The 70,140-nt window shown below is 35.1% G+C and overlaps 7 protein-coding genes and 1 long non-coding RNA gene across 10 annotated transcripts; 2 read left to right on the top strand and 6 right to left on the bottom strand.

Moving 5' to 3' along the window:
* The first annotated feature begins 794 nt into the window (after positions 1–794).
* Positions 795–4,846, top strand: LOC115978694 (uncharacterized endoplasmic reticulum membrane protein C16E8.02-like). The gene is made up of 4 exons (XM_031100541.1): positions 795–1,385; positions 4,238–4,300; positions 4,379–4,450; positions 4,532–4,846. Exons 1-4 carry the CDS (start codon positions 1,032–1,034, stop codon positions 4,646–4,648), a joined length of 606 nt encoding a protein of 201 aa, XP_030956401.1. The 5' UTR covers positions 795–1,031; the 3' UTR covers positions 4,649–4,846.
* On the bottom strand, positions 4,809–8,199 carry LOC115978693 (cytochrome P450 704B1). The gene is made up of 6 exons (XM_031100540.1): positions 7,927–8,199; positions 7,101–7,316; positions 6,615–6,911; positions 6,119–6,505; positions 5,445–5,645; positions 4,809–5,352 (listed from the first exon to the last, which is right to left on the bottom strand). The coding sequence occupies exons 1-6, from the start codon at positions 8,197–8,199 to the stop codon at positions 5,173–5,175; spliced, it is 1,554 nt and encodes a 517-aa protein (XP_030956400.1). The 3' UTR covers positions 4,809–5,172.
* Positions 8,200–11,504: 3,305 nt separating this feature from the next.
* Positions 11,505–12,840, bottom strand: LOC115981642 (NAC domain-containing protein 1). The gene is made up of 3 exons (XM_031103926.1): positions 12,565–12,840; positions 12,103–12,383; positions 11,505–11,985 (listed from the first exon to the last, which is right to left on the bottom strand). Exons 1-3 carry the CDS (start codon positions 12,728–12,730, stop codon positions 11,575–11,577), a joined length of 858 nt encoding a protein of 285 aa, XP_030959786.1. The 5' UTR covers positions 12,731–12,840; the 3' UTR covers positions 11,505–11,574.
* A 17,817-nt stretch (positions 12,841–30,657) lies between these two features.
* Positions 30,658–43,058, top strand: LOC115978690 (protein SHORT ROOT IN SALT MEDIUM 1). Of its 2 annotated transcripts, none has more exons than XM_031100537.1 (21): positions 30,658–30,787; positions 31,015–31,138; positions 32,334–32,537; positions 34,107–34,394; positions 34,546–34,643; positions 34,883–35,545; positions 35,651–35,696; positions 36,453–36,545; positions 36,625–36,680; positions 37,137–37,254; positions 38,267–38,478; positions 38,561–38,624; positions 39,323–39,496; positions 39,965–39,995; positions 40,097–41,247; positions 41,365–41,439; positions 41,560–41,634; positions 41,730–42,356; positions 42,469–42,510; positions 42,596–42,658; positions 42,792–43,058. In XM_031100537.1, the coding sequence occupies exons 2-21, from the start codon at positions 31,064–31,066 to the stop codon at positions 42,879–42,881; spliced, it is 4,245 nt and encodes a 1,414-aa protein (XP_030956397.1). In that variant the 5' UTR covers positions 30,658–30,787; positions 31,015–31,063; the 3' UTR covers positions 42,882–43,058. The 2 variants fall into 2 exon arrangements, with proteins under 2 accessions (XP_030956397.1, XP_030956398.1); XM_031100538.1 differs by having other exon boundaries at positions 30,661–30,845.
* Positions 43,059–46,082: 3,024 nt separating this feature from the next.
* LOC115981641 lies at positions 46,083–48,096 on the bottom strand. Its single transcript, XM_031103925.1, has one exon. It carries the CDS (start codon positions 48,001–48,003, stop codon positions 46,408–46,410), a length of 1,596 nt encoding a protein of 531 aa, XP_030959785.1. The 5' UTR covers positions 48,004–48,096; the 3' UTR covers positions 46,083–46,407.
* A 1,752-nt stretch (positions 48,097–49,848) lies between these two features.
* On the bottom strand, positions 49,849–58,622 carry LOC115978689 (anaphase-promoting complex subunit 2). 2 transcript variants are annotated; one of them, XM_031100535.1, is made up of 17 exons: positions 58,135–58,618; positions 57,919–58,008; positions 56,908–57,139; positions 55,752–56,044; positions 55,476–55,547; positions 54,654–54,898; positions 53,905–54,321; positions 53,600–53,801; positions 53,354–53,468; positions 52,967–53,049; positions 52,313–52,432; positions 52,076–52,164; positions 51,917–51,998; positions 51,279–51,470; positions 50,576–50,644; positions 50,334–50,483; positions 49,849–50,183 (listed from the first exon to the last, which is right to left on the bottom strand). In XM_031100535.1, exons 1-16 carry the CDS (start codon positions 58,381–58,383, stop codon positions 50,361–50,363), a joined length of 2,673 nt encoding a protein of 890 aa, XP_030956395.1. In that variant the 5' UTR covers positions 58,384–58,618; the 3' UTR covers positions 49,849–50,183; positions 50,334–50,360. The 2 variants fall into 2 exon arrangements, with proteins under 2 accessions (XP_030956395.1, XP_030956396.1); XM_031100536.1 differs by lacking the exons at positions 49,849–50,183; positions 50,334–50,483; positions 50,576–50,644; positions 51,917–51,998 and having other exon boundaries at positions 51,352–51,470; positions 58,135–58,622.
* A 2,806-nt stretch (positions 58,623–61,428) lies between these two features.
* Positions 61,429–61,818, bottom strand: LOC115979935. Its single transcript, XR_004089245.1, has 3 exons — positions 61,717–61,818; positions 61,548–61,607; positions 61,429–61,472 (listed from the first exon to the last, which is right to left on the bottom strand). It is a non-coding gene; the product is annotated as an uncharacterized LOC115979935 (long non-coding RNA).
* A 206-nt stretch (positions 61,819–62,024) lies between these two features.
* On the bottom strand, positions 62,025–63,987 carry LOC115981324 (protein FAR1-RELATED SEQUENCE 5-like). The gene is made up of 2 exons (XM_031103476.1): positions 62,350–63,987; positions 62,025–62,039 (listed from the first exon to the last, which is right to left on the bottom strand). Exons 1-2 carry the CDS (start codon positions 63,985–63,987, stop codon positions 62,025–62,027), a joined length of 1,653 nt encoding a protein of 550 aa, XP_030959336.1.
* Between the last annotated feature and the right edge of the window lie 6,153 nt (positions 63,988–70,140).

The following is a 70,140-nucleotide window of genomic DNA, read 5'->3' as shown; positions in this document are numbered from 1 at the left end:
CCCCTAATCAAACTCAACAAAAATTCTAAATCAAATTTGAAAAGTTTAAAATTTACATGGACACAATCTTAAAAATTCAAAGTTTTATTTGAAACTCGAAAAGCTATAAAGTTGAACTAAGGTATCGTTTGATTCAAAGAATTTAAAAGCTAAATATGCCCACGTTTTTATTTGATTAGGAATACAACATGGTCCTACAAATATAGAGAAAGTCTATAAATAAAACATTTTTGTCGTTTTTTGCCATAATTTTAAGTAATAGAAGGGAAAAAAATCCATGAAAAACAATCACTCATGGCTAAATGTTGTTACAAAAACACACAAAATGCACTAAAATCATTACTTGAAGTCACGATTTTCAAGTGTACGTATGTGTAAAACATTGTATTTATAACAAACACCAATCATGTGCCTCATTTTTGTTGTATTAGTTGTTTAAAATAGCAATTTAGCATCATCATTGTGAATGCTCTTATCAAGTCACGATTTTTAAGTGTACGAATGTGTAAAACATTGTATTTATAACAAATACCATTCATGACTTGCAACCTCATTTTTGTTGTATTAGTTGTTTAAAATAGCAATTTGGCATCATCATTGTGAATGATCTTATCAATCATGATAAATGCTCTCATTTTTGTTGTAGCAAAAGGTGTCTTTAGTTTAATTTGAAAATCTTCCCATGTGCTGAAATTTTTTTACTCACTAGCCAATCACATTCTCTTGGTGACGTAGTAATATCCACCTCTTGGTGAGCTTATCATAGCTTAATAAGTTGGGTTGTTACAATTTACAAGTCGCAACGTTGTTTACTCACGAAAGCAAAATGAAGCCTTTTCCATGGCTTCTGTTCTGTCTTTGAAACCTCTGTAATTTGTCGTTCTCTTTTCTAACAACTCGCAAAACCTTTTCATCCAATTCTCAAAACCCTCTTTCCCTCACACAAATCCAAGCAAAACCCAATTTTTTTCTCGGGAAAACTCGCAAGAAAATCACTTACTTTCCCTGAAAAAAAGCTTCCTCATACCCCAATGGGAAAGGGATTGCTTGACCTTGAAAAGCACTTTGCTTTCTATGGTGCTTATCATAGCAACCGAATAAACATAGCCATCCATATGGTGTTTGTTTGGCCAATCTTTTTCACAGCCCTTCTTATGCTTTATTTCACGCCCTCTCTGTTCAACCTCCCCCACTTGGAGTTTTTTCTGTTTGGGACTCATTTTGTTCTAGTTTTGAATTTTGGGTTCTTGTTAGCTTTGATCTATGCTATGTTTTACGTCTGTTTGGATGTGAAAGCTGGGTCCTTGGCTGCTCTGCTCTGTGCTATTTGTTGGGTTGCTAGCAGTTTTATTGCAAGTAGACTCGGGTTTTCACTAGCTTGGAAGGTACAATTCTTAGTTTATTATTAGTTTTTTGTTCATAAATTAACTATGGCTTCCCTTTTGTATTTGAAATTTAAAGGGTATTTTGTTTATATGATTATTAATTGTTTTGTTATGGGAGAGTCATGAGTTTGTTAATGCTTAGAGTCATTGGGAATCATTTGTGGTTGCCGCAGTAGATAGCTTTTATGTGGTTTGGAATTTGGATAATCTATGGCATAAGGGAATCTTTTTTGTTTTGGTACAATTTTTAGTAATTTTCAGGATTCTGAATGAAGAACATTTTTATATGTTATAGCGCTAACATAAGAAGAACAAGACACTCCAAAATTCCTGAGTGACCTTTGTAGAGCAAAGACACGCCAGAGACACTCTACATGTGTGTCCTTACTGGGTCAAGAAGAAAAAATATAACTTTTTCTTATAAAAATTCCTTCGATTTTAGTTATGTTTTTAAAGATTCTGATAGTTAATTATTTTGAAAACTTAGAATACACATAATATATACATAACGATATATTGATTAATGTCGTATCATCCTAATTTTTGAAGAATTGCAGTGTCACCATGTCCCATGTAGTGTTGTATCCATGTCCATGTCCATGCTTCTTACGCACTAACTTGCTTGTTTAAATATTTTGCAATTGAGCCAGTGTTTCTGTTGTCATTTGGCCACTATGACAGTAAAAAACCACTCTTTTCTTACCCTTTACTGTGCTGAATTAGTATTCAGTATTGTTTATTACTGAATTTCGTTGGGAATTAATAGAGTTTAGGATTTTTTTCATTTTCTGAAGGAATATGTGTTATTGGATGAATGGTTTTTGGTTCTATATTGTGCTAGGAATGTACTAACTATATTTTGATGAAAGAAAAAGCGATTTAGCATCTTATTTTGTTTGTTGCTTCATTGTTTTCTTGGCAGCCTTATTCTATGCTGAGATGAATGATATTCTGTTCTATTGTCATATTCACATTAGACTCGTAATCAAGATTATGTAATGCTAGAAATGCTAGAGCAGTTCTGCTTTGCATTCTTGTTGCTGTTGCATATTATGATATAATTCCTTATTCTGTCTTTTCTTAGTTGTTTCTTTGAGGGATATATTGTCTTCCATTTTGTTTCCTTTTATTTTATAAGAATAGTTAAGGAGAAGAATTTTTATCAAGTGAGGATGGCTTGTCGTGCATTATACATAATTTGTCAAAATAAGACCATTCATAACTAGCAAAGCATTTTTTTTTTTTTTTTAATTTTTTTCTCATATACTTATTCTTAGGCTTGCAGAATCAGGGTCCCACTTTATGAATTGTAACAGGTCCTGCTTGAGGTTGTTTTACATTTTTTTAGCTATCGCTAGCTCAGTTGTAATGTAGCTATATGAGGAAGTAATAGAATCTCTGATTGTTACAAGGGACCCCATTCAAAAAAAAATCACTGAAAGTTTTGAGTTTTCTGTAATAGGTCTTTTTAATTGTTATATGAAAACATTGCAAGATGAATAAGTAAGAAATATGGGGTACTCATATTTAGATCTGTTGACTCCTTTGTCTTTATCTGTTTATTATCTGACACTAGTAATTTTATGAGTTTAAGATGTAGTTATCTGAGGAAGAGCATAATCTTTGCTTGTTACAAGGAGCCCAGTAGTTTTTTTTTTTTTTTTTTTTTTTAAACAGAAAGCTTTCTGTAATTGGTCTTTTTAATTGTTATATGAAAAAAATGCCAGATGAATAAGTAAAAACATGTGGGGGGGTACTTCATATTTAGATTTATTGACTCCTTTCCAGCAAAAAAAAAAAAAAAAAGATTTATTGACTCCTTTGTCTTTATCTGTTTATTGATATATACTCATAATATAAAGTTTATAGCTCCAAAGACACCTCATTGGAATCATCTCCTTCCATTTCCATCCGTTGACAGTGACGCACTGCACTATTACAACATGGCTCCAATACGCTTGTTCACAAGATGAAAGGAACTCATAAGTGTATTGACAAATAAAAGCCTATCACATTTTACATCTTGATGCAGTTTGGGAAGAAAACTAATACACTATGGGCTAGACAATATTAGGAATGCAAGCATTATAAGGTTAAAACATCAGAAGTTTGTACTTGAATTAACGTTAAAGGCGCCCTTGGTCTCTGGTTTATTTAGGAGAGTGAAAGTGAATGATGTGTGAAACCCACCCAGCTATGCTTCTATGAGGGAGACTGATTTCAGGAAAAGAGTGCATTGATGCTGAATGAGGCTCGTTTATGTTTGGACAATTAAGTCTTATAGGATGGAGATGGGGGCATATTGCTTTAACTTTAACCGTTTTCACAGAACATTAGTCTTGAGAAAATTAAAAATCAAAGGGATGCTACTTCCCTAGTTCCCTTCATAGTTTAGAGTCATAAAATCTTGGGTTAAGAAATGTGGATTTTCTTTGATTACAAAGAATAATGGTTGCATGACTGTTTTGGATCATATGACTACTTTTGTTTTGGTGAGAGGGGGGGGGGGGGGGGGGTGGGGCGCGTTAGTAGTGCTATAGTTCTAATGTCTTCATATAAGAACAATGCTAACAACTACAATTTGGGCTACAAGTTGGTTGCCTGTGCTACTCATTTTTCATTGGAGATTTTGTGGATGGCATAGTGGCATATATCAGTCCATGCTACGCAGGAGAAGTTTTTTGCTTATAATACATTTGTTTCTATGAAATAAAGCTGTTGCTCGCTTTAGCACCAATTTCCTGTACTTCCAAGTTTTTACTAATGCGCTTTTTTCTTCTTGATAGTATAAATTATGTAAGGGATTTTCATTTTATCTCATTTAATTTCAACCACTATCAAATTATTTCCAGGTTGTACTGGTGGCTCAGATATTATGTTGGACTGTACAGTTTATTGGCCATGGGATCTTCGAGGTAACTAATTTTTTTGTTTGTGACATGGTTAATAACCGGTCAGACTGATTATACCTTAAACTCAATCATGTTCTGCAGGGACGAGCACCGGCTCTTTTGGATAACCTTGTTCAAGCCTTTATAATGGCTCCCTTCTTTGTGCTGCTAGAGGTACATAATTTTATTTTAATTAGCAGGATTCCTTTACCATTTCAGACTATGTTTTATAACTGGTATTTTAAATTGCTTCAGGCTCTTCAGACCTTCTTTGGTTATGAGCCATACTCAGGTTTTCACACAACAGTGCAAGCAAAGATAGAAGCTGAAATCAATGAATGGCAAGACCAGAAGCAGAAATTAATTTCTTAGTTTCTGCTGTTTGTCTTTATCAAGATCAGGTTTCACTATAGTTCCAGTGAATATAAATAAGCGAACTATAAATACTCCATGTGTATAATATCCACAATGTGATTTATTAGCATTAGATCAGATTACTTCATGATTTTATCTTTATGGAACAACTTCAGAATTAAGCTGAAGAAAGAATTTATAGCTATTTTCTGAACATCCCAACATTTATCAATCTTCCTCCTTAACACCCATAGTATTAAGAAAGCAAGCAAAGTAGCCCCTCTAAAATCATGGTCCTTTATTATTTTGGTTTTAAATCACATGCGCCAGGTTACTAAAGTCAGATTACTCCTTAGTTTAGTGGATACTACAAGCTTACCCTTTTCCCCCAAAATATAGTGCACTGTTCCATATTTCTCTTCTTTGCACAAGATAGTTAGCAATTTTTTCTGTTTTAGCTTTCAAACGGTTAATAAACTGTCCAGCCCTTGCGTTACAATCTGATGCTAATTGCATGACAGAAGAACAGCTACTAGGGCATCTTAAGAACGTCTGGCTATGGTAAGCTTCAGGCCATGCGCCATTGATAGTATTGTCATCATCCTGTACTTCACTGGATGACCTGGCACCAAACTGAATTTGTAGAACCTACACAAAATGGCCAGTGCCATCTTCATTTGGAGATAAGCAGAGTCCTTCCCAAGGCATATCCTTGGCCCAGCCTGAAGGACACAGAAAACAAGAACCATGAAACACCTCAATGTCCAGCAAATTCCCAAACACAACCTTGGTAAATAAAGCTTCAAGTACTTACCTGAAATGCAGTGAACTTGAATGGAGATGCATTTTGGAAGAATCCATCTTTGAGCCACCTCTCAGGTTTGAATGAAGCTGCATCTGGGCCCCAGTTGTATTCCATTCTACCCATTGAGTAGGGAACGTAAGTTACCATGCCTCCTGCTCTTACTTTGGTTCCATCCGGCAAGACATCATCTTTCAAAATGCCCTTGGGGTCCTATAAACAGAAAATTTTCATTCATTGAGTATGCTCTTGAAAGGAGCTTAGAGAAGTATAATTTATCTGAAAAGCAGGTCAATCTGCTTCATTCATGGAAGAAAGTTGTAGTCCAGTATAGAACATGAACTTCTAAGTATTCCATACTCCATAGCCTGCATGCTTTGGTACCATAATGCAGCTTTGTCCATTTTGCCCTTGGGGAAGAGCTATGAATTAGACCATTTGGAGTAGCTATAGGTGGACATCAAAATGATTTTTCCTTTGGATTTGCTTTTCTCTCTTCAGCACACTCCAATCATTTTAACATGCAGAAGAGTTACTGAACAGGAGAAGCAATGTCCTATTCAAGTCATCTGTTATGTCAACTATTCTTGTTTTATCGATAAAAGATAGGGAATTTAAACTGATATACTTTCCCCGTAGAAGGTTTCATAGCATGCACCAATTGAATGGAAAAAAAGAGGCCAAACCTGAGGGACTGCTGGGTACAAACGAAGTGTCTCTGTGATCACTGCATGCAAATAATATAACCTCCCCAGAGAATCATAATTCAAGAGGCCTGCAAATTGTGTTACTCTTTGATTGAATGATTCAGAGTCCTCAGTGTCACACTGAACCAATGATACATTCTCTTCTTTTGCTTGTTCTTTTTCAAGAGTTTTGAGCTCCAAGTAAAGCTTCTCAGCTACATCAGCATGGGTCATTATCATGTATGTAGCCCATGAGAGAGTAGTTGCTGTTGTGTCACGGCCAGCAATCACAAAATTCAGGACAACATCTCTGAGATTCTTGTCTGTCGAATTGCTTTCCATGTCTTCACTTAATTCAATAAATCTTGACAATATATCATGCTTTATCTGAAATTTTTATGGTGAAATTTTTTTTCTTAATAATGAATTTGTACCTTTCAGTAATGCTAGAGAAACAAGCTTTAGAAAAAACATAAAAGAGTTTCTATCATGTTACCATGTTTTTTCTGCCACTCTCTCGAGCTTCTACTATTTCTGCTTTCCTTCTCCGAATAACTGAGTAGGTGAAGTCATCAATGATTTTAATGCACTTATCAAGTAAAGCTTCTCTGCCCACATTCAGAAATTTCTTTATTTTCCACAGCGGATCAATGAACCGAAGTGTCACAATGATGTTTGCATTGTCAAAAGACTGAGCAAAGTGATTATCTGGTAAATTAGGAGCCAAAGTCCCAATTTCCACGCCAAATCCCACCTTACATATAGAGTCCAAAGTCATCCTCATCAACAAATCCTAGAAAAGAAATTTTTTATACTTATTAAGACATGGCAGTAGTAAAGAGAGGAGCTTTTGAAAACAAGAATTTTAAGTCATTCCATTATGTTTTTGCAGTAAGCAGAATTTATTTCCATGGTGCCTTGACTACCCTCTAACTTCTATGATTATCCGGCATTTAGGAATTCAAAGAGGTTTTGAAGTGACCTGCATGTCTACTTCTTGGTTGTGGAAAGAAGCTTCACTTAGAATGGCAGAGAGCTTCAGACTATATTCTCTGAACACTGTAGTGCTGAAATCTCTTAAGTTCTTGGAAGCAAACTCAAAGCTTGCAGTCTTCCTTTGTTTCCTCCAAAGCTCACCATCTGCATTGAAAATCCCATCTCCAAGCAGCACTTCCATATACGAATGATACACTTCACCCTTCAGTCAGAATTACACTCACATATAAAAGGCATAAAAAATTAAAGAAGATAAACAGAAAGCATGTAGCCCAAGCTTTGCATTTAACCAGAGACAGTGTTCCATAATGTTGATGCATATTACCTGATAAACCTATATGTGTCTTGAAGTTAACTGCACATGCAGTTTATCGATAAGCATTGCAACAATAACAACCTAGCTCTAGTACCCATTTGGCAGCGCTGTGGGAAGTAGTGCTTAAACGGTAGAGTTTTTGTGACATGGTGCTTTAACTTCAACTTTGTAGTGTTTTGAATATTTGGCAAATTACAATGAATATTGCTTCAAAGTTCTGGATTTATAAAGCATGAACAATAAGTTATAGAGTTTTTTCCTAAAATTTCCAAATTTTCAGCTTCAAGTGCTTTGTAGCACAAAAACAGCTTTTTATGGCTCAGTTAAACATAGAGCCAAACAGACTCAAATAGTCACAAAATTGAGGTCAGCTATGAATCTTCAACAAACTAGTTAAAGCAGTGCGGAATATATATCTCCTACCATTCCACAATTGTAAAAGCAAATAACTACATCAATAACAATGACATTTTGAATGAATATCATTGTCCTTTACCTTCGGATAATTGGCAAAGTTGGTCTTAAGGACATGTTCTACATTTGCAGGATCTGCAATGTAAGTATATGTTGTGAATGGCATTGGGACCACGACAGTCTTTGATTCAGACAGGTACTCGACAAGCCAATCGTGCATTCTGTCAAAGTTAATGAGTTGTTCAATTGCTGCCCCCACGAGTGGCCATGTTTTGGGGCCTTTCTTGTACCTTTGACTCAATCTATGGATAAATATCCATGTCAAAATCATGCAAGCTATCATCCACAATTCCATGCTTTATCTACCTGTGGAAGCAACAAATTAATGATAGATTCTTTTCCTTCTCCAATTTCAAATGAAAATTGAAGGCTAATAAAGAGCATCTATCTATGTTTGACAAAGAGAGCTTAGATGGGATTGTTTTTTATAATGACTTTGACATAGGGAGTGGTTAAAATATGGGTGAGTGGTGTGACTTATAATTAGCAATGAGATAGCTATACTTTGTCAACAATCTTTTTACACTTAAGGGTGATTGAGGATAAAAAATGTTCCACCCTCTTTGTGCTCTTGACCTAACTTGCTCCAATTGTAAATATTGAATTATGCAGTTGGAGCAAGTGAACAACACAGAAATTTCACATGAATTCAATTAACAAAAGGGGTCCATGAGACCCATCACGTAGTCAATAAGTTAGCTATGGTTTTTAAAAAAATTAAAACAAAGATTAGAGAAAGAGTGTTTCATTAAATTGAGCAGAGACTAAAACTAATTCATATAGAATTCATTCTTGCTGATGCAATTGCATTGATTTATTATTATGATAATCTATTAGGGTCTGAAATGTCTTCATCAATCCCAACGGCATTCCAAGTTCCAACCCCATGCACGCGTGCACCGAAGTACTAGGCTCATCATCCAACTTGCTTCTCATGTACTCAAGCAATCGTGAACAATATACATATTTTTTTTTTTTTTTTTTTTTTTTTTTTTTTTTTTATGGGAACAATATACATATCTAATCATATACAAAAACACAAATATGTTCAATAAACAAAAACAATATATACATTCTATATATATATATATATGTAATACGGAATCTGAAAAATAATTAAATAACTCACAAACCACATATGTGATGAATGAATGATGCACTGACACACTGTTTAAAAATAAAAATGAATATGTAACAGACACATGCCTAAGCCTAACTTAATATCCAACTCATTATTACATAAACTCATATATTATCTCTTTCATTTTCTATGTGGAACTTAAGAATTTTCACTACTTTAATACCATATTCAAGTAGACACATTAGAACTCAATTTTTTTATCACTCCATAATATTTTTCTAACAGCCGGGCTAAACTTTTGTCTGTGTGAATCAAATTAAAATAATTCCAAGCAATAGTCAAGCAATAAATCATGCAAGTACACACCAATTTCGTGGATGGAAAACAAAAATACAAGCTAAATTTGATCAATATTAGAATAAAATAAGTATTACAACATTCAAATATATGTCCAAAACTTTAGTTCACAATAAATTGTAAAAATGCAAAAATATTATATTTATGAAATAATACAATCTTACTATAAAAAACCAGTGGAACCAACAAGGCACCAAGATCTCTCCTGTAGATATTTCAACTTTTTTTTTTTTAGTCATAGCACTCAAAGTCCTTCTTTAAAGAAAACCCTTAATGTATCTCTCTTTGAGTATGTATATAGGACAAAAGGAAAAAAGAAAAAAAAAAGTCTCCTTTCTCTTTCATTTTTTTCTCACACGCCACAATGTATTTATGGAATTCCATCTAACTTTTGCACAGCTTGCACTGAAAAGTATGAAATTCAACCCATACACACTTTCATATGTGTATAACAAATCATCTTTTAAAGGTTTTCTTAATGGGTGAGGCTTTTGTCCAATGTTTCTGTGCATTTGATGGGATACTAAGTCAAAATGACCATTTTAATTAGAACTTGTGTCTATGTCACTATCAATACATAAAGCATTGTAAGTAAGCCAAACTCTTCATACTTTATGTAGAAGGAATAAAAAATATGTGGTAACATAACTTTGACATATCATCAATTCAATGCAGATTTAGTTCATTTATAGGGTATATGGTGTATATAAAAAAATATATGTAAACACACTCTCTCATAGGGATCGGTGCAATTACATAGGGATGGGTAACCCTACGCCAGAGGTGCCCAACAAACTTTGATGCCCAAGGCGATATATTTAAATAGGGCATTTTTATTATTAATTAAATAATATTTAACTAGTTTTCAATATCATAATTTTTATATAACAAAAATGCATTCTTTTTATCTTGTAATATATATATATATATATATATTTTTTTTTTTAAGAAATGCTAAAACTATAACAAATTTTACTAAAAAAAACGTATAAATGTTGTAACAATGAATGTAATTAATGACACTTCAATAAGATAATAAATAAGTATTTGAATGAATGATGTTACGGATATTATAAATTTTACAACATGATGATTATAAAGATGTATCACTAAGTAATTTAAAAATGTATTTAATAGGTTGTTGACGTCTACAAATCATATTAATTGCCGTATCAATTTGTATAAAGGTTTAAAGTAAAATTTATAGTATTTATAGTACTTTCCTATCTAAATTATTTCTTGTAATTAGTGACACATATTTGTAAGCCCTATGTATTTAAAATTGTAACATCTTTAGCATTACTCAATTCTCTGGTACTACTTAAAAGTAGAAGAAAATGTAAAACTAATTTTTTTCTTATATCCCAAAAAAAAATATTTTAAAAAAATATATATCTCAATTTTTGCCCCAAAATTTGGGAGTCTTTCTCTAGTAGGGCCCTAGGTGATTGCCTAAGTGGCCTAAGCCTAGGGCCGGCCCTACGGCCTATGTGAGAGTAGCGTGATTACATGTACAGCATACACGATAACATAAATTAAATTGTTGGCTGCATCTCTAGGTGTGGTACACCTCATGACTTCCACACGGTTTTTTTGACCATCCTTGTCATGGCTGCGGTTATCTTTATGGATAAGTAACAACTTTATAGCTCAAGGACAAAAATAATTGAGGAAGTTGTTTGAAAAGATCCCATAAATTTGTCAAAGTATTCGGTGGCAATCCATGTCTTCAATAACAATAAAATGGATGATTGTTCATATGCACAAGGAAACTGTTGGCTTTGTGAGTCGTGATGGGTTTCATAGCATATTTTCCACGAAATGCTTGCATTACATGACGAAGTATACAGGAGATGTTTGGTAAATTACAATGACAAATACTCAATCAGTATAAATAAATAAAATTATTTCTTAATTAGTCCCTTTCTATTTCCAAATTAGTAACACAGTTATAAATGGACTAGATTGCTTTAATTTTGAAATAATTTTATAATTGGTTTAGAACTTAGAACCATATTCAAATTAATTTTATGAAATGACATTATTTTTAATTGACAAAATCTAATAAACAATGTGCAATGAGGACCGCAATTTGATATTATTATGAGCCATTTGATCTTGAGAATCATTTATATCAATTTAAAATTTCATGTAAAACAAAATTCTCTCAATAAACAATCTTAAATAGTTGATGCCAGTTGTTATATGAAACCAGGCCAATTTTCATTTCTTTTAGCGTTCAAAGCCACGCATATCATACACTGGATTCAGAAACGTGGGTTGGCTAAAGATGCCACCCTGATTCAATTGGAACTTCCCTGAATCCATATATTGTTGGTACTGAATTTCTCCTTGCTGGGGTCTCTCAGCATTGTCAGTCCCAGCATTGCCAATGAAGTTTTGGAAATCAAAGTTTGAATTGTATGAATTGTCACATAAAAGTTGGGAAATTGGGCCCAAGTATTCCAAATCCAATAGATGATTAAGCGAGCAGGGTCTTGGGAATTTTGACATATTTTGATCAATAGCATCATTTGGCAATGTTACATCAATTGGAGCAGGCAGTGATTCTTCCACTTTTGGGTCCAAAACTTTGGCCAGATGCCTCTTCTTATAGATCCTACATAGGACCCAATCATCCAACTGAAATGAAAAAAAAAAAAACAACACAAAACAAACACAAGCAAAATGATCATCAATTAGCCAAAGAAACAAGACCAAAATTCTTGAAAATGTAACATCAGCAACAAAGAGGCTTACTCTCATGGATCCCAAAAGCTTCTTGGGTTGTTTTCGCGAATCGGTTAAGCGATATTCATGCATAATCCAATCAGTCTTTATACCCTTTGGTGGTCTACCCTTGTAGAACACAAGAGCTTTCTTCACCCCAACATACTTAGCACCACTATAGATAGCCTTATCTGTGCCTGTGGCTTTCCAATATCCAGACACAGTTGCTCTATTTGGCCTCACTCCATTTGGGTATTTCCTATCACGAGGAGTGAAGAAGTACCATTCATTCTCTCCAAATTCTGCCTTTTCTGCACAACACAAAGAGTACACAAAATCAATTTCAAACCTTTAAAACACTAATACATAGCTTAAAATAACCAACTAATCAATCATATATATATATATATATGTGTGTGTGTGTGTGTGTGTGTGTGAAAATCTAAAGGTTTTTTTGTCACACAAAGTTGTGACATGTTATAAAATACTAACCGGGCAATTGCCATGGATCAAATTTGTAAATATCGACCTCAGGGATTATTGATACAGGGCATGGCTTTGAGGTTGCTTGGTTCCTAAGGTAATATATGATCAATTCCTCGTCAGTTGGGTGGAACCTAAAACCAGGAGGAAGGTCAGATCTAGCTCTGCCCTCCATTAATCTATTCAAAGTTTTCCAAAACTTTGGAATAGTTTTTTTTTTTTTTTTTTTTTTGGATTTCTTGGACTACAAGGATAAGAAGGAAGTAAGAAAAAAAAGGGTATAGAAAGAAATGTAGGAGGGTTTGAAATGTTTAACGAGAGAGGGCTAGGCCTTTTATCGTTGAGTTTTTTTTGTCGTTTGATGCTAGTCCATGTCTTTGATTGGTTGTTTCTTTGACTCTCATACCTCGTATTTTTTTAAAAAAAATTACAAGCAATACTCGCACGAGTACGCAAAGTGCTTTATTATAATCTTAGTTTTTGTCCTTGGTGTTTTAAGGCATCCCTATCCGCATAGGGGTTTATTCAATGGAATCTTATTGTGATGCTTTATTAGCTAGCATTGTACTTGAGTCTTATCTTTGATCTTTCACACATCATGATTCATGAGACATCATGATTCATGTCATGAATCATGATGTGTGAAATATCAAACGTATCGTAAAACTCCAAAAGATGAAAAAGGTACCTTAATAAGATGGTGTCATGGTGTGAAAACCTTTTGGAATTTGAAAAAAAAAAAATTCTAATTTTTTTGTGTATTTTAACCTAACTATATACTATTAATCTAACCCGTTATTTACAATGTGAAAAAAGATACAAAAATACATTGAAACTTGTGGGTTTGTTTAAGTTTTCTTGTCTTTTTTTTTTTATTAATTTTTTATAGGATTAGAATTGACAAAGTACATGAAAGTTGGTGGGAAATTCAATTATTTGCCACATAAAAAATTATGAGAAGGGTTTGGGGCATGGCTAGTTGTAATGTTTTTGCCGACGGTGGCACATACCATATGTTGTAAAATGATTAATTAAATATTATTAACATTTTTTCTCAAAAAAAGAAAATATATTATTAACATTAATATAATCACTACAAATTGCCATGAGCAGTTTTTAAATCTTATAAAGTCCTAATTGCAAATATGGAGCTAAATATATCAATTTATATTGAGTTATACCAGGTGTTGTGGTTAGATAATTTTACATATGCAATTTGCCATAGTATAATGTAATAAGTAATAATATAATACCATTATTGGGTATCTAAAAAATGGTTATGCATAATACATTTTTTTTTTTTCATGATATGCATAATACATTTTTAAGTATCTTTCTCATTGAATGTATTTGTTTTATTCAAACAAAAGGTGATACATTTATCCAGTAGCTTACATAATAAATCTTATGCCTTAGCTTAGTTTCCTGACTTCTCTCTTGCTATTGTGTTGTGTAGTGTTGTGCTGTGTTGCTGTTTTGTTGCTGTTGTGTTGTGTTGTTGTTCATCATCATGAACATCTTGTATTTCTCTTTTCTTTTTTTTTCCTCTTTAATATAAGTTTTCTAATTACCTATCAAAAAAAAAAAATCTTATATTTAATATTTTGCATAGAATTGACAGATGACATACGTATACATGACAGATAAAAAAAGATTTCAGGTTGTTTTGTTATGCTCTAGGCTATGTATTAACCATCAAAAATATATAAAATACAAAAAGAAGAAGACTACATAATAGAATATAAATGTGAACAAAAGAAAGATGGTTGCAGGTAAGCCTAAATGGATTATAAGAGGATAAGTAAGATTATGGATTCCATTCTTTTTAATTTAATAATAATAAAGTTCCTTAGACCTACTTTGTAATTATCCACTAAACCAACAAATTTATTTGTAAATATATAATTATTCTTAGACTTTGGAGTTTGGTGTTTGGAGTATATAATACTCAATAGGATTAGGATGACATAATGCTAAAAGAAACTTCATCAATGAGAATAACTCAACTCATATAATGGTCCAAACACAGCAAAGTTATTACAAAACATAAATTTTCACAATTTTTACCATAATTATGTTATGTATAAGACTGTGATTGGTTGTATGTCACTTTCACGTGAACCTATTACTTTTTTCTACCATTCACAATTTATCATTTGAAAGACTGTGTTATAAGTTGTACCATTTTATGTGGTTTTATAATTTTTGCCAAACAAAATAAATAAGTGAACAAAATTGATTGGGCAAAGAGAGAGTGTTGTATTAGGCACTCGAAGGTTTGAGAAAAAGCCATGTCTGCAAAAGTGTCTCAATCATGGCCACTTAAAAAGATGACGCGTGTACGTCCAAAAAGAGTAGGGTAGGATAAGGTTAAGGGGGAAAAGAAAAAAATTTATGTAGGTGTGAAATGTTCGTGCTTCTTATCTTGCCACGTCGCCAGTGTGCTCTTATTGGAGCAGATCAGCCCCATTGATTTTGACAACATTAAAAAAATAAATATAAAACTAAAATGTTTTTGGTGAGTGTTTTGGTCGTGTCCTTTGGATCAAGATCAAAGTTCCCACGTGGCATCGTTGAATTTGACTTTAACTATGTTTAGGTTTTCAATGGTGAAGAATAACCTCAAAATAAAAATTTGGTGAAGACTAAGAATATTCTGTGAATCTCAGCCGTTAATTCAAACATCTCGGCTCTCTTTTCAATAGCATGCGTAGACAAAAAAGTTTTAGCACCCATTGTTGCTTGCACTCTTGCACAGTTTGACATAACTTGAACACATGATAAATCGATGATTGGGTTACTTTTTATCAAGTATCAATGGTTTAGTAGTGGATCCACGCGTAAGTAATGTATTCCTATCACGCGTAAGTACAAAGAATCGAGTCATAGTGCCCGTTTGGATTAACTTTTTCATTTCATCTATAATACTTCTGATAAAAAGTTTACAGTAACAAGCTAAATAAGTTATTTACAAATAGACACAGACACAAACACGTAACAAGTAGTGATTGGATTAAATATTAATGGTAGATTATGATTGAATTAAGTATTAGTGGTGGATTAATGTGTAAGTGATAAAATGTGTACAAAAGTGTGTCCATAATAGAATCGTGTGTTGTAGGGTAGTGGTCAAGCTCTTGGTTTGCCTATCTGGAACTCCAACTTGGCTTGTGTGTAGGTAGATCTAGTTGCCAAGATGGATGCCTTAAGGGTGTGTTTGTTTGAAGGTGAAATAGGGTAAGATGGAAGACTTTAGAGAGAACATAGGAAGGGAAACTTTTTTAGAGTGTGTTTGGTTAGAAGGGGAGGAAGGAAAATAAATGGTGGACTCAGGTGTTTTCTTTCCGAGCCCACCAAAAAGTTTTTCCCCAAAATGGAGAAAAAATTGAGAGGGGAAAGCTCTGAAATGAGCTTCCAAAAATACTCTTGAAATTCACCTATAAGTCTCCAACGCGTTAGCTTTTTTTTCCCTTGATTTTTTCTTTCTCTATTACTAACGTGTTGGCTTCCTCTTTTTTTTTTGGAAATGTTGGCTTCTTTTCTTTTTATTTTCTTTGATTTTTGTCTAGACGTGTAGCTTTTTTCTTCTTCTTCTTCTTTTTTCCCTTTTTTTTTTTTTTTTTTTTTTGTGCTCATATGTTTATTTTCTCATTAATTTTGGCTGGGTTTTTTTTTAGAAAACAGTTTTGGGTTAATTTCTTATGCTATTTTTTTTTTTAACTTTAATAAAGTGTCTATCTATACACAATTTTTTTTTAAGTATAATGTGCTACCTTTTGTTTTATTCAATAGGTACATGATGGTAAATTTATACAAAATTTATTTTCAACCAAATAAAAAAGTTTTCCATCCCTCAACTTTTCCACCCTCTCAACCAAACACAAATAAGGGAAACTAAAATTTTTTTCTATCGTCTTACTTTTCCATCCTCTCTCCATTTACCCTAAATTTTGGCTCAAAAATTATAGAGAAGAGTATTTTGTCATACGACTTTACTATAATTTAGCATGTGTCAAATGGTGATTTGATTATTTTAATATTTTCACCAAATAACAATAATGAGCTCGTGTGAAAGTCATGTAACACAATCACAAGTTAACATATATACAAATTGTGGTAAAGCCTGTGGTCTTATAAGAATTGTGTTTGGTTGGATCGAGTTTATTTTGTTTTGAGACAAATTATTTTAAATTATAATTATGTTGTAATAAATTATACCCAATCAAATGGTCAATGAAAAGCTTTAATTAATGATTAAAGTCACTAAGCGTGCATTTGCCTGTTGCGTTTAGCGCGTTTTGCGCTTTTTTTGACTGATCCCACGGCACTGTTCATGAACTAGCCAATTTTCAATAAACGCGTGAACAGTGTTTTACTTTTTAAAAATTATTTTACTACAGTGTTTTCAGTTTTCAGCAAAATAAACGGTATTGAAACAGACTCTAAGCACATTCAAGTGCTGCCATTAGTTTTCGACTTTACAACACGGTAAACAATTCATTGAATTTTGGAACAAGTCTTTCTCGGTTACATCCTTTATAGATTTTCATTTTTTCAATATGTATAATTGGTTGTTCTTGTTCCACGTGAGAATGATTTGGAATTTTGGTTTACAATGTAAACTATTTTCTACATTTATTTATTTTTATATTTGATAAAATAAAAATTATTAATTAAAAGCAAAATATTTATTGATCAAATGGGAGAGTACACAAAAATGGTGAATTTTTAAATCAAAATATATGTTGTATCCTCAGTTATCGAATGACTGTTTAGTATTCTTATCATATGGTGAATCGGTGATATGATATTCTCCACTCCCACATGAATAGTAGGTTTCGCTAGTTTAAAAAATAATAGGATATTGCCATTAATAAAAAAGTAGGGAGTACTACATTGTTATACTCCAAAAATATTATACAATTGAATTACTTTTCATTAAATACTAGCGGTGGACTCATGTAAATAATGCAATTCAATCCCGTTAACAAATGCATAAATTGTTTCATCAAAAAAAAAAAAAAAAACAAATGCATAAATTGTTAAAATGTACACAAAAATGTGTGCCCATAAAAGAATCGAGCGTAGTAGCAAAGTGGTCAAGTTTCTGTTTTTTCTTTTTAATTTAATTTAATGGGAAAGTGGTCAAGCTCTTGGTTTGTCTTTCTCCAGCTTGGCTTGTGCGCAAATCTGGATGCCAAGATGGACGCCTAAACTTTTGGCTGGACCAAGTTAATTTTGTTTTAAGAAAAATTATTTCAAAATATAATTATGTTTTCAAAAACTATACTCATAAACTTAATAAAATAAGTCAATGCTTAACTAATCTACCATCTATATATATATATATATATATATGCTATAAAACCGAAATTTTTGACTTTTTATTGATCTCATAATATGTTGACACATAAGCTTCTCCCACAATTTTACACATTATTTATATTTTTTTGGATTAATTTATTTTACTCAAATTTTATACTATTAAACAGTCCCCTTTTTCCGATAAGCACCCCCACACACACACACTATCTCTTGCATATGTGTTTAATTCAGCTTCTCTCTCTTTAGCTTAACACCGCTGTAAAATCTTCAAGACTTCAACCAAATCGAATAGCCCCAATCTATTACTGTAAGAGTTAAACCATTTTGTAGTGATACTTTGGGTTAAGTGATGTGTTTGAACTAGGTGAGAGAGTGTAATTAAATATGTGCGTGTGTGTTTAACAATTAGTTTGTTTCTCAAAAATAAATATAAAAAAAAAAGCCCCACAATTTAATCGAATTGGTAATATTGGGCATCAAAGCATTACGTGGTTTGAAGTTAACTGTTTCATCTTTCAAAAATAAGCCCAAAATTTTTATACCCACTTTTGGATGCTAGCATGTTGAAATCAAAATGGGATACAAAGGATTTGTTTGGTTGTGTTGTTTAAACAACACAATACATATTTCCACAATATTTTTTCACTAACAAGTATTTTCACAACACTTAAACAACATTATTAGAACAACATTATCAAACGGGCCCTTAACAATTGACATCTCACATAAAAGAGGAGCTAGGTCTAGATTGGCTAATTTTTTTTTTAGGCCATGGGACCTCTAAATATTAATAACATTTAAATTATATTTTAACTGTTTGATAGAAAAAAAAAATTTATATTTTCAATAGAATAGTTTAGGAATAGGCTAAAAGGCTTTAAATTAACTTTTTATTTTTTTAAAATCTTAAATCCTACCAATTTTTAAAAAATATTTCAATTGAACTCTTAGATTAATTTTTCCTAACATCATCATTGATAATTTGATATAAAATAACGTCATTTTAATTCAAGTTATGAGTTTTCCAAGTTTGAAAGACTTAATCTTGATCAAAATCTATAAGGCTTAAAAGTTTTAAAAAAATATAGCCTATTTTCCTTTAAAGCAAATGGTATTTGTATTGCTCTATATTTTCATTTGGATTGGTAGAGGAATTTTGGTGATGGGTTTTGTTGGAGACAAAAAGAGATATTTGGATGACCAGTTTGAATAATTCAGAAACTGCAAGATAACATTTTGTGGTTAAGGTTGTGTCTATTTTCTTTGATGATTTCCGAGAAGCTCCTCAACAACATTGCCAGAGCTCTGTGAGTAGTTGTTATCTATATGGTTGAATTTGAAACAAGTTTACTTATTGATATATTATTTGTTTATGGGTAAAAGAAAATACTTCACTAATAGAATAAATGTTTACTATTTTTTTTTTTTTTCACTTCTGTAAATAAAGTTGAGCATGCTGATCACTTATATGTAATAAAAAATTAGAAAAAAAAAGAAAAAAAAAAAAGAAAAAGAAGAAGAAACAAATACGAATTTTTTGTATTTATCCTCTTTGGGTTTTTCTTTTGTAACAAAATTAAAGTTTTATGTTAATGGTAATGTCAAGGGAAATATGTTTATTTTTTAAACAAAAATTTTTATTTTCATTAATTTTCAAGTTGGTACATTTAGCAAATTAAATATTTTTAATTTTAATTTAATTATTTTGTGCAATGTATGAGATAGCGACTAGTGATGACTAAACACATAAAAGTTAGCAGCTGCTTCTCAAAAAAAAAAAAAAAAAAAAACACATACACACACTAATGACTTAACACATTTAAAGTGCTGCGATTAGTTTTTGTATACCGGCAATCAATTCATTGAACTTTGGACCAAGTTTTTCTCAATTATAAGTTCCTTTTTAGATTTTTTAATTTGTTTTTAATATGTAAATAATTGGATGTTCTAGTTGAGAACAATGATTTGGAATTTTAGTTTTCAATGTGAAATATTTTTTATACATTTTTTTTCTTCTATTTGGTATAGTAAAAAAAAAAATAATTAGAAAAATATTGTCTTGATTGATGGGTGAGTACACAAAAATTGTTATTTTTCAAATCAAGTTTGTGCTCTCATCTTAGTTCTCTTGAAATACATTGGTGTAGTACTCCATTTTTATGTGAATAGTAGATTTCATTAATTAAATTTATGATAAAATACTATTTGAGATCAGACAATACCATATTACTATATTCCAATGGTTCTAAATGATTTTTTTAATTCTTATGTTTGAGAAAAACTTGGTCCAAAGTTCAATGAATTGTTGGCCTATATACATACCTCCTGTTTAGGAAGCGCATTTTCTAGCAGAAGTATTTTTTCCTGTGAATTTTGTACATTGTTTATGAGACCCACAAGTTTAAAATTTCAGCAATTTTTTTTTAAACTGGGTCCCATAATACTATTAACACATTTAAAAATTATTTTACTACAATGTTTTCAGTTTTCAACAATAACTTATGTATGAGAAAAACTTGGTCCAAAGTTCAATGAATTGTTGGCCTATATACATACCCCCTGTTTAGGAAGCGCGTTTTCCAGCAGAAGTATTTTTTCTTGTGAATTTTGTGTATCGTTTATAGGACCCACAAGTTTAAAATTCAGTAATTTTTTTTTAAAATTGGGTCTCACGATACTATTCACACATTTAAAAATTATTTTACTACAATATTTACAATTTTCAGCAATAAGCAATATCTAAACAGACTTATAAACTAATGGTAGCACTTTAAATGTGTTTACTGTTTAGTCATTAGTGTGTGTGTGTGTGTTTTTTTTTTTTTTGGAAGTAGGCTGCTAACTTTTATATGTTTAGTCATTATTTTTTTTTTTTTAGAATACTAAATATTTTTAATACAGATACGGGAGATGGGAGAAATTTTTCTAAAGAAACTTGTGTGTAGTAATCATTAGTTAAGCTTTTTGATTGACTTATTTTATTAAGTTTATGGGTATAGTTTTTTAAAAAATAATTATATTTTGAAATAATTTTTCTTAAAACAAAATTAACTTGTTTCAGCCAAAATTTAAGGCGTCCATCTTGGCATCCAGATTTACGCACAAGTCAAGCTGAAGAAAGACAAACCAAGAGTTTGACCACTTTCCCATAAAATTAAATTAAAAAAAAAAAGGAGCTTTTTAAGCTTGACCACGACCCTACTACGCGTGTTTGTTTTATGAACATACACTTTGGTACACATTTTGACAATTTATACATTTGCTAGTGTGTAATTTTTTTTTTTTTTTTTGATAGGATTACTAGTGTGTAATTGAATTACATCATTTACACTAGTGGTAAAATACTATTTAAGATAAGACAATACTATATTGCTATATTCCGATTGTTCTAAATGGTTTTCTAAATTCTCATATATAAAAGTCCCATTTGGTACACCCACTCAAACATATGTTTTCAGTTTTTAAAAAATATTACATACATTTTCACACATTTTTTTACACATATATATTTCCACACATTTTTTAAAATAATAATTTTCAAATTTTTAAATGCATATACTAAACATCTCATAATTTTGTAAGATTACAAGATTTGAATACCATTGATATTTGTTTTAAAGTGTTGCTATACAGATGGAATATAATCACATGCAACGCAATTGGAGGAAGGATCAAGTATCACGTGTCTAACTTGCATTGAAGAAAAATAAGGGTCACATGTCTAAGACTCTAAATGGTATTCTTCGCACCCCATTTTGTAGTGTGTGTCCCAACTTTTAACTAGGCGTGCGTTGGCCTGAAGATGTTTGCGCGTTTTGCCTTCTTTTTGCTGGATTCATGACATTGTTTATGGATCAGTCAATTTGTGAAAAACACATGATCAGTATTTTATTTTTTAAAAATATTTTATTACGGTATTTTCAATAATAAGTTTTTAATTTTCAACAAAATAAGTAATATCTAAATAGACCCTAAATGTTCTATTTTTTACCCATGAGATAATTTGAAAACCTTCTACAATGATAATGTGATTGATTGTACTTGAAATTTCCAAATTTACAGCACATCTTAGATTAATAAACTTACCATCCAAATATATGTGAAGGTTATATTGTATTTAGATTAGAGTAAAATTTTTATCTTATATTAAAAAAATTTTAAAAAAAAATTAGTAAGATTTTTCAAAATGAGAATCGTTTTTCTTTATCATATACTTACATGAGCACTGATAAACATTGATAGTAAAAGATTTAGATATTGACTTCATAGTAAAGTAAACAATTTTGTTTCCTGTTGTCACCAAACTTTATAAATATATTTTTGCTTCTTAATCAATACTGGTATCTAAACATTTTGAATCTCTTTTCTGGTTCTATTCTGCTATCCATTTCATGATTTGTATTAAATATTACAAATCTAAAAGAGATATATATCCTTTACTTTAGAGTTCTTAAGGTCATTCTACCGTAGATAGTAGAGTCCCTGAAATTATGTACATCAATTTTAAAATAATTTTATTGAATTTTACCACATCATAAATGTTTTAATATGTATCAAAATAGTGGTAGTTAACATTTTTTTTCTTTAAAATGTTGATGATGCGTTCAAATCTAATTTTCTATTTTCAAACTAAATGAATAGGATTTTAGGAATTCTATAGTGTAGTTAGCTTGAGAATTTTAGAGGACCTCAATCTAATTTAAAAGTATTTTACATTATTTAAAATTTTAAATGACACTACATTTTATACACTGTCAATTCTAGAAAATAAATCTCATCAGTAAAATAGAGAAAAATATGTTCCTTTTGTCTCTCCCTCAAACTTTTTTTGAGGGAGAGACAAAAGGAATGAATCACTTTATTTATTTATTTAATAATGTAGCAATGAATCACTTTATTTCGTACGTGGAGCCTTTTTAATAATAACCATATCATATTGATTTTGTGCGTTTATAATCTTTATTCTAAGATTTGTTCATGGAATCAACATTTTTAATAATAAACTCGTTAATTGTATATTGATATGTGTATTTACAATCTTTATTTTTATGTTTAGTTTTGTTTCTGGAGTGAACCTTTTAAAAAATAACTTTATCATATTGATTTTATGTATAACTTTTATTCTTGTGCTTTAGATTTCTTAGATTTCTTTCTTGAGTAACTTTACCTTAGAGTTCTCAAAATTATATTCATTCATTATTGTGAAAATTAGTGAATGGATTTTATCACACAATCAAATTTAATCCATTACCAAAACAGTACTAACCAACATATTGTTTAAATACTAATGACGTAGTTCTAAAAAAAAAGATACTAATGGCATAACAAAATATCCAATATGCACATAATGAATAAATAAGATTTTTAGTGGGTTTCAGTTAACTCAATTGGTAAAATTTCTGATGGTTGAATAAGAGATATGTGATTCAATCACTGCCTATACCAAAAACCGATTGATGTCTTGGTTTAATGATAAAAGGTTATCATCAGGAGTGGATGCCATAGGTTGAAACTCTTAAAAAAAATAATTTAAAGTTCAACAAAGTTACCTAATCTATATATCTATATATATATATATATATATATTAATAGACAAAACTTAGAGAAAGTTCAATTAGATTTTGAAATTAGAATCCAATTTTGTACCATGTGTCTAAATTTATGTAGAGATTACACCATAATTATCCATTTAAGTTTGTGTCATATGTCCACTTAAGTTTTTTAATTTTTGTGACCAAATGAGTTAATGAGTGCAAAATACTAAAAATCTAATATTAATAAACTATAATTTTTTTTTAAAAAAAATCCAATTACAAATTGTAAGGACACGATTCGTGGCGGACCGTAACAGTGTCGGGTTCGCGCGTGAAAAGGCTCTAACAATATCATTTGTAGAGCGTGGGTTTGGAAGGCTAGGCCTTGATCGACAAGCGGTGGGTTTTTCATGGTGTTCGTACAAGTTTAAGTTTTCCTTCACCTCTGGAGTCTTTCTCCTGGAGGTGGGCTGGGAGGCTCTGGTTTTTGGCCATTTTTCCCAACCTCCTGTTGGTGCACCTTCCTTTTTATTATATAGTCCGTCTTGGTTGATCCTGACCCTCCACTTGTAGGTCAGACAAGAGCTTATTTCTGTATCCATCCCATCAACCGTCCTGTCTAACTTTCTATTAGTTGCATGGATCGAAGTTTACACCGTCCAAACGTCTTTTCTCATTAATCAGCTCTGGGTATTGGCAGGTGCATTTACTGAAGAGGGGACACATTTTCCTTGGTCAAATTTCACACCTTGCTTCCCTATGGGCCCCATTCCGTTCACATCCCCTTGAGGGGGCTGTTTAGGGATTGCCTACACCATGGTGTTAGTCTTCCCATTGAAGCTCTGGAATGCCGAGGACAGGGTAAGTTCTCAGCCGTTCCCCTTGCTACCTCGGCCACTGATCATTCGTCCTCGGCAAGATACCTCCTCGGCATGGGCCCTGGGCCCAAATAGAGTTTGGGCCGGATTGCAGACCTCTCGGACCCACAATAGCCCCTCAAAATCCTGCTATCCGTCTCCTCGAACGGATAGGAGGGTTTTGATGACATCAGAGATCTGCCAATGCCTATCAATCCTTGTCACTTATCGTTTCCCGAAACTTTTCACCTGCCCAAGGCACGTTCCTAGTGCCCCTGGAAGGCGAAACGTGGCCTCATTAATTTTAACACGTACGAATATCTATGTATGCAGTACATTTATCATCATGTTTCCCACACCTTAGTTTATTTGCACCCGTAGAGGCTTTAGATTCATTTCTAACCTTCGTCTTACGAAGATATAAGCACCATTTTCGACGTTACGCATAATAGCTAAATCTCGCTTAGTGCCTGGTTTTCCTCATCCAAGTAGTTGGATTCTCCATAGGCTTGAGTCCGAGGACCATGCAATGCCCTGATTCTGTCCAAAACCTAGTTTTCCTCATCCAAGTAGTTGGTTTCCCCATAGGCTTAAGTCCGTGGACCATGCAATGCCTTGGTTCTGTCCAATACCTAACTTTCCTCATCCAGGCAGTTGGTTTCCCCATAGGCTTGAGTCCGTGGACCATGCAATGCCTTGGTTCTATCTAATACCTAGCTTTCCTCATCCAGGCAGTTGGTTTCCCCATAGGCTTGAGTCCGAGGACTATGCAATGCCTTGGTTCTGTCCAAAACCTAGTTTTCCTCATCCAGGTAGTTGGTTTCCCCATAGGCTTGAGTCCATGAACCATGCAATGCCCTGGTTCTGTCCAAAACTTAGTTTTCCTCATCCAGGTAGTTGGTTTCCCCATAGGCTTGAGTCCGTGGACCATGCAATGCCCTGGTTCTGTCCAACCTAGCCAGTTGGTTTCCCATAGGCCCGTGGACCATGCAAAAACCTAGTTTTCCTCATCCAGGTAGTTGGTTTCCCCATAGGCTTGAGTCCGTGGACCATGCAATGCCCTGGTTCTGTCCAAAACCTAGTTTTCTTTGGCACTGGAACTTGGTTTTACGGGAGTTAGCTCCTCGGCCAAGCCCCTAGAATTATTCGCGCGATTAACGCTAACAAACGTAGCCCCTAATCAAGAAGCATAGCCCCTAACGGAACTTTACGCTGAAACTCTATAACCAATTGTTAGGAATAAAAAAGGAACTATTTCAACCTACCGCCTATGCCAACACACAAGCCTTCCCACAGACGGCGCCAATTGTAAGGACACGATTCGTGGCGGACCGTAACAGTGTCGGGTTCGCGCGTGAAAAGGCCCCAACAATATCATTTGTAGAGCGTGGGTTTGGAAGGCTAGGCCTTAATCGACAGGCGGTGGGTTTTTCATGGTGTTCGTACAAGTTTAAGTTTTCCTTCACCCCTGGAGTCTTTCTCCTGGAGGTGGGCTGGGAGGCTCTGGTTTTTGGCCATTTTTCCCAACCTCCTGTTGGTGCACCTTCCTTTTTATTATATAGTCCGTCTTGGTTGATCCTGACCCTCCACTTGTAGGTCAGGCAAGAGTTTATTTCTGTATCCATCCCATCAACCGTCCTGTCTAACTTTCTATTAGTTGCATGGATCGAAGTTTACACCGTTCAAACATCTTTTCTCATTAATCAGCTCTGGGTATTGGCAGGTGCATTTACTGAAGAGGGGACACATTTTCCTTGGTCCAATTTCACACCCTGCTTCCCTATGGGCCCCATTCCGTTCACATCCCCTTGAGGGGGCTGTTTGGGGATTGCCTACACCATGGTGTTGGTCTTCCCATTGAAGCTCTGGAATGCCGAGGACAGGGTAAGTTCTCAGCCGTTCCCCTTGCTACCTCGGCCACTGATCATTCGTCCTCGGCAAGATACCTCCTCGGCATGGGCCCTGGGCCCAAATAGAGTTTGGACCGGATTGCAGACCTCTCGGACCCACACAAATATTCAATAAAAATCATCACACAACAAAGATCACCACATGTTCTATCTTATTAAAAATTAGAAAATAAATGATCATAAGTAGTATTAAATTTAGGTAAGAATTTTAATATGTGACTAATTACATTTACTTAAAAAAAAAAGACTAATTATTTATATTTTTATGATAAAAAGTGTGTTTAATTTAAAATGTATTTATATGTATGCATTAATGCATGTGTTACATGTTTTTTGTTTTTTAATAATTTGACTAATTATTTATATTTTTATAATAAAAATTGTATTTAATTTTAAATGCATTCATGTATTTGTATGGGTTACATACTAGTTATTATATAGTGAGAAGTCAGTTTTAGACCCCTTTGTATTCTAAATGCTCTAATACCTCTTGAAAAAACTACTTTAGACCCCGTTGTTAACTATGCAGAGGAATTATTTAGCGATTTTTCTCATTTACATTATTCACAATATAATTATATTATACCACATTTCAACATGCACCAAGTCATAAAAGTAATAACACGTGATTCAATGACGAAGCAGAAAAACAATAAGACAATCAAATGCTCTCTTTGGAATCACATGATGAGTGGACAAACGACAATAATTTTTCTATGAAGCACAATGAGAAAAAATAAATAGAAAAAGGTGTAAGGTTTTCTCTCTAAATAGGTCGTGGCCTCCGGTTCTATACTAAAAATTATTCAAAGTGGGGTTTAAATAGGTGCACAAAAAGTGACGACACAAAAAGGAATCAAAAACTGATCGGATAATATTAAAAGTGCACTTAACATCCCACAGCTGAGGTGCATAACCTAAGCCACAAAGGTAACCGGTGGTGTAGCAGCTACCAGGGGCGGAGCCAAGGGGGGGCGAGGGGGGTCAAGTGCCCCCCCTGACTCCTCTTTAACAGGTTTATGAGTACTGGCATGTAGAAGTCAGTAGAACTCTATCTTAAATGCTTTGCTAGTTTGCCCGTTCTGGTTTAAGAAAAAAAAAAAAAAGAGCAAAAAACAGTCTCTAAAATAGCTTTGATGCCGAATAGAAAGGATAACAGTTTCACAGCATTGAGAGATTTACGGTACCATTTAACCAACTACATCACTTTTGTTTAAAACATAAACTTTTATCATTTTCATTTATAAAAAAAAAAAAACTTTATCATTTCCCAGATTTTAGCGTGTCACTATTCACGGAATTTTGATTGTTTATCCTCTTTTTTTTTTTTTTTTAATTTCATTGAATTTCAATTGGTGGTGGGGGTTTTATATTTTATGCAAAATATATATATATATATTTATATTTATATATATTAAAGCCTAACTAATTAATGTCCTTGTACCGTACTCAAATTCAAACTCTGGGTCTAGGTTTCTACTATAAAGTATAAACCCAATTTAAATACTTTGAAGAATTAATATAAAGCAAAAAGACAGAATTCTATATATTTTTTTAAAGTAATCAAGACAATATACGTATATTGTATACAACTTTAAAGGTATTAACACTTTTACATTGATTATTTTTTTAATTTACTACAAGGAACTAAATTAGATATCTAAATTTATGTATTTAGATTAATATATCTTGCTTTGATTGTTACTAACTACTGTATAAATTAGTTATTTTTGTTTTGATATAAAATATATATTTGTAGTTAATTGAAATTATGGAGAATACATAGTATAGTAATAAATCTTGCCTCCCCTGAATTGAAATTCTGGCTCCGCCACTGGCAGCTACTGATGTGAGATGCACTAGCCAAGCCACAGGGGTAGCAGGCAGTGCAGTAGTTGCTGATGATAGATGCGCTGGTCAAGCCACGAAGGCATCATCTGCTGATAAGGGGTGCACTGCCTAGAGCACAAGGTTTACATCAAATAGCTTGATGAGCACAGAAGTGTTAAAAATGCTTGAAGCCATGCCAGATCACGAGTTCTTCATCCAATAACGTTGAAGGAGTTTGTTCCGCAAATCCAGGAGTCTATTGCTCTTGGATGTCACGTGTACAGATTCAAGTAACAGAATTTGGCGCCAAATATAGGGCGGTTATATTTTTCTGTGTATATAAAACAGAGTACCAGTTATGTATTATTCATTCATTCCATTTCTTGTAATTTTCTTCTCCATCAATGAAATTCTCTCAATTCTATTTAGATTCTCTAGTTTTTTCAGATAATAATTTTTCATGATCTCTCTTGAGTTATCGTTGAGCAAGGGTTAGTCAAGCTTAATGGTTTGCTTTAGTAGGGGTTAGGCATGCATTCATCTTCGCTTAAGTTAACATCAAGTGAGCTTCTAAATTCAACATCTTGAGTTGCAACTTCAAATACAAGCTATAACATGATTTTTTTATAAGGGCTAAATTACATCAATGAACTTGAAATTCCTTGCAAAAGAAATGTCACGAAATAAGCCAAAATCTAAAGTCATATCATAGTGGATCGTAGTTTTATGTGTTTTGGAAAGAATTAGAAAAAAGTATCTTGAATCCACGATCTTTTTAAATTACTCCAACACTCATAAACAAATCATAAAATGATTATTTTCCATCAAGATTATAGCAGCTTAACAACATTGTCATGTTCTCCTACTAATAGTTTGTCTAGATATTTGGAAAAATAGGATGGTAGAGGGTAAGGTGGGGAAGTAGAGAAGAAGGGAGGGAATAGTTATCCCTTCCCCTTGTTTGGATGAATAGATGCCCTTCTCATTTTTTAGATGTTTTGAAAATTAATAAGGAGAGGAAAGGGGAACTCAATGATCATATGTGATCCTTCTAAATGCCCTCATACCCTTCTCCTTCCCCTTTTTAAAATACATCCAAACAAAAACTCATTAACTCCCCCCCCCCTCTCTTCCTTTTACTCCTTTTTCCTTCCCATTCATACAAGCATAGTATAGAGGAGAAACTGAGTTCAAGCTCCCTTCCCCCACTTAGTGTAAGCAAGGCTATATGGCCATTGAACTAGATCGAGAAACTAGATTGGTGCCAAGTTGGCTACTACACCAAAGGTAGTTGTCGATAGTGAATGATTTAATGATCTATAGTTTTCAAGTGTATCAATAATCAACCAGTGCGGTTGTTGGTCCTCTTTATAAAATTATGGCAAAAACCACACCAATTTAGACATACACACACGCACACATACATACATGCATATTTTGTCATTCTCTTATCTCTCATCAATTTTTAAATACCCTTTTCTCTCCCTACTCCTTAGCTTTCTAGTCTAAATGTTATGTGCGTCACTTTGATTTGATCACTAATAGGATGGTGAAGATTGAGCCTCCATGAGAGTGAGAGATGGTGTGTCGTGGGGGTTAAGCGATGGTGTCATAAACCATTGCAAGTGGTGGTCATGTTGATCGAAGGGTCAAAGCATATCTATTTTCTATTTCTCCTTTGAGATCCCATGGGCCCATTTGGTCATGGATTTTAAAAATTGTTGTTTAAAATGATGTGAAAATTGTGGTTTAAAAAGTGTTGTTGAAATACGTGTTTATAGTGTTTAAAAAACAAAAAAAATGTGTTTGGTATCATAGTTTAAATAACATGTTTCAGTGTTCAAAAAACAAAAATATGTGTTTGATTTAAAAAAAAAAACTGACTAGGTAGACTTTGGGATTTGGCGTGCAAAGACTTTGGGATAATTGTGAGAGGAAAAGATGAGACATACCTGACCAGGTGGGCCATTACCATTTTCAAAATAATTATCCAATTGTCACTGAGAACCCTTGTTTTGTTGTTTAAAAACAGGCTGAAGGTGATTTCAAAACTGTGTGTTTGAAAACCGATTTTGGAACAATGTTTTCCAAACAACCTGTGTTGAAAATGGATATCCAAACGCGATTTTATTTTTTTAGACACATATGTAGTGTTTAAACACTGAACGCGTGTGTTTAAACTGGATGACCAAACGGCCTCTTATATGCCTTTCTCTCTCCATTGGGTTTGATTGTTAGTTTGGGCCTGAAGTGGTTGAGTTTTTAGGATCTCCAATATGCTTTTGAGATCCCATATCCACTTTGTGGTCATGTAGATGTTTCTTTCTCATTGTTTTACCAGTATTCAACATCCGATTACCGTTTCAACAATTTGAACTTCACGAAAACCAACAAGGTCGACGCGGCGCAAAAACCTCTCCCAACACCGGTCACATCGAATCATACAGACCCTTAGGGCTTATAAGCCCCTTTCACTTCCATAATTAAAAAAAAAAAAAAAAAAAACCCTTCGGCCCAAGTCAAATCTTTTGAGATATCAGTTTGGGCCAAATTTCCATCCCAATGAATCTCTCTTTAGAAAAGCCCACAAAACGCCCAAACGATATTTTCTACACGTATTTACACCTCACTCTCACTCTCATTCATCCATTCATTCATTCTCTTATAATATTAGTCTTTTCCGAGCCATCGTTTTCTCTCTTCTCTGAGAATTAGGGTTTTCGATTACTCGAACCTCGAACACACACAAAAAAAAATTCATCTTCGATTATCTTCGGTAAGCTCCATCACCACCAATCTTCGTTAGGGTTTCGCTTTCCATATCTTCCGCTTTGGTAATTTCACACTGCAATTCATCTATCAATTGCAAAGCACAAATTTTTATTTTTTGTTCAGTTTCGATTTGGATTTATTTTTTTGCTTTCTTTGAAATCCGATTATGAAAGAATCAGGAAATTTTTGTTCTTTAATATTTGTTTAATTTGGTGCAAATTTTTAATGCAGGTTAATATTTATTTGGTAAATTATTTCTGTGTGTGTTTGTGAAAGAACCATGTACTCCTCGAGAGGGAGCAATGCGTTTGGGCAGCAATCGTATGCGGCTCAATCGGCTGCGTATGGCGCTAGTGTAAGTTTCTTTTCTGTTAATCAAAGCGAAAAACTTTATCTTTAGCTGTGTTTTGAACAAGAATTTTTGTATGTGTAATGTGGGAAATATGGAGGGATAGGAATAATTGTATATTTAATGGTATGGCGGTATTGGTTATCGAGCTGAATTTGTGTTTTTTGAGATCATTGTTCAAGTGTTTATGTATTATTGGAACTAGTAATACCCATTTAATTGTAGGCCTTATAGACCCTCTATATTGTTTAGATTGTATATTTTTTAGGAAAACTTTGTGTTTATATCTCCATTTCAATAATGATTATTACCGGGTTCAATTTGGATTGTGTAGAATGCTTCACTCTATATGGGCAACCATTTTGTAATTTAGAAGTTCTTGTTCGGACTATTAAAAAAGAGTGCACTTTTACTTGCTATAATGATGGAATTACTAGTAAATGGTTATGAGTATATTGTACCTTTAAGGTAGTTCTTTAACTGCCTCAATAACAAATGCCGGTATCTCCATTTCAATAGTGGTTGTTATTTTTCAAGGAAAGAATTTTTTTTTTTTGGCTGTTTGTTACCGGGTTTGATTTTGATTGTGTAGTATGCTTCACTCTATATGGGCAACCATTTTGTAATCTAGAAGTTCTTGTTCAGACTCTTAAAAAAGAGTGTACTTTTACTTGCTATAATGATGGAATTACAAGGAAATGGTTATGAGTATGTTGTACCTTTAGAGGCCATTTTAAGGAAGTTCTTTAACTGCCTCAATAATAAATGCCGGTATCTCCATTTCAATAGTGGTTCTTATTTATCAAGGAAATATTTTTTTTCCAAATAAAAAAATTTAGTTTTTATTTTATTTTATTTCTGTTTGTTACTGGTTTTTATTTTGATTGCGTAGAATGCTTCACTCTACATGGGCAACCATTTTGTAATTTAGAAGTTCTTGTTTGGACTCTTTAAAAAGATTGTACATTCACTTGCTATAATGATGTAGTTACAAGAAAATGGTTTTATGAGTATATTGTACCCTTAGAAGCCATTTTAAGGTAGTTCTTTAACTGCCTTCATAACAAATGTCGGTATATATAGAGCTATTTTTGTTGTGTCTAAACTTTGAGGTGGTGGTGTCACATGGGCATGTGTAATGTGCCTGGTCTCTGTTGATAGAGTGGCGGTCTCATTTATCCTTATTTATTGCATTTTGTAGTTGGGAGCTGCTTACTCTGGCAGTACTGTTGGAGGCCCTGATGGGGGTTCTCAGCATTCATTGGCTGCTCGGCATTCATCAATGTTGGTTGGCTCTCAGGAAGCTGATGTTGGTGGGTATAGACCTCATACTTCAACTGCGGCTCACTATGGGGGACAGTATAGCTCTGTGTATGGTTCGGCTGCTTTAAGTGGTGCTCAGCAGGTGAATGGTTTACTTTTAAAATATGTGTGTGTGTGCGCTTCTCATTACCTTGCCTCACCTCATAGTGGCTCAACAAAACCTCATCCTAGCCATTTTACTTGCCTGTTGCGTTGAGTTTCTCATCTGTCTGCTTCCAAGGAGTTTATAATTTGTTTTATTCAACTGTCTTATGACATTGATGCCCAAGCAATGATGCTCAGATCAAAATTCAGTATGATAAAAACATTAATCTGTCCTATGACCTTGATGCCCCATGTAATTCTTATTGACTATATGCTTCCAATAAAGCATTAGTAGGGAATCTCTTTTCCGCCTGTGTTTATATCCCGTCAAGTATGTCCCTAAGCCATAGACTAGTTAAAGTCTCAGAACACTATAATTTCATATTGCACATAACATCAAGTTACATCTCATTGATTGCTTGCATCTTGACAACTTCGCAATAATCATTTGTAAGCTGTTCGGTGGTTCACTCCATGTAGTCAAAGGTGTTTCAAGTGATCACTTAGGTGCTCAAGCGAGGCGAGGTGGCATAAAAGTGCCTCTAAGTCACTGAGGCAAGGTGCCTTTGGTGAGGTGCTCACTTTGAACACATTTTCCAGGCACTAGGCGAGAGCCTTGGACGCCTCCACCACTTTCAAAGTTTCAAGTTTTTGTTTTTTTTTTTTAATTTTTATTTATTTGGTGTTAATACTCGGTTCCTTTGAAAACAAAGTGATGATTTCGTTAAAAACAAAGTGATATTTGTATCTCAGCTTTGTCTTTTAGTGACATAATGGGGTATGAGTTGGCACCCACAAATATTTAAAAAAAGGCAAAGCAAATATTAGCCTTTAGGAACCACAAATATATTAAAAAAAACAACATATGCACACAGGTTTCGGACAGTACAACAGTTACTGGCCACCCAACAAACTGAGTTTTATTTTTATTTTTTATTACATTAATCTATTTCTACATTTAAAAAGCTTACTTTTTTACTTTCGTTTTTTACTCTCTTACAGTCTTACCTCTCTTTACCTCCTCTCTCTTTTCTTTCTGTTTTTGTTTGTCTTTACTCCTCTCTCATGGCAGCTCTGCTTTGTCTCTTTCTTTCCCTGATAGCTCTCCTCTGTCAGTTTTTCCCCCCACTACTCTCTTATCGCAACTCTCCTCTGTTTCTTTTTTTTTCCCTTTACTACTCTCTCTTTTTAACTTTTTTTTTTTTTGGGGGGGGGGGATCTGTTGGAATTCAACCCAAAAACTAGTTTTCCTATCAATCAGGAACAAAGTAGAGTTGCTTGATTATAATTTTCAGTACATTAATATATATATATATATATATATTTATGCTATAAATATGTAAAAAACTAAAAATTATATTTAGAATTTAGCGCCTTGCTTCACTTGGGCTAGGGCCTTTTTGGCACCTCTCGCCTTGGGCAATACAAGGCCTTAGTGCCTTAAGGTCGTCTTTTGCCTTTGACTACATTGGGTTCACTCATCCAAGTCTTGGCTTTATTAGCTGTTGAAATTTTGAGTGAATCATCTGGTGTGATGCTAATACGTGCAGAATCTTTCTCTATGTAGGTTGCAGCATTGAATGTGAAAGGTGCTGGATCGTCAGCTTTGGAAGGTCGTGGTGGCTATGCCTCGGCTATACAAGATTCACCTAAATTTGCATCGACTGACTATGTCTCCTCCTCAGGCCATGGATATAGTCACAAAGGTGATCAATTATATGCTGAGAAGGTTCCAGATTATTCTAAATTAGACAGACGACAATATGGTGAACGACAGAGTGCCTATGTTGGTAGGGACTTGCAAAGTGAACCAACTGGGCGATATGCTGATTCTGTTGGTTTTAGTCAACATCAGGTAATGCCTTTTGTCATTGTTTCAACAAATCTGTTAGTTTCTGCTTGTTTTTCTTAGTATTTTTATTTAATGAAATATGAAATTTTTACTTATTGTTTGTGCATGTGTAAATAATGATAATGATCTTTGTTTTTGTTATCTAAATCAACAGAATGAGATGTATGATCGCATTGATCAGGCATTGCTTCGACAAGAACAATTGTTAAAAGCTCAATCACTGCAATCTGCATCTCTGGATGGGAGTGCCAGGTACTCTTAGCTTTCTGACTGATATATGGTAGCCATAAGATTTGTTCAAATGAATTTCCTCTTTGTAGCAACTATAATCACTTTATAAATTATATCCTTTTCCCAATAATGAAGGGTCAAGGTCATCCTTAACTTTGTTTAATGAAGTGGGTTTACTCTCAATGGTGATAGTCTATGCACAGCTATATAAGATAATAATATATTCCTTACAACACTGAGTAGCAACACATTTCTGGCAGACAAGCAGATTATCTTGCAGCAAGAAGTACTGCAAGTCGTCATCCCACCCAAGATCTTCTCTCTTATGGAGGAAGGATGGATGCTGATCCTCGCAGTTTATCAATGCTTAGTGCTTCTTCGTATAGTGGACAACAAGCTCCATCGATATTAGGGGCAGCTCCACGGAGAAATGCGGAAGATCTCATGTATGCACAGAGTTCTTCAAATCCTGGTTATGGAGTGAGTCTGCCTCCTGGTAGGGACTATGCCACTGGAAAAGGGCTTCATGGCACATCTCTTGAATTGGATTATCCAAGCAGTGTGTCATCACGTGGTGGTCATCCAAGAATTGAGGATCACAAGGATGACAGGGCTGCTTACCTTAGAGAGTTCGAGCTAAGGGAGGAGGAGCGGCGTAGGGAGCGTTTGCGTGAGAGAGATAGAGACAGAGAAAGGGAGAAGGAACGGGAACGTGAACGGGAACGAGAACGAGAAAGAGAGCGTGAAAGGGAACGCATGTTGGAACGACGGGAGAAGGAGAGAGAACGAGAGCGCAAACGTGGACTTGAAGCCAGGCGTGATCGAACTCCAGCAAGAGTCTCTAGGGACCGCCGTGGTTCCTCTTCGGTGAAGGAGGGGAAATCTTTGCGACGAGATTCCCCACATCATGATGCTTTACATAGGTGGATCTTGATGTTTTATTTTGCGTCCTGCTCAAGTTCTGAATATATAGCTGCTTGTGTATCTTGCAGCCCTTGTAACTAACTTGGTGTTCTCTTATGCTGAAGGCATCATTCACCTGTTAAAGAAAAAAGGAGAGAATATGTCTGCAAGGTAAAAAAAAAAAAAAAAAAAAACTAGTAAAGAGCTTAAGACATTTAATGATAATGAGAATATTCCTCTTCAAGGATCTGCTGTTTTTCCTGTGGGGATGTGGAGTTGAGGGCTTCATTGGGTTCATTCTTGTTGCTTCCTGTTATTGCTCTTAGTTGTGGCTTTACTCTTTTCATATTGCTCTCTTGTCTTTCGCTCTGGGATGCAGATTTTACTTCTGGGGAGTTTTCTCACTCTTGACTATTCCTTGTATTGCTATGAATTTGGGCCTTTTTCCTTCCATGTTTCCTCCTGTTGATCTTTTAGCTCTGGTTGGGAATGTTTAGATCTGGGGTTTTCTTTTGGCTTCTTGTTCCTTATCTACTCTCCATTCTTACAATATCTCTCCCTTCAATCTTTTGGTCTTTCGTTTGGTGCATCGGATTGATTTATACGTGCTTTTATGGAGAAAGTGCTGCATACCTCTTTTCTAGGATTTATGACCTTGGCCTTATGTTAAATCCAGTAGACTTGCATGTATGATTTATTTTATTCTTACCTGATGGTCGATGTTTATCAATAGCAATTTCAATTTTGGAAGTACTCCTTTTTATGGAAGAACTGATTTGAATTTTGAAACACGAAAGAAGATCATGAGATTTTTTTTTTCCCTCCCTGTTAAGAACTATGTATTTGGTGCATGCTGCAATGTTTTTCTGAAACCAGGCATGTACATGTATTTCATTCCTTTCAGTGATGAATGCTGTCTATTTGCAGGTTCACTCATTCAGTTTGGTAGATGTTGAGAGGGATTATTTGTCACTTGATAAGAGATATCCTAGACTCTTTGTGTCCCCAGAATTTTCAAAGGTTAGTCTTTATCGTTTATTTTAAAGATGTCAAGTAGATAGTTGAATAATTGCCTTAATGTGGTGTTTTATTTTTTTAGGCTATTGTGAACTGGCCAAAGGAGAATCTTAGACTTTCCATCAACACTCCTGTCAGGTGCCGCTCTTTTATGCTGTTACTTCAATGGTTTTTGCAAAGATTATCTTATGCTTATCCAGCATATGCTTTTGTACCTTTAATTTTTTTTGGTGCAAGTGGCAGTTTGTGATTTTAATGGTTTTTCAAGTCAGAAAAATTTTATTGAAAAAGACTAGTTCATGCAAGATGAATGAAATAGCATAAAAATATGTACAAGAAAGAAAAGTAGTAAAACAACCTTTTACTTGTTTTTCTAAAAGTTTGGTCCAGTTTCTGGGCAAAAAAAAAAAAAAAAAAAAATATTGCATCTCAGAACAAGTATTTGAACTTTAACTAGTTTTGTGATTTCTAATATTCTATGTTTCTTCACTTCTCAAAACCAAATGGATGTTTGTTGTATTACTTTTTTTTGAAAGAAGGGAAAGATAAGGTTTTTATTTTTTATTTTTTTATATACATTGTTGAGTGGAGCAGTTTTGAGCATGATTTTGTTGAAGAAGAGAAGGCAACTGAGCTGAAAGAGCCATCTGCTGAGCTTTTGGCTGAAGCACCTACGAAATCAGAACATGGAAATATAGTGTGGAAGGCAAAGGTAAATCATTTTTAAATTTAAAATTATAGAACTATATTTGTTTCAATAAAAGACAATGCATTTTTAAATTTAAAATTATAAAACTATACTTGTTTCAATTAAAGATAATGCACTGTGCAGTGGACAATTTATTCCATTGATGCTGTTAAGGTTCTGCCAGCTTTTGGAATCAATAATAACTGCCCACAGTAGCTTAGACCTGAGTACCTAAGATTTTAAGTTATTCTAATAATAATTATATCGTATGAGGAAGTTGTAAGCCCATAAATTGGTTGTTTTTCATATTCTTGGGCATTGTGGACTTGTTGCTACTTGCTGGTGATTAACTAATTGTGCTTTTAAATCATATGAGAACCGAGTGTTTGCTGCTTTATGATGAAAATGTTAAAGCATGGTTGGCTACACAAAGGAAAAAAAAATTATCATGAGGTCTCTTACAAGATAGGTTGTCATGAATTCTCTCCCTTTAGCAAAGATTTTGCATGACTTATAATAGTTTGGGGCAAGGTAAGCCCCATGGGGTGGTACAATTTTGGGTATAACGCTTCATGAACCGATGGTCACTAGTTCAATTCCCCTTTGGTTCCACTTGGGGCAAAAACTCGCTAATGAACTAGAAAAGAAGAAACAATTTGGGGTGAAGTAAAACATTCAAAGCCCTCATGCCTCATGTGAGATTGATAAAAAATTTGATCTTTCTTAATCAAAAAGTATTTGTTAGATCTACTAATTTTGATTAGAGTGCATGGTTTTGTGGGTCCATTTGAGCATTTTTTTTGCTGAAATTTTATCAGTGGAATGCACAGTTAAGTTTTACATGTTCAGGATCCCCAAAAGTGTGGGAGAGCCCATAGGAAGAGGGATGAGGGTCCCCTTATCATATGTTTTATCATGATGGATCCATTATTTATGTGCTTTGTCACCATTTTATTATTTTAAAGCTGCTGTTGGATGATGAATTGTATTAAAGTTTGTTATGATTACTTAAGGTTTCTTTGTCTTCTTGGTTCAGATGATTTTGATGAGCGGACTTAGCAAGAATGCTCTGGAGGAGCTGTCATCTGAAAAAAGTTCTGATGATCGCATACCCCACATTTGCAATATCCTCCGGTTTGCCTTGCTTAAAAAGGACCAGTCTTTCATGACAATTGGTGGTCAATGGAATCCTGCTGATGGTGTTGACCCATCAGTTGATGATACCTCTTTAATTCAAACAGTCCATAGGTTTGTGCTGTCTGATATTTGTTGTAGAGGATGTCTAGAAATGATGTTTTTCAAATGACCTGAAGTTATTTTTACTTTGTAGATATGCAAAAGATGTCACTCAACTTGATTTACAGAACTGCCGTCATTGGAATCGTTTTCTTGAGGTAGGACTTTCTTTTGATGATTGTTACATTTATTAGGACCTCTTCAGTTTCTTTGAATTTTTGTTACAACAGTGAGCATACTCGTTGTGGCTTTTATAGCTTATTTCAGTAGGCCTTTTGGGTTATCTAAGGTGGCTGACTTTGGAATGAATTTCTTCAAGCTTCTGCTTTATGTTTGATTTTTTTTCTTATTGAGATCTTAGTTTTATGAATTATAAGATGATTTAGTTGTCAAAACATACACTAAATCATTAAATTAGCCTACCTATATTTTCACTAACAGAGATATTTCCCCAAACATTACATTCACATCTATATTCTTGGCTACTTCCAAAAACAAATTTGTACCCACTGTACAAAACTTCCACTTTTATGGGGTCTGGAAGAGGTTTGGTAGCTTATCCCCCTTTTTTTTGGAGTCTTGGCTACTTCAATATGTAATATTTTACTGAAAAGGTTCAGACTCCTTGTTTATAACTTTTTAGGTATCATCTTTGTTGACCAAAAAAACAAAAAAAACAAAAAATCGTTTTTCTATTTTTATTTTTTGGTTATGATGCAGATGAGACAGTGCAATATGTAGCATTTTTGAACTCTTTTGATGTTTCTAGGTTGTAGTTAAAGATTTTGTTTTTGGTTACGTGCGTGTGTTTACTGGATCCAGAAAGTTAATTTTTAATTCTACTTGGTGTTTGCAGATACACTATGACAGACTTGGCAAGGATGGACTTTTTAGCCATAAGGAGGTCACTGTACTGTTTGTTCCAGATTTGTCTGAATGTCTCCCCTCTTTGGATGCATGGAAAGACCAATGGCTTGCTCACAAGAAGGCTGTTGCAGAGAGAGAGCGCCAACTTTCTTTGAAAAAAGAGGTTTGTTGCTATATTGTTTGAAGCTTTTTTTGATCAGTTTTACTCATGCTCAAGTTCGTTGCCAAAAGACATCTAATTCACACACTGGCAGAGGCAAACACAAAATATGTGCATGTAGTTATGCACGTATGTAGATACATGGACAGATATCTGTTCTGAGATTGAGTGCAGGTCAAATTCAGTTGTTGAAAATGTTGTTACTAATGCACTTTGATATCTGGCAATCATGATATGGGCATGTAATTGAAAATGGGTTGTTCAAAATATCTTTAGATTCTGGACACAACATTGCTGAATTCGTCCCATTAAAGTCTTAATACCAATTACATGGGGTTATCTATTATTTAACATTCTGTTTCTATTTAGAGCAACATTAGCGCTCAACGTTTGGCAATCATGTTTATTCTTGCCTAGGTCTTTTGGATTTGCTGCTTTCTTCTTACTAATATAATGCTGTATTCTTTTCAGAGGTCTAGAGAGAAGAAAGATGGGCTGAAAGGTAACTTGCTGTGCATGGTCTCATTTTATTTGATATCTACTTCTTATGTTAGTCATCAGTTATCAAATTGATTTCTTTTTTTTGGGGGTGTTGTAATTTAGATAAGGAAAAGGATTCCTCAAAAGATGTCAAAAGACTAGACAAATCAGAAAAAAAGAAAGAGTCCACATCCTCTGGACAATCAGAAGATTCTAACAAAAAGGAGAAAAATGGAAATGGTGTGAAAGGGATTACTACAGCTGAAGAAAAGGGTGATGGGAATAACAAAATTGTTGAGAAAAAAGATGGGGCTGAAACAGGCGAGGAAATCAAGAATGTGGAGAAAAAGGAACCGGATGAATCTGCTGTTGCTCAGACAAGTGGCAGCGTGAAGCCTGGGAAGAAGAAGATCATAAAGAAGATTGTCAAGCAGAAGGTTGTTGATAAGACAGCTGGTAGTAGTGCCAGCAAACAAAATGACAAGCTGGATGAGAAGGATAATGGACAGAAGAACGCAAACTCAGAGATACCTGATCAACAGGATAAGTCAGTTACTCCTGCTAAGACATTTGTAAGAAAAAAGGTGGTAAAAAAGGTTCCAGCAGGAAAAACTGCTCAGAATGAAGGTACTGAAGATATACCAAAGGATAATTCAGATCCAAGCAGTGCTGCAGTTGTGGAAGGTACCAGTGTAAAAACAACTGTGAAGAAAAAAATAATTAAGAGGATAGCTAAAAAAAAGGTCCCTGGTTTGGAATCCAGTGATGGGGTTCCTGGAACTAAGAAAGATGCTGATGGGGATGAAATAAAGGTAGTTCAGCCAGTGCATGAAACCAAAAACACAGAGAGGCAGGCAGCAGATGCTGAAAATCTGGTCAGTGAGGTCAAAAGATCTGAAAAGAAAACAGTTCCCAAGACTGACTCCAAAACAGTTGCCACTAAGAAGCAAGGAGATGGCGATTCAAGCAAAACAGAGATAAAGGCTGACAAGGATGATAAGGAGGAGGATGAAAGAAAAACTGGTGAGAAAAGTGGCGTGGTGCCTAAAGTGGAGACTGATGCTGACAAGAAGAAAGTTCCTCAAACTGATGTCAAGAAGGGAAAATTAAAAGATGGGGATAAATCTAAAGATGAGAAAGTGAGAAAAGAAAATGATGGAAAAGATGACTCTAGAAACAAATCAAATAAAGATTTGAAAGAAAAGAGAAAGCCTGAAGAACCTCCTCGACACCCTGGATTGATTTTACAAACCAAATGGAGCAAGGAATCCAAAGTAGGTTTTTGCCATCCTACACGGCATAATGTACATAGTCAAATATATTCTGTATGTTCATCCCATCTAATGTTGCTTGTTTTTACTCCTTGTCTAACTATGAATCTTCCATTACAGCTTCGTTCATTGTCACTTTCACTGGATTCACTCCTGGATTATACTGACAAGGACATGCAAGAATCAACGTTTGAGGTTTGTTCTCCTGCTTCATCCATTTCTCTTATATGCTGTCTCTCTCTCTGTCTGACCTCGTATAACTAGCAAGATTATAGCTTGTTGTTTCTTCCTCACTGTGTTTCATGTTTCTTGCAGTTGTCATTATTTGCTGAATCGTTGTATGAAATGCTTCAATATCAGATGGGTAGTCGTATTTTAACATTTCTGCAGGTTTGTTATGGACTATGTCAATATGCATATTACTGGCTTCCTTTACTGAGGCATCCTCATTTACATGCTTATTTTTTGGGTGTGCGCGTGTGCAGAAACTACGTGTAAAATTTGTGACAAAAAGAAATCAACGTAAGAGGCAACGGGATGAAATTCAAGAAAAGGAAAAGGATAAAAAATCACCGGTGAAGCGAGCAAAGACCAGTGATCTCCCTGTGAAAGAGCAAGATATTAAGTCTGAAACCTTGAACACAGCTCAACCAGATGATGACAAAACCAAGGTCAAGGAGGAGGATAAATCTGTTGATCATGTTAATGAGGTGAAGATGGAAGATGAAACGGATGTGGTGAAGATGGAAAATGAAAAGGATGTGGTGAAGATGGAAGATGAAACTGATGATGAAGATCCAGAGGAAGATCCTGAAGAGGACGAAGAAATGGAGGAGTCAGGTACGCATCATGACTTACCTAATGTGAATAAAGAAGAGAAGACTGATGTGAATGCTGCACCTGAAAAGGTGGAAGGAAATGATAAAGATAAAGCAGAGGACTCTTTGAAGGAGAAAGAGAAACCAAAAGCTGCTGAGACAGAGCTCAAGTCTGATGGGAATGAAAAGACAGACTCAAAGGCTGATACTGGTAAGAAAGAAACTTCCGCTGATACTGTTAAGAAAGAAACTTCTGCCGTGACGGAGGTTGCTATTGATAAAGAATTATTGCAAGTATGTTTTTGGGAACTCTTTGCCCCCTTTTGTTATTTCCCAATTTCTGTTATAGCATATTTGTTGCATGCACTTGTCATTATATTAATGTTAGTTTTCAAATTTGAAACAGGCTTTTAGGTTTTTTGACCGAAATCGAGCTGGCTACATTAGGGTAAATATTTTATTTGTACTTTTTCTCTCTCATATGCGTGATATCATGATGATTAGTGTGGTAAGGAGCAACTGTTGTCTTTCAGGTTGAAGATATGAGGTTGATCATCCACAACTTGGGGAATTTCCTCTCACACAGGGATGTGAAGGTGAAAAAATCTGTTATTCAATTACTCTTCCATATTTGATTCTTTTTGGGTTTTGTCCATATTTTTTATTTTTAATTCCTTGCTTGATATTTTTGTGTTGATTGTCTGGTAGCTAATGTATCTCATGCATCAGGAACTTGTGCAAAGTGCATTGTTAGAGAGCAACACCGGTAGGGATGACCGCATTCTTTACAATAAGCTGGTGCGAATGTCTGGTATTTGAGATTGGAGAAGGGTCTTCATTTTTTCTTGATAATGAATTTCAGTATGACCTTGCCTTATTATGGCCCTTGAAAGGGGACAGATTCTTACAGGGCTTTGGTTTGCAAATTGGATAGTTGTCCTCTGTTTGATTTCTTTTAATGCCTGTCAAAAAATAAAAATGAAACATTTGTTTATACTGCTTTTTTTTACTAATAAAAATGAGAAAGATGCGCACAATTAGTATCATTGCAAAACAGTGTTATTAGTATTCAAACAGTCCAACCCAGTTGCCTCCAATCTCCCAAACATGAGTGCATACTCATGGTGAGGGCAACACTGTAGGATGTGATCTCCCGTCTCGTCCACCTTCACCTTCATGATGGGGCCGTCAGGGCTTGGGGTGGAGGCATTTTGCAACCCTCTCAGTTCTCAATTTGTTGAATTCGATATTAATAGGATGGACATGGGAGAAGAAAGAAAGGGGTTATATAAATAAGTAGACATGGCAAAACGGGTCAGAATTTTATGATCCGACCCGAAAAATACCTGACCCGAACCTGTTTTTGACCTGAAACAAAAACGGGTTGACTCGTGACCCGACCCGTGTTTTGTGAGGGTCAACCCGACCCGCGACCCGAACCCGAACCATTTTTTTAAAAACTTTTTTTTTTTTTGGGTAAAAAAAATAGTGAAATTAAGACAATATTGGTTTAATTGTTTATTGTGAGTTTTAAGGAAACAATTGATACATTTACATAACTGCATGTAAATTAATTGAAAAATAAATGGTTGAGCATTCTGTAATGAGTAAAGATTTTTAGATATCAAATAGTAAAGTATATGCTAAGATAATCTGGTTACAGTAAAGTTAAAAACAGATTTAAAATTGTAAATATGTGTGAGACACATTCACAAGTGTGAAAATAGTAAAGCCAAAGTATTAAATTAGCATAAATTATGAATGCTTAGATCTATTTTTTAACCATTTATGTTCAAAATAAACAGTTTTTCAAAATAAATTATGATATTTCCTAGAGTGTGTGTTGCTTAACAATGATATGATCTTCATAAAAGAGACTAGGTATAAATAAGTAAGCAATCAAACTTTAATGTATATCTCAAATTGAAATAGAGTGTCAACCACAATTGATAATAGATTATAAAATTAATTTTTAAAATTGCAACTTTCTTATATGTTTTTATTCTTTATTAAATGAGTTATCCAATAAGTCATTCGTAATATTTTTTTTTTTTTGGAATGTTGATATTGTGTAAAAATAAAACTTGTATATTTGTTCTACTTATCTTTGTGTTGTTTTGTTTTAGATAGCAATGTTAGGATTTGTATAATTTTAAAATTATTGAATAAATATTAATAAGTTTAACTGAGTTTATTCTTGATATAAGTAGTGAATTCAAAATAATGCATTTTACATCAAGTAATATGTTGCATAACTATTCAAATGGCAAATATATATTGTTTTCTTTATAAAAAAAATAAAAAAATAAAAAATTTCATGTGAAAATATGGGTCAACCCGACCCGTCCCACAACCCGATTGACCCGAACCCGATTTCAATCCGCTTAAAACGACCCGTTTTTGACCAGTGACCCGACCCGACCCGCCCGTTTTGCCATATCTATAAATAAGTAATTTAAATATGTATTAAATAAAAGATATATACAAACTCTTGTCCTGTCCCTTCTTTGGGGCACGGTGGGCCAAGATGGGGCATTTTTACTGTCTTTATGTATGTATGGGTTGGCTTCATTACACAATAAATGTTAAGTTCCACCATTTTATGGATCCGGTTCTATTGGTCTTCACTAAAAAATTAGCTAATTAAACTTGACCGAAAAATTAGATGGTTAATCTTAATTTTTGAGAATTTTATAATTACTTAAGAACATTGACTAACTTTGGCATAATAACCTTCTTGACTTGGTTAACTAAGCCTGCGTAATTAATGAAATCCTTCTTCTAGAAAGGAAAATTTGCGGTTATTTCAATAGAAAATAATATTTTTGGAAAATGGCATGGACTTTGGAAAGCTTTTTTGATAAAAGGATTTGTATTTTAGTGTGTGACGCTGATTTTGCAAATTAGTTGAAATTTTATTTTGTTGTTTTATGGAAAATTATTAAGATTTCCTCTGATTTCACATAATTATATGAACAAACTTTCGTTCACAAAAACAAATTTTAAAAAGAAAATTTTTTAAAAATAAATAAATAAAATTTAATGGTAGTGTTAAATGGGAAAATAACCCTAACTTTGAAATCTATGCACAAAATTAGGTGCAAAAGTGACTGGTTCTAGGAAATAAATATCATTTAGAAAAAATGACTATGCAAAGAGGGAACAAAGAGATCTGAATGAGTATGAAGAGAGGGTGTAAAGAGAGAATTACATAATACACACACACAAGACGATGCAGACAAACTCGTTCTATTCCTTGTCCTATCTCCTCTTTGGGTTGGAAATTCCACATGATAGAGAACATGGATAACGTGGGTCGAGCAGGGTGGGACATTTTTGTCATCCTTCGAAAGTAAAGTATATTTTTCTTGATACATATAACCGATACATGGTATATTTTCCTCTAATTTTCTCAACTTGTTAGGTTATAATAGATGTTAAGTTTGTAATCATATGGATCTCAATATGATGGTCTTGTCTAAAAAAAGGAAATTAGCCAATTAATCTTAATTACCCAGAATTTTATGGTTACTTGGAGCATGGATTAGATTTGGCACAATGACCTTATTGACCAAGCAAACTACACTTTTGAAATCTTTCTCCTTGAAAAGCAAATTTCTGTTTATTTCGACAATTTATTTATTTATTTTTTATTTGGAAAATAGCATGAACTTTGGAAAGCATATTTGGGAAAACGAACTTATTTTTCAATGTTTGGGTCTAATTTTGAAAGTGAGTCGGAAACTAATTATAGTTTGCTGGAAAATTATTAATATTTCTTTTAGTTATATGAACAAACTTTCATTCGGAAAAATTAATTTCAAAGAGGGAAAGCTTATTTTGCTTTATGAGTTTTTCCTTTTTGCTGATCATAGAAAATTTTCTCTATTATCTTGTGTTTTTTGTTGTGCCAAAACACCATAAAATGCCCAATACACTAAAAGGGTGAGGTGGTGGTCTAACTCGATGCATTTTAAGAAAAAGAAAAACGAATAGAACTTGTATTAGTTAATAGGCCAATATCTTTGTATAATCTGAATTGAAGCAATTAAACAGATCAGTGGTACCAGAAAGAAAACTGAATGGAACTTGTGTGTAGCTAAATAGTTTTGTTAACAACATGTCAACAACAACAACAACAACAACAACCAAAAAAAAAAGAAAAAAGCAGAAGCTAGCTAAGTAGCTTTGTTAGCAAGAACAAAATGAATAGACTTGTAGCTTGAGCCTTGAGGTAATATAACTCGAAGCTATTAAACAAATCAAAGTGGCAGGAAAAAGAAAAAAAAAGTAGAACTTGTGTGTTGCTATGGATTTTGTTAACAATGAAAAGATAATAGGTTTGTCAAAATAAGCCAATCTCAAGTAGAGTCCTTAATGCTTGTTTCTTAACCACCTTTCCATACACTCCTCTTCCCAGCTTCAAAGCCCTCTCCTTGTCCAACACCCCTGAACTTTTATTCAATCCTTCGATCAACGCCTTCAATAACCTCTCATCACTTCCCATTACTTCAACTAAACTATCCACCACCACGTCCACAGCTGGAATCCGCTGTCCCCATCTCTTCATTGACTTCTGTGAACCATAAGCCTCAGAATATGCAGACCAATAGGATGCCCTCAAATAGCCTTTCTGCTTACCCCTCACTACACATCTCCTCATACATTCCTCTAATCTGTACACTGCACCACCCATATCTATCCCTCTTTCAAGGCCAATTTCAATTTCTCTAATCTCTTGCTTTTCACTCATTTCCTCCTCAAACTTGCACCTCTTACAATTACATTGAAACCCCCATGAGTTTGACATTTCTCTACGCTTATCCAATGGCAAAAGCACATCATGATAAGCAAATGTAATCTCTTCACCTGCCTTAACATCCCTTGAAACATGAACCATCACATAATCCCCTACATGCAAACGCCTTGCATTAGGACTACAAGCATGGTTAATGAATGAAGCTAATACCCACAATCCAACACCATAATAATCACTGTTCCTCCCCAAAACTTTGGCTGAAACTGCATCTTCAACCAGAGAATTCACATCCAAGATGTTTAGAATACTAGCCATATCAAGCTTCTTATCCAAGTCTCTTCTTTCCTCTTCAGCCTCAGGCCTAAAAAGACTTATATCTGGAACCTCTAACACGTCCTCATCTTCGCCAATTGACAATGTATTAATCAAATAACATGTTCTAGGACATTTTGCAATTGAACTTGTAACTTTATCAATGAAATTCTTCCACATAACCAATTGGGCATTCTCACCTGAATCTTCACTAGGCAATATACCTCTCTCTGTGGCAATTGCTTTGGTGACCAACACCAAAGTCCCAGCATCAATGTTCTTTGTTGCAAAGAGGCCACGCCCACTAATCACAGATTTCCTTATCTGCACAGCACCAATGTACTCGGCTAGTTCTGGGGACTTTCCTCGATACTTGTTTACAATCCAATCCGAGAGATCAAAGCCTCCGGTCCTTGATAAAAACTCGAGCTTTTTGCATTTCTCCAGATACCCATTAAGGCTTTCAGCATTCTCATTAGCCTGAGGATCCAAAAGAGCAGTCTTGAAACAGTCCAAAGCCATAGAGTACCTATTGAGATTTAGCAAAATCTTACCTTTGCATAGCAGGGTCTTGAAATGGGTACTCTCAATTTTCAAAGATTGTTCACAATCCTTCAATGCTTCATCAAATTCTCTCAGTCTGGACCGTGCCTCTGCTCGATTTGAGAGCCCTAAGCAGAGAGATTTGTGGAGCTTGGAAAGGTTTTCTGGGTCTAAGTGATGTTGGGTGTTTGAGATTTGGTCTTGGCAAAGATTGATGAAGTGAGAGTAGGCAAGTATGGAGTCTTCCCATTCTTCTCTGAGGAGGTGCTCCTTGGCTTTGGATCTGAGCTGTTGCATTTGCTCTTCGGCCATTTCGAGTTCTGTCATTGTTTTTTTGATGGTAGTGGGTGGTGGACTGAAACTGCTTTTGCGTCTTTGACTGGTCAGTGGTGAAGTATGTTGAGGGATTTGAATATGAGGATTTTGTAACGGTCAAATTGCTTATTCTAAGTTTTAACTTTTGTCTCACATTTTGTTCTGTAACGGCAACGGCTATGTCGGGGTTCTTTATTTATTACTATCATTACTATTTTTTTTATGTTTCTTTATTTATTAATTTAGTGTTGAGTAGAACAGAGGAATACTATTTTTTTTACACGAATGAAGGCTATTTTATAGGATTAGTTTTATAACAAAGATTTAATTTATTTAATTTTATTTTGTTTTAATCGGAGAAGAGTAAAATGTTTAATTATAAATATAAAAATGTGTGTTTAAATTTTAAAATCTCAATCCACCTAAATGATTTCTTAAAAAATGACAAGATATCATGTACACATTTTGATTAGTAAAAAATTAAATGGTTATTCTTCATTTTACAAACAAATGGAGAAGATCCTAATATTATTTGTTGAGTAGTATTTGTTACACACACGGTTATTCTTCATTTTACAAACAAATGGAGAAGATCCTAATATTATTTGTTGAGTAGTATTTGTTACACACACGGTTATACACCTATTTTTTGAATAAAAATTGTGAGTTGAAGACACGATTTCAAAAGTGAAATCATGCTTTCAACTTACTATTTTAGTTCAAAACAAATTTTCAACTTATTATTTTAGTTCAAGAAATGTGCAATAATTTTTATCAATGTTTGTTTAGCCGAATTTCTTACTGATATTGACAAGGAAATGTAAACTCACGAGACAACACATGCTTCATGATTAAGAGGCTCTTCATTTACCTTTCAATTATATAAAAACCAGTATATATTTGAAATTTAAATTCTATAAGTCTAAGGCATGTAAAATGCAACATATTTAATATTTTCACACCAAACACGTCCAATTTTTGAAGGAGCATTATTAAAAAGATTAAACTAAATCCAGGAAACAATAAAAAGATGAACTTATCAAATTTAGATACGCCCTCTCTCACTCAGTCCCCATCAAATCACAAATTCACAATTTTCAAAGATACCACCAAATTTTCCTCTCAAACAGAGACACTATGAAGATCACAACCAAAAAGATGACGCCTTTTTGAACAGCTTGCTTGTTCCCATAATAATATAGGGCCTCATTTGAACACTGTAAAGGATGAACCATTGCTAAACTGGGATAATCTGGTGCAATACAAAAAGTTATAAAAAAAAAAATTTGTATTGGCTAATTGATTCAATTGCACTTGGGTATTGCACTGAATCTCAATCCACCAAACTGCGAGTTCTTCACAAGACATCATGTTGAGGTTCTTCAACTTTCAATTAAGATGAACAAATGACATTGATTGCCGTCGGGAAATTATGAAGATCTGCTGACTTACTGCCATACATCTGCACTTATGCATCATTTTGTTGACATTTTAGACCGGGCCAATGATTAAAAAAAAAAAAAAAAAAATCACATTATCTAATCCTTCTGATGAGACTATGTAAGGCCCTGTTAGAATCATAAATTTTGCAGAAAGCTCACATTCTTAAAAGCATAAAAGGAATGCTTAAAAGAAATTCAATGGATTCCATATGTTACTAAGCTCTTTGGTAGCTGTTATGTAATTCATCAAAAAATGCAGCAGTTTCAAATTTCAACAGAGAAGGGCCTCAGGGCCATCTTAAAATTCAGAGCGCACACGTAAGACTTATACACCTATTAATAATACAAATCATAATAAACTTACTAATTAATGGATCAAAGCCAAAGGAACCTGTTAAGAATAACTCAAATAGGATTTTTTTTTTTCAAATTCCTGCAATTTTGAATGCCTATTCTCCAGAACTCCAGCTCTGTGTGCATCCATATTCCACACGCCAAAAAAATGTTTTCTGCAGAGAATTGAAGATGATCTTAGGAATAACCCAAAATTGCTCTCCACAGATCCATTGGAAACCATCTTAAAAGACACTGCAACTTGCATCAGAAAACAGGATGATGTTCAATTAGCGTCCCAACTAGAACTCGGGATAATTGTGACACACTCCTGCCACAAAGATTTGCCATCTTCACAGGGCTATGTACAGATTGCAAAAACTCTGAAATTTTAGCACTCTCTTCCTGAAGACATTCCTAAAACATTGGGAAATGCATATATGAGGTTCAATTACGGTAGCTCATGAAATGAAGAGAACAGAAAAGTATATAACAAGATTGTGCTTTCAGAAGCTTATCCTGTGACCTTTCCACTCTATAATAGTTTAACTCTAAAGGAAATCTCACCAGCTCTACTTGCTTAATGACAAGTCATTATTTCTTCATGAAGTACATTCCATCTCTCAGTTCCAACTTTTCTTCAGAAACTAGACCAGATAAGAAGCTCTGAAGTTGTTGGAGCGATTTATCGTAAGGGGGGTCAGCTACGCAAAACATCTAGAGCAATGTGTTAAAAAGTAATTTAGTTTAGCAATCATGAAATTTGTAGCTAAATCAAAATCTAAGGAGCCTGTTAGAACAATTCTTACCTTGAGAGTATTATGAATTCGATCTAATGCCATGCTTCCAAAGTTTGTGAGCATCCCCATGATAAATTTCTAGAAGCAAGTGTGATTTAGAGTTATTCATAGAACAAGATGACAATTAATAAATTTCATGCAGATGCATAAGTACTTGTAAATCTTCCTTTTAATTCTGATACTTAACCAAATGATTGCCCAGGGGTAGCCAAATCTAACATGGTTATCAGACTAAGCCAGAAGAAACAGTTTTTTTTTCCCAGTCATTTACATTTTCAGTGATTTCTTTCTTCCCTCTTGGGAAGGCTAGTTCAATAATTACTACTTGACAAAGCTATGATCAGCAACAGAAAATTATCTGCTGGAACCTAAAAGGTTGTTTGATGATCCAATTCTGGAGTATTATCTAAGGCTAGCTTTTTGCTGAGTGAAGAGAGAAATTTCTGTTCTTCCCCATCTCTTTTTCTGGGGATATCTACTTCTACTTAACCTTGGTGAGTTAAGAGTAACTTTTAGTTATAGCCTTTAGTCCAAAATGAAACACCAGACCCACCCAACCCTATAAATAAAAGTAAATATCCTTCAAAGCAGGGTCTTGAGTCTGACTAATTTGGAATTTGTACGAGGAAAGTCAGAAAAAGAAACAACGGAACAGTTTCAAACAACCATTCATGCAATTACATCAAATAATTCTCAAATTCACATCACATACCTCATAAATAGTCATTTCCTTGCGTATTTGATCCTCAACAGAGGCCACAGATCTCTCTCCCTCGTCATCACCAACTAAAATCTCCTCACAACTACCACTATTTCCACCATTCTTATTAGTTTCAACCATGCCTTCCATCAGGGTAAATACATGATCATTAGAGTCTACCCCAAGTGATTCTGCAAGGATTCCCTGATTACAAAAGGAGGTTAATAAAATTAGTTTTCATCTTGACCCTAGCCCTTGAAGATTGTAATATATTTGAATATTTATGGATTACCAAATTTCTACCTAATTGAGCAGATTTAACCAGTACTTGGAAGGAAAAAAAACAAAAAGGTTGACTTCACAAAAAAAGCAACAAAGCCTACAATTCAAAATAACCACAAAGTCAATAAAAGAAGATTGGTGCCATTGCCAGTATAATGTGGAAAGTTCTGAGGTAAAGGAAATTGAACCAAGCAAGTAAGCCTTATTTTTTTTCAGCTATTAAAAATCTATTGAGTGTCCAACGCTAATTGATCATTCACTAGAATGAATCATTGAATTGGTCATGTATGTTCAGCAGCAATCCAGGAGTTTTCATTAGATCTATCAAGTGTCCAACACTAACTGAGTAAGTGAATGTTATCAGATACCTTGCATATCCAAAAATTTATCCTTCGATTGAGTACATCTACAGGTAAGCCAATAGCAGCTGCAAGATTTTTAGAGGTCCAACTGAAAGTAGAAAATACAAATGCGGTTACACTATTAATGAATAGCATATAATGCATTCAGATAATTCCCATGGTTACCTCGTTTGATCCTGAAATTGCATAATAATTGCTGCATGTACAGGTGCCACTGTGAACTGCACTGCCCTATCTTCAAATTGCAACTCCAACTGCACATCCATTATAAATAAAAAAGTGAATGATTTACTGATTCAGGACAGATATAAAGGAACTGGAAAAATTTTGCTTTGTTTAAACATGGGAGTAATCCAAATATCAGTGAGTATCAAATTGCATTTTTTTAATTTTGAACCATACCTTGACTGTACCAAGATTTTTCTTCCATAGAAGCTTACGAGGGGTTTTGATTTCATTAAACCTCTTTGCATAATCAGAGAGCAGGTTGTCAACTGGCTCAGGGACATTAAGGGTCTCATCCTGAAAATTTTCTTCAAGGTTAATAGAGCAAAAATAATTTGTCGCTAAGGAAAAATGAAATTGTCATTTGAAAAGAAGAAATTTTAACCCAAGTATATATATTGTTAGCAAGGGACAGATATAGGTCTATTGTGTTGGTGTAAACAGATACTTCATGCAGAGACAGCAGAAAGTGTGTGTGATTGCAGAAATGAGAAAACATGTAAATATGCCCAATCATCTAGATAGCACGTCAAGTAATATTGCCAGAAAACCTTTTTTTTTTTATAAATAAATTAAAAATTTATTGAAATAAGACTACTTAATGCACATGTACAATGAACACAAAGGAGTCAAAAGAATTAGAAACAAATTATTCTGTAAAAAAAAAAAGCAACGGCTAACAAAGAAATCAGCAATGAACTGAACAGAGTTACTATAAGTATAACCCCATGTAGGAGACCGTCAACAAAGATCACGTAAATTATCATGCCTTTTCCAACTACCAGAATTTAAAATGATTGATATCAATGATAGCAGTGGTGACCTCTATACCTGGATTGGAGGCCAGAAATTAGAAGATATGATTGTAGCATCAAGAATATCCATTGACACTGCAGACTCCCCCGGCTCAGCCCCTAAGAATTTATTCACCAAAGATTACTTGAAAATTTTTCATAAATGAATAGATCATAAGAAACTAAGATGGCCTATTGGCAATCATGGCACAAGTAGTCCCAAAAACTACTAAAGAAAGATATAAATCATAATACTACACTTATTCAAGCAAAATGCCATCCATCATAGTTTGTAGATTTATTTGAATGATTTGGATATGGAAAGTATTCTTGCCATGGAATGTGAAGATGGGTGTGGCACCATCAAATTTGATGAGGTGTCACCTAATCATAGTTTATCTCATTCCTAATTTCAAAATGCTACCTGTCAGAGGGGTCTGAGCAATGGTTGCTTTTATATTGGAGTTTGTCCTCTTTGAATCTATCAGGTCATTGAGCATTATTTCACATTTTTGCATGCTGCTCTCTCCAAAATGTATCTGCAGGATGACAGTACCACCATGAAAATGAAGGCGGAAAATTCTAACGCAACAAAGAGAATGCCAAATGTCAACTACAACCAGGAGAGCTAATTAAACAGATCAAAGACTCCAATATACAAACCACCTGCCTTGAGGAGTTCTAAAGTTCGTATCTCTGAATCAATGTCATAATCAGATTTGTTGAGAAGCTTTTCTGCCAGCATAACACGATATTCATTGACTAGTTGGTCCTTTGAACCAATTATGCCAACAATCATCCCAAGTATGTCAACTTTCCTCCGGTTCCTACTACCTTTCGATGGGTCAGCTTCTACAGGATCAGGCTCCCAGCTGACAGGCAGAATTCATGGAGACATATCAGTCAACTGACAAGGCAAGCTTAAAGGTACAACTAAGTTACATATCATCCATTGCCATGATAGCATAAACATACCAGGCAGCATTGATCCATGCTTGCTTGTCATCGGTGATGAAATCATCATCAACACCAGTATTCTCTTGACTTTCTTCATCTCTATTTAATTCTTCAAGAAGGCTATCCCCAGCATTTCCAGATACATTAGGATTTCCACCAGTCCCATCAGTTAACATTGTCACAATGCATTTTATGGTATCTTTCCTTCCCCTTAAATAGTCTCTTATTGGTTCACCAACTGCTTCAAGAAAAACACCTGCCGGGTCTATTGTCCGTAGTGCTTTAATAGTTGAAACATATTGATGCAGTATGTCATTGGTTGAGGCACCAGCAGTAAGCAAGCGATATTGTAGTGCTGAGATAAATGATTCAACCAACTTAGAATGTTGTCCCGTATATTCAAGACATTGTTTTAAATCTTCAATAGCTGGAGAGCTGCAAAATTTATTAGAAAAAAAAATTAGGAAAAGAAAAATGGAAAACAGAATGAGGACAACCACAGGAGAATCTTTCAGGCATTCAGGTGATTGTATCAAACATTAACACCCATTTCACCATCCAGTTGATATAGAGATCTCATCACATCAAATTATGTTGCAATTATAGCTACTGTAAGAATCTTAATTCTCTTCTCATTTATAAGAAACAAAAATAAAGCAAGACCAGTGCACAATTTGACAACTTGACCACTGTAACAATCACATTTACTTGACTTCTACAATAGGAAACCAAGGAAAATACCAGATTAAGAATGTAAAAGGAATCACCTGTCAGGATAATCCACAATTATCTCAAATAGTTTGGCTATCCTTAAATCTTGCAATGTCTCGTAAGCAAAATACTCTAGCCGCAACTGCCATCTAACAAGTCCTTGAGAGGGAGTATCAATTCCGGGATAGCATGACGAAGGATGTGAAGCCAAAGGTGATTTGAGACCAGATGAAGGACTATCATAACTAACAGAGTCACCAAGATAAGCAAGAAGTGCACGGAAGAACTGGAGAGGCACAGCCTGGGAGACATAACTCCAAGTATATGGAGTCATTTATTAGTAGCATAAAAATATATACCTAAACTAGAAAACTAGCATGGAGGGCAGTAGAAAAATAAGCAGAAGAAATACAAAACATGGCAAGAAAAACAATATCAATTTTACAGCATCTTGCAGATTGCATTCACTCTATGCAGGAAGAACTTTTGGACAATTACAGTAGCTCCTGAAATCAAATCAAATTACAGTTTATGACCAAAGAACTAATACAATTTTGTATATAGCCATATTATAACTAACAAATAATTTATATAAAAAACCCAATTACATATAAACCAAATAATTATATGCCTAGCTGAAACAACTATAATATCTTCAGCAATTGTTCAATGACCTTCCGCATATATAGACAAGAAAGCATCTGTCATATGGTATAGACCAGTACAATTTAATCCATTAACTCAAAAAGAGGACCAGGTTTATTGAATCAAAAGTGCAATGCAAATGAAAACATCTTGGATAGATAACAGGTTAAAACATTAGGGATTTTAGAAAATGATAATTAAAAAAATAAGGCAACACAAACAAGAAAAAATACCTGTATCCACCCTTTAATGGACTCCAAAACAGAACTTCTGTAATCATCACCAGCCAAATCATGTACTTTAGCCTGCCACACATACAGGAAAATTTTGATGGGACCCAAAGACAAATTACATACAAAGAAAATGTGAGATGTGATTCTCACATATAGTATTGGAAAAGAGGATGTCCAATACAACAATACAATATTGGAAATGAAAAGAAAAAGGCCAATGTATGGGTGAAAAGAAATAAGCTGGACAGCTATTGCAAAAATGGAACACATGCTCACCTTTAGAAGCAGAAATATGGCAGAAGAATAGGCATCTTCAGTCATAGATGTAAATCCAAGACTTCTAAGATCTCGAACAACCTTCCCAATGTTCTTTACCAACTTATTGTTCTCCAAGAACCTACCCTGGTGAGAACATTCATCAATATCCATTTCACCAGTCCTATAAGAGATTTTGCTTTTTTCATCTAAATCCATTTCATCTTTGTCTTGAGATTCATCATCGTCGAACTCTCCACCCATTATTGTACTCAATTCCTCCAACCTTCCCTTAAAATACCAGTGGAGTATCTCTAAGAACATTTGGGAGGTAAAAAGAAGAAATTAAAGTAAAATCAGGAAATTGTTACACACTCGCACGAAACTAATTTTTAGACAGCATAAAACAAAAGATCTCCAGTGTAGATAATCAGGTAAAATAAGAAAAGTGGATTGTTTTAATCCTAAAGCACACCTAATTACAGTTGAGTGACTTGACCTTGTACTGACTAGTGTAGTGGAGAACTGGGTGGTGGCAAACAAATAGAACATTCAGCAGAAAATCAATCCAACACATGGTGCATCAAGACAGCAATGATTGCTGCCCCATCTATATCTAGTTACTCAATGAGCTCAAATACTCCTTGGTATAGAAATAAGTAGGTTTCCCAAGAACCCTACATGGTAAATACTTCTTAAAGCCTCCCATTTCAATCAATTGTTGAGGAATACATTCATTCTTTGGGAAAAAAATAAATGCATATATTCTTTCTTGGGCTTCTATGTTTTTTGGGAGCACAGGGTAGTGCCAGAATATAACAAAATAATTTAGATTGACAATTATCAATCAAAATTTAAGCTTTTTTTCTTCTATACTGAGCCACCAAATAGAATGTATTCACTTGCTATGGATACTGACATGCAGATCCAAGCAATACCTGAACCCGACCCAAATAAATTTTTGATGCATCAAATGTGAATTTATAATATCCATCACCCAAACTTTCAATCTTCATAACACACAGAACAAGCCAAAAATGAAAAGATACTTAGATGAAGGATGCTAACTACCAAATAGCATTCATTGAAGTCTAGTTTTTAGCCAACACGTACTCAGCAAAAAACACTATGCTCAAGAATACTAGTAATCAATCAAGATATATCATTAAGTATATACCAGGAAAATGCCGAGGAAGACTAGCCATAAGCACTGAAGACACAAGTAATTGGTATCTAGAAAAGAGATGGCTTCTCTCCGCATCCGAAGGATGCCTTCCCTCAGACATCTGATCCTTGTAGGACTGCAAAGCATGAGACAACATCAACAAGCACTTCTCCTGGTATTGCTTTTCCAAAGATATCTCTTCTAGAGCTTTGCACAACACTTCCTGAACCTCACTCTCGCATATCTGCACTTCACAATTAAGCCAATGAGTTGTAGCTTAATGGCATCTCCTCTCTCTCTACATTACCCTCGTAAATGTAATGTAGAAGGTGAGATCGCCAGTTCATGATCCACCATATGTGTTGTGTGTATAATTCCAAAAAAAAGGAAAGAAAAGTGCAAGTCACCAATTTTCCAATTCAATACCTTATATTTATCAAGAATTTTAATTGATCTCTCTCTCTCTCTCTCTCTCTCTCACACACACACACACACACACAACTATAAGATGTTTAAATTTCAAGTTTGGATAACATAGGGAACCTCTCTAAAGAAGGGCCCTTTAAACTCGCTTCTAGCTAGTAAAACCTATGAGTAATAGACCCCACCCATCAGAACCAATTGTCGGGTAATTCAGAGGCACCCATGACAGGCTAAACAGTTTATGCCCGTACCCAGGAGCACTGTATTTTAGAATTTTCAAGAGTCTTGTAGCTCAATGGTGTTGCCTGGTCTCCTTCTTAAGGAGAACCACGATTCAAATCCCCCCTCCCCACTTGTTGTAACAATTGAATTATAAATTAAAAAAAAAAAAAAAAAAACTTTCTTTATTTTAAAAATACCCACAAAAAATGAGTATGAATTGAATAGTAAACAGCATCCAATATATGAAATTTAGTGTGCATGTTAAGAATGAAAACATATAATCCAAAGGTGAAAAGTTTGAAACTTTAATCCAATAATAAGCTATTGAGTGATTGTAGCGTTGCCATATATATATATAGAGGTTGATGCTATACATACAGGGGGTTGGTTTTTGGAGAGAAGTGCAAAATTGGTGTAAGCATCAAAATGGCGCCAAAATTTCGAAGCTCCATTTTGCTCAAAAATTTCCTGCACACACACAGATAACGAAACCCTAATTGGAGTACAAATTTTCAAAACAAGTAGTGCCCTAACTTTGAAAATTGAGAGCATTATGACAATCTTGCATACATAGATACATATGTATATATATACCTCTAGTGACTTGAGAAAGTGGTCGCGAACGAGAGAGTGGAGGCCGTGGTGGCAGAGGGAATGGACGTGAGCGATGAATTCTGGGCCGACGGAGAGGTCACCGGCGCCGGTGAGAAGGGTTGCGGTGGTGGCGCAGAAGCCGGTGTAGCTATCGTGGATTTGTCGGATGGAATCGTCGGTGAGAGAGTCAAGAATCGCTAGGTTGCAGCTGGAGGAGGAGGCGGAGGAGGAGGGTCCCTCCGTCGTCATCAAGTTTTGATTTTTCTGTGTGTGTGGGGTTTTGCCGCCACTGTGAGATTGAAATGGTGTTGGGGGAGTGGAGTTCACAGTAGTGTCTCTTTTGCTTTTGCCATAGCTTTTGGCCAAACGAAAATGGGTCCAGTTATCGATTTTGACAAAACCGGTTTAGGTCTAGCTCTTGGTTGAACCAACTAGTCCGTATTTTGATGTGGTCACCTCTCCAACTCACTTTTTTTTAAGAAACTCTCCAGCTCACTTAAGCTCAATTCAAGTATGGTGTGGAACAATTCATACAATAATAGGGTGCTATTATTCGAATTCACAACTCCTAAATTTGGACGTTTAATAAGTCATAATAAGGAGTCCAAATCTTCTGTCTCATCAATTATGCTCCACTTCATGCTCCACCAATAAATTTTGGACAGCTAGCATTTCTCATTAAATGAAATAATTCTGACTTTAACACTCACGTTACTGAAACGTTAACGTTAAAATCCCTTTCTTTTTTTTTCTTCCGCGGCTTTATTTCTTCTCTGTTCTGGCTTTTGGTTTCTTTTTTTTCTCTTCTCCATGTGGTTTGTCTCTTGCCGCAGCTTTTGGGATTGATTTGGACTCTTCCCCTTTTTTTTCTTCCGCAGCTTTAATTTCTTCTCTGTTCCGGCTTTTGGTTTCTTTTTTTTCTCCTCCATGTGGTTTGAGTCAACAAGAACTCTTTTGAATTTTGTCTCTTGCCGTAGCTTTAGTTTTTGATTTGGACTCTTCCCTATATTGTCTCATTATATTCCTTTCTCCCAAAGTGTTTCCAGCTTTTGCTTTTGTTTTTGTATGCCACAGAGGTTCCTTTTGTCCGGTGCAGATTTGCTTCAACTTTTGAGAGACTTCTGCTGAAACAAGCAACCTTCAAGGCTTTCAAGGTTTCTTTTTTTTCTCTTCTCTATGTGGTTGACGTCTCAAGTGTTCATCTTCATCCTCATTTCGCCCCGGTTACAGACACATCCTCACTTCATCTTCAAGTGTTCATCTGCTTCTATTGGTTTCCACAAAGTGACTTGTCTATGGTGATTATGGTGTTTGATTTTTGTTCCATTATGAAACATGTGGAAAGAAAAACGTTTTTGGACGATGTAAAGGTTGTAGTCAGTAAATAATTGGGGTTGCTGGATTTTGTATTTTACATGTTTGTTGAAATTCTTAAATGAGTGACTGGGACGGGAAGCTCCTCCATAGAAGCTCTCTTGTATATATCTTATTGTAGAGATTACACTTTGATTTGAATATATGGATAATATTTTATTTAAATTCCAGATTTCATTATTTTATCAAACTCTATTTGATAAGGATTGACTGGATTAATGGATATCTGCTGAGAATGCTTGGACTGATGTTTTGGTTTTGTGTTTCAATTGAGATAAAGTCGGATATGTCTCAATAGATGTTTTTTTTTTTTTTTTTTTTAAGATGAAACTGGACCTATTATGTAGGAACAAAACATTGTATGCAGGAAAAATAGTTTCTACCGAAACAAAAACAGGGGAACCACACCAATTCTGCAGAAACAGAGAAACAATTTTATCTGCTTGAAGTTGTACACATCCCTTGATGATGGTGAATGTTGGGTGCACTGTCCAGCCCACACTTTGTCTTAGCTCATTAAATGAGCTTGTTGGAGAATTGGCAAGAAGTCAGCAAAGCAAATTGAACTTGCTGGAGAATCTGGTCCGAAAGAGAAGAATTGAGTTCATCTTTTCCTCTATAATTATGTACAAAAGTCCAGCAACATTTATGAAGGGATGTACAAAAGTCAAGCCACATAAATGAATAAATGATGTTAAACTTGTGGGACACGTTGGAAGTAAGAAAGAAAAGAAAGAAGCAAAAGGCAAGGGTGATTCGGCTTAGGGAGAGCTGAAGAAAAGAAATTGTTTGAAGCAAAGTCAAGATAAGTTGGCTTGCATTTATTATGACTTGATGTGAAGAGTGTGAAAGGGAGAAAAGAAGGAAAAGATGAAGAAATAAAAGGAGAGGCCATTCGGCCATTTGAAGGGGTGAAGAGTGAAAGAGTGAAGTCCCAAAGTTTGCTTCTCAAGGCTAACCATGCTGTCAGTTGGGTTGCTTGGCTAGCCACTGTGCTTTGGCCATTGCTTGGAGCTATCAAGAAAAGGCTAATCCATAGGCAGGGAGTAAACTTGTTAGGAGAGGCTAGTTACAATTGTACTGTCATGCTAGACTAATAGGATTTCATATATGAAATTTAAAACCCACCGGTATTTTCTCTATATGGATATGACTTTCAATTGACTCTGAGTCAAAAACTTTGTCACTACAATTAAAATAGGACTCCATGAACAAAATTAGGCAAGTGCCACAAATACAGAAGTTTAAAGAAGATAATTTTTAAAGGAAGCAGAAGTTTTAGACCTACAAACAAACAAAAAACGATGCTCCTCCCCCAAATACAGAAGTTCAAGGAGCCCATTTGCTAACAAGATCTAACTAAAAGACACATCTAGAAAACCATAGTAAAAGATAAAAAAATTTGCAAAATTAAGTTAATATCTCAATGCATGATCTCTATGGACTTGGAGCGTGGCTGATAAATTCCTACAAGCAATCGCACTTCTATCTTCAATTCTATCTTGTTATTCAACATCTTCATAATTTCTTTGATTTCCCACTTTGGGTAATTGTGCCTACATATAAATGTATAACAAATTAGAAATCAATAAAATCAAAGCAAAAAATTAATAATTAAATCAACTTTCATCTAATTACCTGTATCAAGTTCAACATATCAGTAAAGCCAGGTGTATTTAAATTTGTCATGCTATCTTCTTGATACATTTAACAATGAAATAAAAATAAAAGCAAAAAATAAATCAATAAATAAACTTTCATTTAATTACCTGTGTCAAGTTCAGCATATCAGTAAAGCCAAGTGTATTTAAATTTCCCATACTATCTTCCTGATACATTTCACAATGAAACAAATAAAAATAAAAGCAAAAAATAAATCAATAAATAAACTTTCATTTAATTACCTGTGTCAAGTTTAGCATATCAGTAAAGCCAGGTGTATTTAAATTTCCCATGCTATCTTCCTGATACATTTCACAATGAAACAAATAAAAATAAAAGCAAAAAATAAATCAATAAATAAACTTTCGTTTAATTACCTGTGTCAAGTTCAGCATATCAGTAAAGCCAGGTGTATTTAAATTTCTCATGCTATCTTCCTGATACATTTCACAATGAAAATCATATAAATAATTTAGAGTATTACTACATACTATTGTCTAACAAATCGTAAGCACAAAGTAACAAAACAAAAAACAAATTTCATACCGGTGTGAGCTGTTGAATATGAGAGGATGCTTTAGTTTGACGTTTTCTCTTTCTTGTAGCTTTCTCTAATGCACCCTTTCTTCTACGAGATGTCCCTACACATGCTTGTCTCCCTTTAAGCTTAATTCCTTTAATTTTATTTCCTTCACAATTAGTAGGCTGCATATTATCATTAGCTTGTTGAGCCTTTGATTTGAAATGAGTGCTCCCAACAGTAGATTCTTCAATTGATAAATTTTTCAAATTTGCCTCTACTTTGTTCAAAGTACTTTCATGAGCATCCAAAGAAATACGAAAAGTCTCATCAGTCAGTGCAGCTCTTGCTGCCAAATTAGAATACAATTTAAGCAACACTTTATAACGACTTCCCACATCTGCATTTTGGTCATGTGGTCCTACATGCATATAATTTTTCATTGTAGAACCAACCTTTGCATCTTTTGTCCACCTTTTTAAAATATACTGATTTGGCACCCTTTTACAATTTTGAAGAGATAACACTTTTAAGGCATGGGCACATAAAATTCCAACAAATTCAAATTTATTACAACTACACATCACTGTAGAAGCCAATGAATCAAATTGAACAATGTGTTGGCGAGATTTACGGGGAGAAATAACTTTATATATTACCACAGATCCAACCTCACCCTCCTTATGCAATTCACAATCCCAAGTGAGCCATAATTCACGATTAAACAACTTAAATACTGCAGGAGTATAAACACTTGCTGCATGCTTCAATATTTCTACTGGATATTCTAATGATGGTTTACTTTGAGTTGCTTTAAAATCTGCTCTCAACTCTTCAAAACGTCTATCATCAACCAACCTTTGAAAGTGATGAAAGAAACGCAACAAGTCATAATTATAAGTTATGTACCTTTTAATTTGACTGTTCATACTCTCGCTTCTCTGAGTAGTAGACATATCAGCACAAAATGTTTTCCTCCCATAAACCAAAGCCCATTTCTCCCTTAACTCAAATTGTCTTTGCAACCAACTGTTATTCTTTAGATCATATTTATCAAGCATATTATCCCATGCATCTAAAAAATCATCTTCATAGTCATGGTCATATACACAACTACTAAAATCTCCTGCAAAAGTATTGTACCTTCCAAACACTTCTTTGAGGTTCTTAGCTGCATTCTGGTACATATGCCAAACACATAAACGATGATGTGTTTCTGGCCATTGTGAAGCTAATGCCTTTGCCATTGCAGCATCTTGGTCTGTGAGGATAGTCTGTGGTTTCTTACCAAACATTGCTTTCTGAAAAGAATCAAACAACCATATGAAAGTCTCAGATGTTTCATCATATAACAATGCAGCACCAAAGATGATAGTTTGTTTATGATGATTTACACCAACAAACAATGCAAACGGCCTACCTTCTTTATTTTTTTTGTAAGTTGTATCAAAGCAAACTACATCCCCAAAATATTCATAATCCAACTTCATTCTACCATCTGCCCAAAAAATATTTGTAATTAGATCATCAAGGTCAACCTGAATTGCATAAGAAAAATTAAGGTCTTCAGATTGCATTCTTTGAAGATATTCAAGTAAGCCTCCTGTATCCCCGTTTTTCATCTCTTCTGTTCGTCTTGTACGCAAATAATTATTATAATCCTCAGGAATGAAGCCAAGATTGTCAAGTCCACCTACCCTTCGAGCCATTAGTCCTACACTTGCTCTTGGTGCAATTCCAGAACTATCTGCTAATTCAGCCTCAACAGCTTGGGCTGGATTAATGGACCTTTGAGATCGAAGGAATATACGCTTACGAGGAGAAGCTAAGACATGTGTGTGCTCTGACACAAATTTTACCACACAATATTTTTCACTATATCTACAACTAATTTTCATCTCTGCTTTGCAACCACATCTTGTTTCTGGACGATGGCATTTCACATTATCATCTCTTTTGTCATTCCCTCGTATACCCTCGCAAGAGCAACAAAAAACTCTATCTAACCATTTACGTGAACCATCTTTATCACCCTTGTGGCCCTTACTTCGCCTAATACTAAATCCAACTACACGCGCATAACTATTATAGAAATCATACGCATCTTGCTCAGTCTCAAACTCAATTCCTAATTTCGGAATCACTTCTTCTTCTACATTGGCATGAATTTTATCATTGCTATCTATTGATATTGGTTCTGGTTGTTCAACTATCACAAGTGGTGAATCCTCATCTTCAAAATTCAATTTTCGAACCGATTGACTATCAGTCTTAGTATGATAATTGCTATCACTCATGACCTTAATACAAAACAAAAACAAAATAGTTATTTTTTTTTAATAAACAACATATATATATATATATATACACACACACGTTAGACACAAACTCACACAAGTATAAGAAAGTTGTTATAAATCCTAAAATAAATTAAATAAAGAAATTTATTTACATTAAACCAAAAGAAGAGGACTTACTTTGTGACTGAACGATACGAGTACAAGCCTTGTAGGTTGCTTGTTGCAGTAGGAGCCTCTCAAAAGTTGAAAAAAATCTGCACTTATAGGAGAAAAGGACCTCCGTGTCATACAAAAACAAAAGCAAAAGCCTGACTTTGACTTTGGGAGAAAGGATTACAATGAGACAAAATAGGGGAAGAGTCCAAATCAATCCAAAAGCTGCGGCAAGAGACAAACCACATGGAGAAGAGAAAAAAAAGAAACCAAAAGCCGGAACAGAGAAGAAATAAAGCCGCGGAAGAAAAAAAAGAAAAAAAAAGAAAGGGATTTTAACGTTAACGTTTCAGTAACGTGAGTGATAAAGTCAGAGTTATTTCATTTAATGAGAGAGGTTAGTTGTCCAAATTTTATTGGTGGAGCATGAAGTGGAGCATAATTGATGAGACAGAAGATTTGGACTCCATAATAAGTACAGAAGAAGTACGTTCCTATCACTAAACATACTTCTCATACAATAACATTATTCATTTTTTTTTTTTTTTGGTAAATCAAGATCATAACATTAAAACTAAGCAGGAACAAGTCTTTTACAAAAAGAAGCCTCCTTATCGGCAAAAAGGAGATCAGCCACCATAGGTGGTGGGCATAAAAAGACAACAAAATTAGAAATGGAGCTTCCCCCAAATCTTGCCAGCATGGTCGCTCATTGATTAGCTTTGCGGAATATGTGCACAACCCTCTTGTTGGGAATAGCAACTAACAGTCTCCTGCAATCAGAGAGTAAAGGTTCCATTAAAATATTAGCCTTATTATTATTCATCAGCATGACAATGCTCAAAGCATCCATCTCAACAATCAGGTTGTCAAGCCCAAGCTCTTTGGCGATTTCAAGGCCATCTCGGAGAGCCCATAACTCAGCTAAGGAGCTACTGGTGTTTCCATGGGCCCTTGCATAACCTCTAACCCAATTTCCTTAATGATCACGAATTAAACCCCCTCCCCCTACCTTACCCAGGTTTCCCAAGGCAGACCCGTTTGAATTGAGCTTCCACCATCCCAAATGAGGCTTTTCCCAAGCAACACAGACTACCTTCTTCATTCTGTTGCACCGAACCTTAGCCCCTATAGCGAAATATTCCGCACTTTCTTTAATACACTTCATATAGATCATATTATCTACAACACCTGTCCTGAAGAGAAACAAGTTGCGGGCTAACCACAAATGCCAAATTCCCATAGGAAATATGATCTTCCACGAAATGCCTAAATGCTCAGAGACAATCCCAGTAGCACAGTTCGCCTCCAGCCACTTCTCAAGAGAGTGATCAAAAGTGTGTAAGAGGCCTAGTGGCACCTTGAGCTTTCGCTATAAGTCTTGAGCAACAAAACACCTTCTTAGTAAGTGGTCCACCGATTCATTTCCTTGGTGGCAAATTGTACATAAAGGGTTGAGGTTTAAACCCCTTGAACCTAGGACTTCTCCAGTGGGCAGGCTGTTATGTGAGCACAACCACATGAAAAATTGGATCCGTGGGTGAGTATTAGCCTTCCAAAGCCACGACATGGAAGAAGAGCCTAGGTTCAAAGGATTTGAACCCCTTGCTAATAGGTATGCAGATTTAAGAGAAAAGAAACCATCTTTTGAAAAAGCCCAGGTGAGTGAGTCTTCGGAGTCTTGGTTCAGAGCAAAAGGAATAGCCTTGATTAAACTCAACATGTGTCCCAGCAGCTCAAAAGAGACGTTGCAAACATCTCCATTGTAACCCAAGTTTACCCCTTGCTGCACAATCAGGTGATCTTCATCTCAGGTTAAAGGTCCTTCAATGAAGTTTCTAAGCGGACCACAAGGTAGCCAGAAGTCTTTCCAGAAGTTAATTGATCTTCCATTATTAACAGACCACTTAAGGCCTCTAACATATACTGGGCTGCCAACCTTGCACACAACCCATATTCTTAAGCATGACAACTTCCTACCTTCCTCCGTTAGTCTTCTAGTGGACAAATATTTGGCAGTTAGCATCCAAGCCCAAAGGGCCTCATGCTCTGAAGCCAATCTCCAGCACAGTTTAGCCAACAAGGCTTGGTTCCTGTGTCTTGTTTGGAATAACCCCAGCCCTCCCAACTCCTTAGGTTGTGTAACTGTATGCCAGTTAACCATGTGCATCTTTTTCTTCTCTTCAGTGGACCCCCACAAAAAATCCCTCATTTTCTTATCAATAGCATTACGTACTTTGATAGGAAGAGCATGGCATTGCATATAGTAGTCTGCTATAGGGTCTGCCGTAGACTTAATGAGCACCAACCTCCCAGCTCTTGATAAAAGTTTCGACTTCCATCCTGCAAGTTTGGCTTGAATTTTTTCAGCTACAAAATTAAAAGCATTACCATTCCTTCCTTGCTGTAAGAGAGGGAAACCAAGGTATCTTCCCAAATCTGAGGTTTCACTAATCCCCATCTTGTTACACAACCTCCGTCTTCTTCTTCTAGTGACATTCAGGGAAAACAAAATGCGAGATTTAGACTGATTGACTTTTTGCCCAGCAAGGTTGCAAAAGTTATCAAGCACTTCCATGACTGCCTCACAGTTCTTGGAATTTGCCTTTGCAAAAAGCAACAAATCATCAGCAAAGAAGATGTGCAAGAAGCTAGGGCCATTCCTAGATGCCTTAATAGAATCCCACCTCTTCTGGTCACACAATCCCGAAATCTGAGAACCCAGAAACTCTATACACAAAATAGATAAATAGGGAGATAAAGGGTTGCCTTGCCTTATCCCACGTGAGGGCTGAAAAGGGTCCATTTTGTTTCCATTAATCAAGATAGAAGTAGAAGTTGACGTGACACAACTCATTATCAGGTTGACAAGATTTTTAGGGAGGCCATAATGATCAAGGACCATCTTAATGAAACTCCATTCAAGGCAGTCATAGGCTTTCTCAAGATCAATTTTAATTTCATGTAGCCATCCTTCCCTTTTTTACTCTTGAGGGAGTAAATGAGTTCTTGTGCTATAATCACATTGTCCGCACTTCTTCTCCCCTCAAGGAAGGCGGCTTGCATAGGAGATACCAGGGATGGCAGGAGTGGTCTAAGTCTTTGCACCAGAATTTTTGATACAATTTTATATACCGTATTGCATAAGCTGATGGGTCTGTAGTGTCCCACAACTTCAGGCCCTAATTGCTTGGGCCTTGTTGGGCTTCATAGTCTTCAAAACTCTCCATATTTCCTCATCTGAGGGGGTATGATCTATAGAGTTAGTTTCTTCTTCATTAAGACAAGCACACCAATTAGAACTCCAAGGATGCTCGAGAGGCCAGTAGCTTTGTTCAGACTGATACAACTTTTTAAAATAAGATAAGATAACTTCTTTTATCCATTCCAGATTGTGAACCTAATTTCCATTGTCATCTTGAATGCTAGAAATTCTATTTCTACTTCTTCTGGCAAGCGTAGATTGATGGAAGAAGGCCGTATTTCTCTCTCCAAAAATAATCCAATTGGATCTTGCTTTCATGGCCCAAATTTCCTCCTCAAGTTGTAAAATTAGGTTGTACTCATCAGCAACTTGATCTTGAAGATTAATGAGGAAGGTACTGGGTCTAACGGCAAGGGCTTTTTGAATACCCAGGAGACGGTTCAGAATCTTCTTTTTCCTCGTGAACACATTACCAAAAGTTTCTCTATTCCACTTATGGGCACTCATAGTGAATCTAGATATAGCACCCTCCAAGTTATCTTCTAACCCTGACCAAGCATCTCTAACCACAGCCGAGAAGTCTTTGTGACTCAACCATATAGACTGAAATCTAAAAGGTCCGCATGTATGTGGTCTAGTGTATGGGTTGAGGTTAAGTAACAAAGGGCAATGGTCCGAGTTAATCCTGGCCAAATGAGTGATATTTGCTTAAGTGAAATAAGCCTTCCAGTTCAGGTTTACCCAGCACCTATCCAATCTGCATTGGATCAGATTCCCAAGCTCTCTTTTATTTGACCAAGTAAACTTAGGACCCGAAAAACCCAAGTCCATCATCTGACACACATCCATGCAGTCAAGAATGGCATTGACCCTTCTCTGGCTGATGGTGTTCCCCCCAGATTTTTCCTCTTCTGAAATCACTTCATTGAAATCCCCCATAATGGCCCATGGAAGATAATGCAGGAAAGCAAGCATTTTTAAATTTTCCCACAACACACATCTTTCAGCAAACCTAGGACTAGCATATATAGCACTAATAATCCAGTTAAAAGTTTGAGATCTTATCCAGATAAGAGCGTGAATTTCCTGTTCTGTCGCTACAAGAACATCCACCTAGACCATGTCAGACCTCCAAAGCATCCGGATGCCCCCAGCAAAACCAATAGTGTCTGCGACTGCAAAGCCATCAAAAGGCAGACTTTTAATAATTTCATCAGCTCTAGCACCAGACAATCTAGTTTCAGTGATCACCATAAGAATGGGAGAGTGCCAAGCAACAAGATCCAAAACTGTCTTCCTAAATTGGGGCTTCATTGCACCCCTACAGTTCCATACCAAAATATTCATGGTTTTATTTGGACACGTGGCAGCAACATCAAGGGATAGAGAGGAGCCCTCCTCAGTGTCCCTCAACCTCCATGCTTCCAGGAGTTCCATCCTCTACTTCAGTCTCCCCTTGAGCAAGGTGACTGAGTGTTTGATTACCCCCATCATGCTCTGTGAAGCTTTGATGAGAATGGTCAGGTTGGTCACAGGCTCCTCGGATTGCATCAATTTCACCCTGTGAAGATTCCTCATCATCAAGCATTCTATCGGCCTGTTCTGGAGTATCTTCCTCTCCGTGATGATCGGCTGCGTCCACTCGGCTTCTGCCTCCGCTAGAGATTTTTCTGAAGCTTGCACCCTTGATTCTATTACTAACAGTCCTGATTTGATCACTGGAGTGATCGACACTGCTGGTCTGTCAATTAGGAATCTCCACCAAGGGTTCGGAGTGGTCACCCATGCTTCGTCTTTCATCGGCAGCCACCCCAACCTCTTGCTTGTCTCCGTGAATGGAAAAAGGTTTTTCCAAGCTTGCATCAAATCTATCTCGAACCATCCCCAAATCTCTGTTGGGTCTTGCCTTATCCATTTGATTGTCTCGTCCCCTATTGGGATGATTTTCCCTTTGTAGCAAATTGCCCATTTTTCCTTCCTCTCCATCTCGGTTGAAGTTTTTGTTCCTTCTGGGCGTTTCTACGTTCTTCCCTTTGGTTTTATCCTGTGGCTTGGTTGGGCTTGAAAAAAGGAAAGGAGTGGAACTCGGTCCACTTATGTTCAGGAAACTCGAGCCCACACCAAAGGAAAAAGGTTCCTTTTGTTTCCTGGGTCCCACCTCCTCTCTTTGGGACTGAACTAGATTGTTGGCTTTTAATTTCACATTCCCGTTACCTTCAACTTCTCCAACACTCTTTGTTGACCCTGAGTTCCTGCGACTTGACCTGCCGGTCTTATCAGCCTCCCTAAGTGTGTCCCTAGGCAATAGGTGGCTAGCTTTCTTCTTACCTTCAGTCTTATTGTGACCCGACGACCTAGAAACCAAGTTGAAGCTCGGAGCTTGGGATGACTTGGCGGTATTACTCACCTCCGAATCCAGGAGCTTTGCTGAGTTTTTTATTGAAGGTTTTCATCTAGAGACTACCATCCAGTCTCCATATCCTTCATTCTTCCCTTCCACCCCTTTGTCCAAACGAGTAGCATTGCCATTATTGACTAATTCTTGCCTCTGCTCCGTACCCATGTCTTTGGGTGTTTCTCTGATATGATAAGGACACGACTCCCTCTTATGGCCGATCCTACCACAAGAGAAACAGAGTGCGTTAATGCCCTCATACTGCACATATTGTTCAAGCTTACCGAGGTAGATCTTCCTTAACAGGGGTTTATCTAGATTCACTTGGACACACAGCCAAGCAAAACGCCCTCTCACTCCATTAACTGTATTCGCATCAATCCTTAAAACAGGGCCA

Source organism: Quercus lobata, chromosome 3 (genome assembly GCF_001633185.2).
Source record: "Quercus lobata isolate SW786 chromosome 3, ValleyOak3.0 Primary Assembly, whole genome shotgun sequence".
In the NCBI taxonomy this organism is placed as follows: Eukaryota; Viridiplantae; Streptophyta; class Magnoliopsida; order Fagales; family Fagaceae; genus Quercus; species Quercus lobata.
This window is presented reverse-complemented; position numbering and strand designations above follow the sequence as displayed.

Excerpts from the sequence above, each read along its gene's own strand:
- LOC115978694 (XM_031100541.1), top strand. The coding sequence starts at position 1,032 with ATGGGAAAGGGATTGCTTGACCTTGAAAAGCACTTTGCTTTCTATGGT. Across the intron at positions 4,301-4,378 it reads TTGGCCATGGGATCTTCGAG|GGACGAGCACCGGCTCTTTT; the intron begins GTAACTAATTTT and ends CATGTTCTGCAG. Across the intron at positions 4,451-4,531 it reads CCTTCTTTGTGCTGCTAGAG|GCTCTTCAGACCTTCTTTGG; the intron begins GTACATAATTTT and ends AAATTGCTTCAG.
- LOC115978693 (XM_031100540.1), bottom strand. The coding sequence starts at position 8,199 with ATGGAATTGTGGATGATAGCTTGCATGATTTTGACATGGATATTTATC. Across the intron at positions 6,912-7,100 it reads ACCAAGAAGTAGACATGCAG|GATTTGTTGATGAGGATGAC; the intron begins GTCACTTCAAAA and ends TTTCTTTTCTAG. Across the intron at positions 5,353-5,444 it reads TCAAGTTCACTGCATTTCAG|GCTGGGCCAAGGATATGCCT; the intron begins GTAAGTACTTGA and ends TGTGTCCTTCAG.
- LOC115981642 (XM_031103926.1), bottom strand. The coding sequence starts at position 12,730 with ATGGAGGGCAGAGCTAGATCTGACCTTCCTCCTGGTTTTAGGTTCCAC. Across the intron at positions 12,384-12,564 it reads TGATCCATGGCAATTGCCCG|AAAAGGCAGAATTTGGAGAG; the intron begins GTTAGTATTTTA and ends TGTGTTGTGCAG. Across the intron at positions 11,986-12,102 it reads AGCTTTTGGGATCCATGAGA|TTGGATGATTGGGTCCTATG; the intron begins GTAAGCCTCTTT and ends TTTTCATTTCAG.
- LOC115978690 (XM_031100537.1), top strand. The coding sequence starts at position 31,064 with ATGTACTCCTCGAGAGGGAGCAATGCGTTTGGGCAGCAATCGTATGCG. Across the intron at positions 31,139-32,333 it reads CGGCTGCGTATGGCGCTAGT|TTGGGAGCTGCTTACTCTGG; the intron begins GTAAGTTTCTTT and ends TGCATTTTGTAG. Across the intron at positions 42,357-42,468 it reads TTGATAAAGAATTATTGCAA|GCTTTTAGGTTTTTTGACCG; the intron begins GTATGTTTTTGG and ends AATTTGAAACAG.
- LOC115981641 (XM_031103925.1), bottom strand. The coding sequence starts at position 48,003 with ATGACAGAACTCGAAATGGCCGAAGAGCAAATGCAACAGCTCAGATCC.
- LOC115978689 (XM_031100535.1), bottom strand. The coding sequence starts at position 58,383 with ATGACGACGGAGGGACCCTCCTCCTCCGCCTCCTCCTCCAGCTGCAAC. Across the intron at positions 54,899-55,475 it reads CCATTAAAGGGTGGATACAG|GCTGTGCCTCTCCAGTTCTT; the intron begins GTATTTTTTCTT and ends TATGTCTCCCAG. Across the intron at positions 52,433-52,966 it reads ATTTCTGGCCTCCAATCCAG|GATGAGACCCTTAATGTCCC; the intron begins GTATAGAGGTCA and ends GAAAATTTTCAG.
- LOC115981324 (XM_031103476.1), bottom strand. The coding sequence starts at position 63,987 with ATGAGTGATAGCAATTATCATACTAAGACTGATAGTCAATCGGTTCGA.